We start from the raw sequence: 72,089 nt of genomic DNA, 5'->3' as shown, positions 1-72,089 counted from the left end.
AAGATGCAGTTTTCAAAAAAGAAAAGAAATGATTGGCTGTTTGACAACATTCTAGACTGAAAAGTAGGCTGCATGTTTCTGCTTTTTAAAAGCATGTTTTTTATTGGTTAACAAAAAGTGTTTGAAAGGAACATTAGATAGGATAAGGTGATATTTTGAAAAGTCAAGCACACTTAGCAACATTGTGTGCTCAATTTGTGACCTGTGTGCTCAGTTGAGTGTTCCATGAACTGTTACTATGGTAACATGCCGTAAGCAGATTGGGGGTGGGGTTCAAACTTATGTCAATTGAAAAGGGTTGAAATGTGTAACTAATAGAAATGTGTGTTAGCTTTTGAATTAATGTGGGAAGCAATGTGATTTGATATTTGCATGTATATGTGTGCAGAATGAGAGGGAAACTTTGCCATTTTTTAGTTTTGATAAGAGCAGTGCAGTAGAGAGATTCTGAATAAGAAAATCTGGTGTGTGACTGACATACTTCTTAATCTACAAATCAATTTGAAAGGTGAGTTATTAATTTGTGAGGGGTTTTATGTGGTGTGTTTGTTTTTAATAAGATTAATGTGTTTCTCCTGGTAAAGTCCAGTGAGTAGTCTTGCTTGTCTAGAATCACACTGTGAGAGTGTGTTAATTTCGGAACCACTGTGAAAGAAGCTTTTTGTAACTTCGTGTGTTTGTTGACAGTTAACTGTTTTAAAACTTGTAATGATGTAAAGTTTTAGTAGCATTAGAAGCCAGTCATTGTTTATGTATTCGCAAAATGAGTAAGGCTTCCACACTAAACTGTAGTTCTAAAATAAGTGGAATGTGTGCAGAAACTTTACCGCTTCCCAACTAGTAAATGTGCTTTGATAAATTCCAAGGGATAGTTTTGCTTGACTGGAATCACACAGTGAGTCTGTGTGCATTTGGGAACCATTGTGAGATAAGCATTTGCGTAGTTCATGTGTTTGCAGACACATAACTACTTAAAATCCTATCCTGTTGACAAGTTTTGGTAGAATTAGAAACCAGTCACTGCTTTTGTATTTGCAAAATGAGTCAGGTTTCCGCAGTAAAGTGCAGTTATAAAATATATGGAATGTGTGCAGTTATCTTACCTCTTCCAAACTAGCAAATGTTTTTGGTAAAGTCCCAGGGATACTGTTGCTTGTCTAGAATCGCACTGTGAGTCTGTGTGCATTTGGAAATCATTGTGACAGAAGCATTTGGGTACTACATGATTTTGAAGACATATAACTGCTTAAAAAGCTATCCTGTTTTCAAGTTTTGGTAGAATTAGAAACCAGTCATTGGTTATGTATTTGCAAAATAGAGACAAGGTTGCAGAAGACAAGAGAGGCTCTAGCGTGGTAATCTCGATCTTACTGAGAAGATAAAACATAAACTTCTCTTAAAAGAATATAAATTAGTGGTCATAGAGGGAAAAAAGCATTCTATATTAATCTTACCACCTCTCTGAAGTCTTCTAAAGATCTTTTTAAAATCATTGACTCCCTCTCTGCTCCCAAGACCATCGCTCCTATCGTTGAAACACAGGATTTCTGTGACAAAATGTTTCACACTAAAATTGCTGACATTTATAATGCACTGGATTGCCTCAATCATCAGTTGGATTCCTCTCCCCTTTCCCCTTTCGTAGCAGTGCCTTTGGCTCCTGTACCTGAACCTGGCCTGCTCCCTCTCCATTCTCCTGCTTCTGTAGCAGGGATCCAGGCCTCGGAACCTGGGCCGAGTCTATCCGCCTTTCCGTTTCTCACCCTCAATGAGACTAACCGCCTCCTTGATAACATCAAATCAGGCTCCCCCTTGCACCCCTGTTCGCTTAAAATTTTGAAAGCCTGCAGGGAGGTGGTTATTCCCCCTCTTCTTGAGGTGATGAACCTGGCAATCACTGAGGGAACCTTTCCCCTCTCCTGGAAAAAGGCGGTTGTCAAGCCTCTCTTGAAGAAGGCCTCTCTTGATCCTGCTGTACTGAAAAACTTTCGACCAATTTCTTTGCTTCCAGCCCCCGCCAAGATTCTCGAGGCCCATCTTAATCACCACCTTACAACCTTTTTGGATGAATCAGGCCTGCTGGACATTTTGCAGCATGGCTTTCAAAAGTCCATAGTACTGAGTCTGCCCTTATGGTGGTCATTCACAACATTCACTCGAGGGTCAACAGGGGCCAGACTACTCTTCTGGTCCTACTCGACCTCACGGCAGCTTTCGACACCCTGTCTCCCCTAGTCCTGGTTGCCAGGCTCAGGGAGATAGGAGTTGGAGGCTCGGCACTTAGTCTTCTTACTTCCTTCCTACATCAGAGGGAACAAAGTGTGAAGCTGGGTGACTTCTTGTCCTCCCCCAAACCAGTGCAGTGTGGGGTGCCCCAGGGATCTTCCCTAAGTCCTACCCTTTTTAATATATACGTTGCCCCTCTTGCCAAGGTAGTGAGGTCGTATGGTTTTGAGGTGTTGTCGTATGCCGACGACACCCAAATCATGGTATCCCTCATACAGTCTGTGAGTGAATCTGCCCTCAACTTTAGAACTTGTATGGAGGCAGTTTCCCAGTGGATGATACAAAATTTTCTAAAACTCAATGGGGAGAAGACAGGGGTCTTGATTTTTGGGGGCCGACAAGACATCTGGTCTAATGACTGGTGGCCGGACTCCTTGGGTGTTTGTCGTACTCCATCACATTTCGCCAGGAATCTGGGGGTCCTGATCGACACCTCGCTCTCTTTTGACTGTCAGGTCAGCAGGACGGTCTCCACCTGCTGTGGGATCATCAGGATCCTCAGAAAGATCGCAGCTTACCTCTCCCCGGATGCCCGAAAACAGGCTGCAGTAGCTCTGGTCTCTTCGAAGACTGGACTACTTTAATGCTCTGTATGTGGGCTTGAATAAGAGCTCTATCCATCGCTTACAGATGGTGCAGAATGCTGCAGCCAGAATGGTGCTCAATCTTCCTAGGCTCTCTTCTGCAATCCTGCCCAGGGAATCTCTCCATTGGCTCCCTGTTGAGTCCAGGATCACATTTAAGCTTCTTTGCCTTGCTCATGGGGCTGTTTATGGCTTTGGTTCAGAGAGTATTAGGTCTCTCCTTCATCCCTATTCTCCTTGTAGGACCCTTTGGTCATCTTCAAAAAATCTCCTATTAGTCCCTAGATTTGCCAAAGCAAGATGGGGAGGGAAAGCCTTTGTCACCGTAGTCCCTAAGCTTTGGAACTCCCTTCCTCCGAAACTGGTGGGATTATCCACTCTGGCGCGCTTTCGCAAAGAATTGAAAACTTGGCTCTTCTGTCAGGCGTACTCGGTGAATTTGAGACGGTCTCTTTAGTTTGGGTGCCTTGATGCCCTTGGGCTAAGTTGCACGGTACAAATTCTCAATCATCATCATCATCAAAATCAGTCAGGCTTCAACAGTAAAGTGCAGTTCTAAAATATGTGGAATGTGTGCAGTCATCTTATCTGTTCCAGACTAGTAAATGTTTTTTGGTAAAGTCCAAGGAATACTGTTGCTTGTCTAGAATCACACTGTGAGTCTGTGTGCATTTGGGAACCATTGTGAGAGAAGCATTTGGGTACTTCATGTGTTTGCAGACACATAACTGTTTAAAAACATATCCTGTTTTCAAGTTTTGGTAGAATTTGAAAGTAATCATTGCTTATGTATTTGCAAAATAAGTCAGGCTTTCACATTAAAATGCAGTACTGTAATATGTGAAATGTGTGCAGTCACCATACTTCTTCTAGACTAGTAAATGTGTTCTCATAAAGTCCGAGAGATAGTCTTGTTTGTCTAGAATCACACTGTGAGTCTGTGTGCATTTGGGAACCGTTATGAGAGAGGCATTTGGGTACTTCGTGTGTTTGCAGACAAATAACTCCTTAAAAACCTTTCCTGTTGACAGGTTTTGGTAGAATTTGAAACTAGTCATTGCTTATGTATTTGCAAAATGAGTCAGTCTTCCACACTAAAGTGCAGTTTTAAAATATGTGGAATGTGTGCAGTCACCATACTTCTTCTAGACTAGTAAATGTGTTCTCATTAAATCCAAGAGATAGTCTTGTTTGTCTAGAATCACACTGTGAGTCTGTGTGCATTTGGGAACCGTTGTGAGAGAAGCACTTGGGTACCTCATGTGCTTCCAGATACTTAACTGCTTAAAAACCTATTCTGTTCCCAAGTTTTGCTAGAAGTAGGAACCAGTCATTGCTTTTGTATTTGAAAATGTGTCAGGCTTCTACTCTAAAGTGTAGTAATTAAATATGTGGAATGTGTGCAGTTAACTTACCTCTTCTAGACTAGTGATTAGTGTAGCTTGTCTAGAATCACACTGTGAATCTGTGTGTATTTGGGAACCATTGTGAGAGACGTTTTTGGTAACTTCATGTGTCTTTGTACTACTCTAATCATTTAGTCAGTATCCAAGCACTCATGCAGTAATTCAGGGCCTTAGAACATGGACTGCTTCGAACTCTTATGCACTCTGCATGTAGTCTTTTAACCACCTACACACTTGTGTTTCAGACCTGCAATTCCCCAGTCATTATCCATACACTCCTGCTAACACAGTGTTTCAGCTATTGCACTGCTTTACTGATTCTTTCAGCACCATGTAGTAATCCATTTACTGAAGTAAAACTCAACCAATTATAAATACGCCCAGTGTCTCTCCTTATACTAATGTAATCATTCAGTCAGTATCCATGTACTCATCCAGTGAGGCAGGCTTTAGGACATGGACTGCTTCAAACTCCTTTGCACTATGCATGTAGTGCTCTAACCATCTTTACACTTGTGTTTCAGGCCTAGAATTCCCCAGTCAGTATCCCTACAGTCCAGCAAACACCCTGTCACTGCTCCTGCAATCCTATAGTGACCCTTTCAGCACCATGTACTAATCCATTCACTGAAGTAAAACTCAACCAATTATATATTCACTCAGTGTCTCTCTTTCTACCACTGTAACCATTCAGTCAGTATCCATGTACTCATGCAGTAAGCCAGGCTTTGGGATATGGACTGCTTCAAACTCCTATGCACTATGCATGTAGTGCTCTAACCACTTTGAGGCTTGTGTTTCAGCCCTACAATGCCCCAGTCAGTTCCCATACACTTCAGCAAACACCCTCTCACTGCTGTTGCAATCCTACAGTGATCCTTTCAGCACCATGTACTAATCCATTCACTGAAGTAAAACTCTACCAATAACAAATTCACCCAGTGTCTCTTCTTATACTACTCTAATCATTCAGTCAGTATCCATGTACTCATGCAGTGAGCCAGGCTTTAGGACATGTACCGCTCAAAACTCCTATGCACTGTGCATGTAGTGCTCTAACCACCTTTACACTTGTGTTTCAGTCCTACAATTCCCCAGTCAGTATCCATACAGTCCAGCAAATGGATCTCTGACAGAATATCGAGGCTGAAAATATCGACAGACAAAATATTGACGCTGGAATATCGAAGGCAAGTATATCGACACCCTATCTACAGCATGGTAAGTACAAAAATATCGAAACAAAAATATCGATGTTAAAAATATCGTAATTAGAAATATCGTTTTTTTAAAAATAGGTACAATTAAGTAAATAGTACTTATATATATTTTATACTTATGTTAAAATGTGTTATACTGTTTAAAATGAATAAATAATACATATTTACTATTAAACATTTAATTAAAATTAATAATTAAATATATAATATATACTTAATTAATTATGATATAGACATTATTTTTTTTTAAATTATAAAATATTAACAAATACTACAATTTAAAAATACATCAACACTCATAAAATAATAACATAAATAATAATAAATAATTATATTTAATAAATAACAACAAATAAATATACTTTCAATATTTTTAAAATTAATTAAATACAACTTTATGTAACATCTTAAATTCATAAATAAATAAAAATAATATTGAATAGCATAAGGGTAAAAATCACTATTCAAACTCCAGAGGGTGCAACAGTAGATAAAGCGTTGGATAGCGTAAGGGTAAAAATCACTATTCCAACTCCAGTGAGTGCAACAGTAGGGAAAGCGTTGGATCGCGGGTATGTAAAAATGAGTATTCCCACTCCAATGAGTACAACATTAGTGAAAGCGTTGGATAGCGTAAGAGTAAAAATTACTATTCCCACTCCAGAGAGTGCATCAGTAGGGAAAGCATTGGATAGCGGTGGGTAAAAATTACTATTCCAACTCCAGTGAGTGGAACAGTAGGGAAAGCATTGGATAGCGGGTATGTAAAAATGACTAATCCCACTTCAATGAGTGCAACATTAGGGAAAGCGTTGGATAGCGTAAGAGTAAAAATTATTATTCCCACTCCAGAGAGTGCAACAGTAGGGAAAACGTTGGATAGCGGGTGGGTAAAAATTACTATTCCAACTCCAGTGAGTGGAACAGTAGGGAAAGCGTTGGATAGCGGGTATGTACAAATAACTATTCCCACTCCAATGAGTGCAACATTAGGGAAAACGTTGGATAGCGTAAGAGTAAGAATTACTATTCCCACTCCAGAGAGTGCAACAGTAGGGAAAACGTTGGATAATGGGTGGGTAAAAATTACTATTCCCACTCCAGTGAGTGGAACAGTAAGGAAAGCGTTCGATAGCGTATGGGTAAAATTTACTATGCCAACTCCAAAGGGTGCAACAGTAACAAAAGCGTTGGATAGCGTAAAAATATTATTTAATATTCCAACTCCAAAGGGTGCAACAGTATGGAAAGTGTTGGATAGCGTAGATTGGCTAATTACTATTCCAACTCCAGAGGGTGCAACAGTAGGGAAAACGTTGGATAGCGTAGGGGGAAAAATTCCTATTCCCACTCCAGAGAGTGCAACAGTAGGGAAAGTGTTGGATAGCGTAGGGAGAAAAATTACTATCCCCACTCCAATGAGTTCAACATTAGGGAAAGTGTTGGATGGCGTAAGTGTAAAAATTACTATTCCAACTCCAGTGAGTGGAACAGTAGGGAAAGCGTTGGATAGCGTATGGGTAAAAAATAATATTCCAACTCCAAAGGGTGGAACAGTATTGAAAGCGTTGGATAGCATTGGTGGGAAAATTACTATTCCAACTCCAGAGGCTGCAACAGTAGGGAAAGCGTTGGATAGTGTAGGGAGAAAAATTACTATTCCAACTCCAAAGGGTTCAACAGTAGGGAATGCCAATTAATAAATATTTACAAAATATATTACACATAAAAAAATGTAAATATTTACAATTAAATTACTTCCCACCCTATTCCCCTATAAACCCACAACCCACTCTGGTACTAAAACATAACATTTAATAATAATTAACATTAATTACCAATTAAATAAATAATTTATCAATTAAAATAATTATTTGCCAATTAATAATTAAATATGAAATTAATTATTGACAATTAAATTACTACCCACACTATTACCCTATAAACCCACAACCCGCTCTGGTACTAAAACATAACTTTAAATAAAAATTAACATTAATTGCCAATTAAATAATTAATTTATCAAATAAAATAATTAATTGCCAATTAATAATTACTATTAAATTACTTCCCACCCTATTCCCCTATAAACCCACAACCCACTCTTGTACTAAAACATAACATTTAATAATATTTAACATTAATTACCAATTAAGTAATTAATTTATCAATTAAAATAATTAATTGCCAATTAATAATTAAATAAACAATTAATTAATTACAATTAAATTACTTCCCACCCTATTCCCCTATAAACCCACAACCCGCTCTGGTACTAAAATATAACATTTAATAAAAATTAACATTAATTACCAATTAAATAATTAATTTATCAATTCAAATAATTAATTGCCAATTAATTATTACAATTAAATTACTTCCCACCCTATTCCCCTATTAACCCACAACCCGCTCCGGTACTAAAACATATAATTTACTTAAAAATAAATTTATTAATATATAAAAATAATACACATATAATATAAATTAATTTAAATACTTAACAAAAACATATAACACATACATAATAAAAATCAAAAAAATAATACAAATATCGATATTAATAACATCGAAATTAGTTACATCGATATATATGCTATCGATATTACTAACTTCGATATTACTTACAACGATATAAATGATTTCGATATTACTTACCTCAGGGTCGATATTCTGTCCTACGATATTCTTGACATCGATATTCTGTACCTTTGAAATTTTAAACACGATATTTTGGTAGGTCGAAATTTTCAACTCGATATTTTGACTGTGTACCCCAGCAAACACCATGTCACTGCTCTTGCAGTTCTATAGTGACCCTTTCAGCCCCATGTACCAATCCATTCACTGAAGTAAAACTCAACCCATTATGAATTCACCCAGTGTCTCTTCTTATACTACTATAATCATTCAGTCAGTATCCCTGTACTCATGCAGCGTGTCAGACTTTAGGACATGGACTGCTTCATACTCCTATACACTATGGCCCAGATGTAGGTAATAGCAATTTACCGAATGGTAAATACCGAATTTTACCGATTCGGTATTCACTATTCGGTAATTGCTATGTAGATAAAAAATTCGGTAAAAATACCAAATTGGTATGATTCGATATTTACCGATTCTGTAATTACAGAATTGGTATTTGTCATTGATTCCAATGGGCCTTGAAGCAGATACTTACCGAATCAGTAAAAATATCGATTTTACAAGGGGGACAGGGTGTCACTGTGCCACATGGCACAGGTGTACATGCACAGATGTGCATGTACACAGGAATTCGTTATTTACCATGGAATAGTATTCCATGGTAAATAACGATTTGGTAAGGGCCTGTGGCACTGAATACAGTGCCACCTACATATTGATTTACAGAATCGGTAATTTTACCGATTCGGTATTTTACCGACTCTGTATATTTACTGAATCGGTAAAATTACTGATTCTGTAAAACAATGGCCCCCTACATGGCAATTCCCAATTACCGGTCGGTAACGGACGAAATCGGCCGTTACCGACTGGTAGTTGGCGAGCTACATCTGGCCCTATGCATGTAGTCCTCAAAGCACCTACACACTTGTGTTTCAGGCCTACAATTCCTCTGTCAGTATCCATACACTCCAGCATTCCTATATAGTTATGTATACACCTTGAATTACAATTTCAATTAGTGATTAGAAAAGAAAGTGGTTAAATGATTTTTATATAGAATGTGTTTGAATAGTGATAAAAAAGAATAATTTATTTATTTAATAAAATATATTTATTTCTGTTTATTTTATACAGATATTGTTTATCATCATTAAAATAAAGTTGTCATGCCTGAAAAATCATGAAAGAGAAAAGGACAGCTAAAGGACAATTATTTGAGGAAAATTCAACAACAAGTATTTGATGACCAACATCATGTGGGTAAACAGAAAAAATCTACAGGTAAGACAACTAAGGAATTAATTAAAAAACTTTCTATGCCCAGAAACAGTGTGCAGAATGTAGAAACTACTGAGAATTATTCAGCCAGAAAAAATAATAAAAATAACAGGAAAGGAAAAAAACTAAATTTACAGTCAAAAGATACCACGTATGGTAAAAGAAGGCAAAATCAGTATAAAGAAATACGTAAAAAAATAAATTATACTAGAGTGGTACATAACTTGCTCAAAGAGGTGAAAAAATATAGACAAAGAGCACTATTTTATAAAAAGAAGAAGCGTATTGAATACATTGTTCAAAAGGCTTTTGAAGTAAAAAGAAAACTATTCATTTTAGTTTTAAACAGAATTCGATCACTAGATAAACCAATCCATTTAATGTAGGCCAAAAGTAAGAGGAAAAAAGTAAATAACAGAACTAATTTTTGCGTTTTTTTTGGGGTGAATGGAAACACAGTTCAAGTTCAGAGCCTTTCTTTTATGAAGAGAGTTATTTTCAGACAAATGATTTATTGCATGCAGTTGATACCAGTGGTCGAGCTTATGAGGTTAGAAATGGTTGTCCAATTGAGAAAGAGAAAATGGTTTCCAGAAATGCAGAAGAAGTGTTAGCTGATGAAGTTCTAGGCAGACGTCCTAAAGTACCAGTGTACACTTTTGATTGTAGTAGTATTTGTAGTGTTCGACAATAATCTATTGATATTTCACGCAATTTCTTATGAGAATACAGTAAAAAAAAGTGTGAAACAAAAGATTAGGATGTTGCAAAGACTAGACCCTTGCAGAGTGAGAAAAAATACTGGTTTACAAGGTCATTCTCTGGCTTGTTTTTCTAGAAAAGTATGTCAAAGTGTTTTTCATCAATTCAGGATGTTAGCAGTACATCATTCTAAAATGCGGAAGTTAGTCAGAAGATTGTATTATGCAAAAAGTCCAGCACTAAAATTAAATTTTGCCCGCTAGAGCTGTCCATAATAATCTAGAGTTGGTAACTGTTCCTCCAGAACTGATAGATTTAAATACCTATGAGTCTATTCTCGTTCAATGTATGCACCCATTTCAGGCTATTGTTCGTATGGAGCCTAAAACAGGTAAATTGCCTCCTTCAGATTTACTGAAAGGATTTAAAGAAAAATGTTAAAACTATTGGTGTAGACTCTGTAGAAAATGAACCACTAGTCATTCTAGTTAATGGCGTGCCTACTAAGAGTAAGAAAATCTGGCAGGAATTGGTGGATGTTAGGAAAGTGCAAAAGGCAACTTTGTATCTGATAAAAAACAATGAGTACTACAAAAACTTGTATATTGGAGAAGAAGAAATACTTTTAGCAGAAGATACTGAAACGTCAAGTGGACATATCTGGAAGTGAAGAAATCTATGAACATTACAGTGTACATCCACTTCATTCAAACAATGTGATAGGGAATACTATTGAGTTATTCAAAATGAAAAAAGCGAAGGGAAGTCTCATGAGCGTATGGGAAGAAAGCTTGGAAGCCCGTTGTTTTTTTGCAGTTTTCCCAACAGGAAAAGGAGGAAGATATGATGAACGACCTGTGCAGATTCCTGCATCTGAATATCGCACAACAAGATTGTCTTGCAGAAGATCCTAGATTTCGACAATGTATCCCACATTTATTTCATCTTTTGTTTGAGAATGACTTGTTGGGACTTTCATATGCAGTCAATCACATATTGAAAACAGGAGTACATCTACAAAATGTTTCTGCAAAGGAATTTATGGATAAAGTGCACCAGAGAGATGATCATTTAGAATCTCAGCTGAGTAATCTAATGGCATGTCAGCGTGGCACTAATGAATATTGGTACCGTCATCATGGAGAACTTAAATGCATGCTAAGGAACTTAGGAACTCCTGCTGAATATGCTTGGGATGATTTACTTCAATTTCTTCGAAAGGCAAATCCAAATATAGTAAATATTGAATACAAGACACCTGGAGAATTGTGCTCTTTGGATCCTGTTAATGTATGCACGTATTTCAATCATAGATTTGAAGCTATGATGTCTTTTATCTGCAATAAAAAATCCTCCTCTTGGAGAAATTGTGGATTTCTTTTGAAGAAAGGAGTATCAAGCAAGAGGTGCTCATATACATATGCTGTTATGGATCAAGGATGCCCCCAAATTTGGAACAGAATCGGATGATACTGTTTTGTCTTTTATTGAAGAATATGCCACATGTGCTATACCCAAAAGCACAGAAGAAAAAAGCTTAAGACAACAAGTCTTACGATTCCAAAGCCATCGATGTGGAAAAAAACTGTCGGTGAAAGTACAAGTCTAAGGATAAGTTCTATACCAAATGTCGTTTTGCATTTCTTCGTCCTGTAATATCCAAAGGAAGAGTGGACAGTTTTATGTCTGCTATGCGACATACCATCACAAGAAAGTCTCCAAAAAATACGTACAATTTAAGAAGAAGCGAAGAGTCAAAATACATAAAAGATTACAATCTGGTTATTCTGTCCATGTGGAACGCTAACATGGATATTCAGTACGTTGCAGACAATTCCACTGCTGTTGCTCGATATGTAATGTCCTACATTACAAAATCAGAAAAGACGGAATTAAAAGAAATGTAGGAATATATTTCTCACAAGAAGAGTCTAAGTAAGAAATTATACAGTTTCAGTTTGTTTGAAGATGTTATCTCATCGAGAAATCAGAGAGTATGAATACTCAGATTGATTATCATCGTCAAGTCTATACTCCAAATCTAGAAGAATTATTTGGGTGAGTCCAGGTCTTGCTGCAATGCGAAATCGGTTATTGAAATCTGTTCAAGAAATCGAATATTTAGCAGAAAAAGATCCGGAAAGTACAGATATTGTAAAAACAAATACGTTGGCCACATATTATCCAAATAGAAGTCATCATCTTGAGAACATATGTCTCTATGAAGTGCTGCAAAACTACACTTTTAAACGGAATGCTGCAGAAAAAATCAATGATGGAAAATATGCAGCGATTGGTTCAGAAGGATGGTTGGTGAAACAAACGAAAGGAAATTTGATTAATCACAGGAAACTGACTTGCGACACTCCTGATAAAAGGGAATTTATCTATTTAGCCCTTTTGCAACTGTTCAAACCGTGCCGTTCAGAATTGGAATTACTTGGAGATTTTCAGAGTTATGAAGATTCGTTCGAAGCTTGTAAAGATACCATTGAATTAACTGTTTTTGCAAATTATGTGAAAATGTTGAACGATGAAATTGATCAAGAAGCTACTATTGCAGCTGAAAATGCTAGAGGTAGTTCTCAAGACAGTCAAAGTTCTGCTCCACTGACTCAAGATCCACTAGGACAACCAATTGTTGAAAATGAAGCAGCAATCGCCATGAATGAGGTGGAAACAGCAATGCATCAAGCTCAAGAAGATATAATAGACTTATCAAACTTGAAAAAACATCTAAATGTTGAACAGAAAGAAATATATCAGCAAGTGAGACAACAGATTGACCATGGATTTCTTCATGAAAAGAAAGAATGCCTTTGCACATAATTTCAACCTATCCATATGTATGTGAGTGGACAAGCTGGAACAGGAAAAAGTTTCTTAATTAAAGTAATCACCAGTTATCTACAGAAAACCACTGAGTCACATTTGTCCTGTGTTGTAACTGCTCCAACTGGGTTGGCAGCACACAACATTAAAGGAATTACATTGCATTGTTTACTTATGCTACCTTTGGAGCATGAAAACAAATTGCAATATCACAAGCTATCTGGAGAAGCTTGTTGGGAAGTTTCAAGAGTGCTAAAGAAAATGAAACTTCTGAAAATTGATGAGGTAAGCATGGTCTCAAACGTAATGCTTGCTTTTGTGCATTTAAGAATGCAGCAAATTCTTAAAACAGACTACGATGTCTTATTTGGAGGAAATCATGTCATAGTATTTGGAGATCTACTGCAACTTACTCCCATAAAAGGACAACCAGTATTTAAAACACTTGCTCATGGAGACACCAGAAAGTCTTTGGGTAGCGTTGGAAATGTTAACATTTGGTCATATTTTGAATACAAATAACTCATTCAAATATGCAACTGGCAAATGATGTTGATTATGGAACTATTCTTCAAGATATAACAATTAGAGTACTGACAGAACATGGCAAACAAGCTTTGCAGAGTTGATTACTCTCCAATTTGTTTCCAAATGAAAATATAGTTCCTGAGAAAATATATATGAAAATTGCAGAAAACAAATCTATATTCAGCTTAATGCCAACACTGTGCGAGTGTTCTATATTCAATGAAAAACTTTGAAGCTGGAAAATGAAGAAATAATAAAAATGGAAGCCACTGATAAAATAGAGCATGAAGGAATCACTATTATTTTGACAGAAAAATTGAAAACAAAATTGGATTCTTTAGTAAAATCGATATCTAAAACTGCTGGTTTAGAAAAGAATCTATATGCATGCATAAACTGTCTGGTAATTTTAAGGCATGATTTGGATGTAGAAAAAGGTTTAGTTAATGGAGCAATGGGCAAAGTTGTAGATTTTGTTAATTATCAGAATAAAGATGGAATTTAATTTTTAAAAATGAAATTTCATCAGATTGAAGAAGTAAAACAAATTGGTTGTTGTTCAGTTCGTTTTTTGTTTGGTAAAGATTTATATGTCCCTAGAAAACAGTTTCCAGTTTCTCTGGCATTTGCAGTGACTATTCTTAAATCTCAAGGTTTAAGTGTAGACAGTGCTTTGATGAGCATTAGAAGTACTGTGTTTAAAGAGGGTATGGCATATGTTGCTTTGTCCTGAGTCAGAACTTTATCTGGTTTGTTTTTGATTGATTTTGATGACACAAAGGTTACTGCAGATGTAAACTGTGTAAAAGTTTATAATAGGTTAAGAAGAGTGTATGCTCCCAATTCGGGTCAATATCCTGTATTTGAAAAGTGTGTGATAGGTCAAAAAAGAAGGTATGAGAATATCTGTAGTGGAATGTATGTCGTTAGCACGCATGCTTTTACAACGCATGCCTTTACCACGCAACTTTTACAACGCAAGTCGTTACAACGTCTTGCATTGGGGGCGCTGGATAGTGAATAGTTTAATTTACTATTCCAACTCTAGTCCCCGTGGATAGTAGGGAAGGTGTTCGATAGTAAATTAAACTATTCCCTATCCTAGAGCGCCCTCCAGCGCTAGTCGTTGTAACGACTTGCGTTGTAAAAGTTGCATTGTAAACGCTGTTCACCTCTGTAGTGAAGGTATAAAGAAGGGAAAAAAACAAGATAATGTTGTGATTGCAAGCAAAAAGAAAAGGGACACTGTTGAAGAGATAGTTGGTTATCAGATTAAAAATAGTTCCGGTGTCAACTGCTATGCTAATGTAATGGTCAATGAAATTTGTATGTTTACATGTATCACTAATATAGACACTGAAAGATTTATATATTTGACATTACCAGACTGTAAATCAGTGTCTTTCAACAAACTAGTTAAAGCAGCAAATCAAAAATGTGGAGTGTAGCCAATCCAAATCACAAATGTTATCAACATTATTTATACAAAGATATGGACAATATATAATTTTAATGATGCAATGTTGTACAGCTGTGGAAGAAAATTGGACACTTTAATAAAACATTTTGTAGCAAGTCAACTATCAATATCAGAAAGGACTTTTGTAGCAGTAGCAATCACTTTCCATGATGGTCCTTCCGCAAGGATAAATAAAGGTTGGACATATTCTAATGATGCTCAGTTGTTTTTTAAACGGCTTTAGCCTAGCGAATTACCAAATTCCTACCTAATATTTATAAAGCCAAAGTTTGATGAACATAATTCGGCCTCTGAGGATTTTATTAATATTTAATAATACGATTACTATTGGACAGTTTCAATATAAAGGATTTTCAGTAATACCATTTGGCTCGAGGAAAGGTGTATCTTTCTCTCTTGCCATCTAGTATGTTTAGAATTCGTAATCAAAAAGAACTTGACATGCAATACTATGTATTGTATTTATGCATTGATTTGTCCCTGTCAAAAAATGTATATTGGGAGCACAATACACCGGGCAAAAAAACGTGTATTGGAGCATATCAGGGCTATTGGCCATCATAACAAACTTTACCCTGTAGCAAGACACTTTTTTGAGCATCATATGCAGAACGAACGATTTTTGAAAATGGTTGTAATTGATTCAGTTGCCGAAAATACACGTGGTGGAAACAGACTCTTGACATTACGTAAATTAGAGTCAAGGTACATAATTGACTTTGAAACTCCGGTCCCGCTAGGCATGAATTCTAATGAAGAGTTGTCTGTGCTTCTACATAACTGAAGATTTTGCTTAGAACTTTTTGCTGTTGTATAGAATCTATCATGAATTGTTTTTAACATGAATTTTGTTTTATTTTTTAGGGTGTCCTTCTTGCACTTTATTATCATTGGCCATCTTACAATTGCTTCTGGGGCTCAATTGGACTTAATTGGCGTTGTAGAGAGCCTAGACATGCCGATCTGTGTAATAGTTGCAGTATCATCTTTATGTCAGGCCCACTTGGGCGAAATGGACAATATGACTGTATTTTCTGATGAGAATGTGGTTAATCAAAACTGTAAACATCTAAGATTCGCTTATATTTATAATCTTAGTTTAGTCCTTGTGGGCAAGACTTATATGCATATTAACTTAGTGGCATTTTCAATTTTGTAAACGGGCATCTGGTGGGTCATTTACCACGCAAGTCCCACACTAGCCCACTTGGGCTTAATTTCTATGTGTTCGTTGAACGCGATGTGATATTGCACATCGATTAAAAAATCAACTTCAACACGCACTATGTGATGTTATTGACATCGGTGTGTTTGTCCTTTGTCAGCAGAAAGTACGCAAACTCAACATCAGTTATTTATTTTATTTTCGCTTTACAGACTCGCTCAATCACGTTTTTATAAACATGTATATAAAATAACATTTCGAAGTAGAACTAAAGGATGTTCTTAACCTGCTATGAAATGTAAAAACTGTAGCGAGTAGCATGTATTTAACTTGAGTATGAAATGACAAGGCCCACAGATATCACTTGTATATAATGATGTTAAGATGACCGCCAGACTACATTGTTTTTCACATAACCCCCTCGGTGTTATGGTCTGCTGTTTATTTTCACTATTCTGTGTTATTAAATGCGTGCAAATGTACGCCTATCACAAAGCGTGATCAAGGCGAAAGCTGAAACGCGTTGCTTCACTTTGCTGCATTAAAAATCGTTTTGCTGCATATCTACAGTGTCCGTGAAACTCTCTGGACGGGGAAGGTTTTGAAATTGGATGTTACAGGGTTCCGGTACCCTGCACGCAGACGGCCCTGCAGAAGGCCTCTACCTATAACCAGACTCAGTGGAATATATATATATATATATATATATATATTATATATATTATATATATATTTATATATTACCCACTGGCGGTCGCCAGTAGGTAGTTATAGTTAGAACCTAGTTTCCATTGGAAATCCGCAACATTCTATTAGGAATAACTTTGGCGCCGGTTGAGGAATTTGCGTGTAATTTTCTACAATTTAGGCCAGCTCTGCTCCGCTCCTTCCCTGGAAGTTTTGGGGGGATTCGTCATACGGGGGCCGAGAAAAAAGGGGGGTCACAAAATGTGTTTTCCCCATGTTAATTTCCATAGGACGTTCAGGCACGGCTACAGCCCGAACGGCTGAATGGAATTACACCAAACTTTGCAAAATTGTAGGGACTGGTACGCAGAAGTGCCTTTTCTATATTTGGTGAAAATTGCTCCAGTGGTTTTTACGAAAATTAACTTCAAAAACACATATATATCTATATGCGCGCTTGGAGCACTTACTGGTACGTGTACCGGTAAGCGCACCTGGTGCGCCACAGAAGTGCGTGAGCGGAAAGCTGATTGGCTCTCGGGTGTCTGTCAAAATTCCAAACAGTCCCGAGAGTCCGCCATCTTGTGTCTCGGTAGAATTGAGACACAAGTGGTGAAAAAAAAAGGTGGAAATGATTAAAAGGGTGCAGGGTAGACACCCACTGACCCCCTAGGTTTTCTGAGGGGGGCCTAGAAGGACTCTGAAGGGCAAAAAAACTATTTATTTTTTTTAATTTTCGTGGGGTAAGTGCTGGGTGCGTTTCCATGTACGCTTCCGGGTACGCGTACCCTGAGCGCACCATGGGGAAAAACACTGAAAAAAATGAGAGTAAAAAAATATTTTAGAGTGCTTAGAGGTAGGGTAGCTCTGAAAAGAGCTGTTGTGTTATGTGGGTGATTTAAGTACCTACAACAAGGTACCGATGCAGAGTCTAAAATTCAAGAGGAAGACTCTATTCCCCTCATCTGTAAAATGTTCACCATCTCTCCTATAGATGCCTTGCATGTTGTAACGCAAGTTGTTGTGGTATATAGCACCCATACCATAGTCTCTGAGGAAAGCAGAAACAGATTTATACACTGTTTCCTTGCTTTCTCAATCTGTGGACAAAATTGGTTGGACCAGTTCCATTTTTGCCTTTGGCATATATTTGAATATACAAAGGCAGTTTGTGGAAAAAGTGACATCAATTGCCCAAAGGTGTCCTTTAAAAGCATTTCAAGACCTACCCCAGTCAAAGTGCCCAGGTCATTGCCACCACAGTGCACAATTATGAGGTCAGGGTGTGGTAGATGCATAAAGGATTTTACCAATGGTATCAATTGGTGACACCTCAATCCTCTCTGGCCAATCCACATAATATGTGTGGCTGTGTTATCCCCGTGCACTCAACTTTCTCTGATATGATGTTCTACTGAGATAATCAATGTTCGGGTTGGCGCCACATCCGACGCACGTAGTCAAGCCGTGCCTTCTTAACTGTAAATGTAGAGTGGGAAGGGTCACCTCTCACAAGGATGTGCGCACAGATACAATAGAAACACAGGGTTTCTTAACAGTTCATCTTAATTTTCTTCCATTAATAACAAATCTTATTCCATCTCATTCGAATCTCATTCGAATTTTATTCCTACGATCAGAGTTTCATAATGATAAGCTTATGATGATTTAATCATTCATTCCAATCCTTCAAAATACCCAATGCATTTCGGGTCAATGATAGAGACCGTTCGTCAGGGGTCTGTAAAAGAGTGATACAGGACCAAATTAGATACTCACTTGACTGTATGGGCAAATAGTTCTAAACAGTCTACATGTGTATAAGCGAGGAACTTAAAACGATTGGCGCGGTCATGCACTTAAAGAGAAATTGATGTGGTCAAGCGTGTTAAAGAAACATACCCCGCCATGAATACACAGTGTCAACATTTAGTTCACCCAAAAGTGAAAACGAGAGAGAAACGAGTATTTTATGTGCCTACGAAACATGAGATACAAACAGTGAAAAGTATTGACGAAAAGTTAAAAGATGCCGAAATAACAGCAAAACGACTTACATCTGGACCGGACAACACTCTTCTCTGTGTGAGCGTACAAAATGTTTGGGAACCTTTGGTGCAAATGAACCAATCGGTGGCGTGGATTTCGCGCGTGTGAAATGTGTCTCATGATAAGGGTATAGCGGCATCATGGAAATGTGCGCGATAGAGTATGCGAAAGATCAAATAAAGTTGCACGGTGCATCAAGTGAAAAGAGCAAAAGTTCATACCGGGGTACCCCAAGCTGAAAAACAAACGTAAATGCAATAAAGTGCAGTGTCATGCATAGAGTGAGGGATGAATAAACGTGCCGAAAATGCGCCTATCGAAAAGAAGATGCGGGCCATAAACTACACGCGACTGTGGGCACAATAATAAAGTTCAAGAATATATGATATATTTCTGATAGCCCCTCAATATAGATATACAATAGCAAGCAAAATGAAACATCATAATAAACAAAAATCGATAACGTTCCAGGACTCAGGACAGTTCATCAGCCAATGCAATGCTTATTGTAAGGATAAATATTATAAAAAACAAGCGTATTCAATCCTGTCATTCATCCCTACTGGTTGAAGAGAATTAAGTTTTTTAATCCAAAAATACTCCGCTAGCAGTCTCTGTTTGACGGGATCCATGTCCCGGCGTTGTGGAATGACCTCCAAAATCATGCATCTTAGTTGAAAAATCGGATGGCGGGCTTCTTTCCAATGGTTAGCCACAGTAGATTTGATGTTAGATAATCTTATGTTGCTTTTGTGTTCGGTAATACGTACTTTCAATTTGCGCTCAGATTGGCCAACATATACTTTGCCACAAGGACATTTGATGACATAAATATTATTCTTTGTGTCACAAGTGCTAGAATGATGCAGTTCAATTTGATACCCCTTTGTGGGATGGGGAAAAATGTTCCCTACAATGACGTTACTACAATGAATGCAGTTTTGACATCTGGACATGCCTTTATATGTTGTTTTTTCTTTCTTTGGTGTGTTCAAAATTTCTTTCAGGTTCCTTGATCACTGAAATGCAAAAGTGATCCTTTCATTATATAAACCTTTCAAAGGTTCAGTTTGAAATAGTGACCAATGGTTATTGATGATACGTTTAATACGTGATGCTTCGGTGGAATATTTCAAGACACAAACTGTTTTGTTGACATTAATCGGACACTTTTCTTCCAATAGATCCTCCCTTCATTTTGCCCTAACTTTTTCACGGGCTTCATTGAGAATTTCCTCTGGATAACCTCTTGAGCGATATTTATTAGTTTGTGCTTCCCATACTTCTTGTAAATCCATATCGTGAATGGTAATCCTTTTCAATCTAGTGTATTGAGATGTGGGTAAATGTTTCTTTAATGACTCTGGATGAAAGCTTTGAAATAAGAGGCTCGAGTTCCTGTCCGTCTTTTTAATGTGTACTTTAGTGCTAAGTGCATTATTTTGAAACTAAACTTGAACATCCAAAAATGCTATCGTTGATTTGTCTATGGTGTGAGTAAATTTAATCCGCTCATTGTGTGTGTTCAACAAGGCGATGTTCTTTTCCAATGCATCTCTTTCACCTTTCCAGATAAGAAATATGTCATCAATGTAACGTCTCACCTTACTCTGTGCCTGTGTGTCATCTCACTCTGCGCCTGCCCCATCTCTCTCTCTTTGTGTGTGTCACTGGTCTGTTTACGTGTGTCTCATCTCACTCTGGTAAATGTTTTATGGTAAAAATTATGGTTTTAACATTTTTGACAAGGATCACACTGAGTGCCTGTGTGAAATAAGGAATTATATTTTCACATTTTTCAATAATGTCACCTGTGTCTGCTCACAGTTTGCATCTCTTAGCTTAAAGGGTACTCTGTGCCTGTATCTCATCTCACTCTGTGCCTGTGTCTCATCTCACTCTGTGCCTGTGTCTCATCTCACTCATTTTTGACAAGGATCACACTGAGTGTCTGTGTGAAATAAGGAATTATATTTTCACAGTTTTCAACAATGCCACCTGTGTCTGCTCACAGTTTGCTTCTCTTAGCTTAAAGGGTACTATGTACCTGTGTCTCATCTCACTCTGTGCCTGTGTCACATCTCACTCTGTGCCTGTGTCTCATCTCACTCTGTGCCTGTGTCTCATTTCACTCTGTGTCTGCGCCAGCTCTCTCTTTGTGTGTGTCATTTCTCTCTTTGCGTGTCTCATCTCACTCTGTGCCTGTGTCTCATCTCACTCTGTGCCTGTGTCTCATCTCACTCTGTGCCTGTGTCTCATCTCACTCTGTGCCTGTGTCTCATCTCACTCATTTTTGACAAGGATCACACTGAGTGTCTGTGTGAAATAAGGAATTATATTTTAAAAATTTTCAATAATGTCACCTGTGTCTGCTCACAGTTTAAATCTCTTAGCTTAAAGAGTACTCTGTGCCTGTGTCTCATCTCACTCTGTGCCTATGTCTCATCTCACTCTGTGCCTGTGTCTCATCTCACTCTGTGCCTGTGTCTCATCTCACTCATTTTTTACAAGGATCACACTGAGTGTCTGTGTGAAATAAGGAATTATATTTTTACATTTTTCAATAATGTCACCCGTGTCTGCTCATAGTTTGCATCTCTTAGCTTAAAGGGTACTCTGTGACTGTGTCTCATCTCACTCTGTACTTGTGTCTCATCTCACTCTGTGCCTGTGTCTCATCTCACTTTGTGCATGTGTCTCATCTCACTCTGTGCCTGTGTCTCATCTCACTCTGTGCCTGTGTCTCATCTCACTCATTTTTACAAGGATCACACTGAGTGTCTGTGTGAAATAAGGAGTTATATTTTCACATTTTTCAATAATGTCACCTGTGTCTGCTCACAGTTTGCATCTCTTAGCTTAAAGCGTACTCTGTGCCTGTGTCTCATCTCACTCTGTGCCTATGTGTCATCTCACTCTGTGCCTGTGTCTCATCTCACTCTGTGCCTGTGTCTCATCTCAGTCATTTTTGACAAGGATCACACTGAGTGTCTGTGTGAAATAAGGAATTATATTTTCACATTTTTCAATAATGTCTCCTGTGTCTGCTCACAGTTTGCATCTCTTAGCTTAAAGGGTACTCTGTGCCTGTGTCTCATCTCACTCTGTGCCTGTGTCTCATCTCACTCTGGGTCTGCCCCATCTCTCTCTTTGTGTGTGTCATTTCTCTCTTTGCGTGTCTCATCTCACTCTGTGCCTGTGTCTCATCTCACTCTGTGCCTGTATCTCATCTCACTCTGTGCCTGTGTCTCATCTCATTAATTTTTGACAAGGATCACACTGAGTGTCTGTGTGAAATAAGGAATTATATTTTCACATTTTTCAATATTGTCACCTGTGTCTGCTCACAGTTTGCATCTCTTAGCTTAAAGGGTACTCTGTGACTGTGTCTCATCTCACTCTGTGCCTGTGTCCCATCTCACTCTGTGCCTGTGTCACATCTCACTCTGTGCCTGTGTCTCATCTCACTCTGTGCCTGTGTCTCATCTCACTCAGTGTCCGCGCCATCTCTCTCTTTGTGTGTGTCATTTCTCTCTTTGCGTGTCTCATCTCACTCTGTGCCTGTGTCTCATCTCACTCTGTGCCTGTGTCTCATCTCACTCTGTGCCTGTTTCTCATCTCACTCTGTGCCTGTGTCTCATCTCACTCATTCTTGACAAGGATCACACTGAGTGTCTGTGTGAAATAAGGAATTATATTTTCACATTTTTCAATAATGTCACCTGTGTCTACTCACAATTTAAATCTCTTAGCTTAAAGAGTACTCTGTGCCTGTCTCATCTCACTCTGTGCCTATGTCTCATCTCACTCTGTGCCTGTGTCTCATCTCACTCTGTGCCTGTGTCTCATCTCACTCATTTTTACAAGGATCACACTGAGTGTCTGTGTGAAATAAGGAATTATATTTTTACATTTTTCAATAATGTCACCCGTGTCTGCTCACAGTTTGCATCTCTTAGCTTAAAGGGTACTCTGTGACTGTGTCTCATCTCACTCTGTGCCTGTGTCTCATCTCACTCTGTGCCTGTATCTCATCTCACTTTGTGTCTGCCCCATCTCTCTCTTTGTGTGTGTCATTTCTTTCCTTGCGTCTCTCGTCTCACTCTGTGCCTGTGTCTCATCTCACTTTGTGCCTGTGTCTCATCTCACTCTGTGCCTGTGTCTCATCTCACTCTGTGCCTGTGTCTCATCTCACTCATTTTTGACAAGGATCACACTGAGTGTCTGTGTGAAATAAGGAGTTAAATTTTCACATTTTTCAATGTCACCTGTGTCTGCTCACAGTTTGTATCTCTTAGCTTAAAGAGTACTCTGTGCCTGTGTCTCATCTCACTCTGTGCCTATGTGTCATCTAACTCTGTGCCTGTGTCTCATCTCACTCTGTGCCTGTGTCTCATCTCACTCTGTGCCTGTGTCTCATCTCACTCATTTTTTACAAGGATCACACTGAGTGTCTGTGTGAAATAAGGAATTATATTTTCACATTTTTCAATAATGTCTCCTGTGTCTGCTCACAGTTTGCATCTCTTAGCTTAAAGGGTACTCTGTGTCTGTGTCTCATCTCACTCTGTGCCTGTGTCTCATCTCACTCTGTGTCTGCCCCATCTCTCTCTTTGTGTGTGTCATTTCTCTCTTTGCGTGTCTCATCTCACTCTGTGCCTGTGTCTCATCTCACTCTGTGCCTGTCTCTCATCTCACTCTGTGTCTGTGTCTCATCTCACTCTGTGCCTGTGTCTCATCTCACTCATTTTTGACAAGGATCACACTGAGTGTCTGTGTGAAATAAGGAATTATATTTTCACATTTTTCAATAATGTCACCTGTGTCTGCTCACAGTTTGCATCTCTTAGCTTAAAGGGTACTCTGTGCCTGTGTCTCATCTCACTCTGCGTCTGTGTCTCACCTCACTCTGTGCCTGTGTCTCATCTCACTCTGTGCCTGTGTGTCATCTCACTCTGTGCCTGCCCCATCTCTCTCTTTGTGTGTGTCATTTCTCTCTTTGTGTGTCTCATCTAACTCTGTGCCTATGTCTCATCTCACTGTGTGCCTGTGTCTCATCCCACTCTGTGCCTGTGTCTCATCTCACTCATTTTTCACAAGGATCACACTGAGTGTCTGTGTGAAATAAGGAACTATATTTTTACATTTTTCAATAAAGTAACCTGTGTCTGCTCACAGTTTGCATCTCTTAGCTTAAAGGGTACTCTGTGCCTGTGTCTCATCTCACTCTGTGCCTGTGTCTCATCTCACTCTGTACCTGTGTCTCATCTCACTCATTTTTGACAAGGATCACATTGAGTGTCTGTGTGAAATAAGGAAATATATTTTCAAATTTTTCAATAATGTCACCTGTGTCTGCTCACAGTTTGCATCTCGTAGCTTAAAGGGTACTCTGTGCCTGTGTCTCATCTCACTCTGTGCCTGTGTCTCATCTCACTCTGTGCCTGTGTCTCATCTCACTCTGTGCCTGTGTGTCTTCTCACTCTGTGCCTGCCCCATCTCTCTCTTTGTGTGTGTCATTTCTCTCTTTGTGTGTCTCATCTCACTCTGTGCCTGTGTTTCATCTCACTCTGTGCCTGTGTCTCATCTCACAAAACAGAGTATGATGTGTTATTTGGAGGCAAACACATCATTGTTTTTGGAGATCAACTGCAGCTAACTCCAGTAAAAGGACAACCAGTGTTTAAAATGCTTACGCTTGAAGATACCAGGAAGTGCCTAGGAAGCATTGGAAATGTTAACATATGGTTAAATTTTAAATATGCAGAACTGTTTCAAAATATGCGACAGTCAAAAGATGAAGATTATAAAAATATTCAACAAGATGTAAGAATTGGAAAAGTAAGTGAGCATGGCAAACAAGCTTTACATGCACGATTAATTTCAAATTTGTTTCCAAACGAAAATATTCTCCCAGAGAATATTTTTAAGAAAACTGCTGAAAACAAATCTGTGATATCCTTGACAAGAATGTTCAATCTTCAACAACAAAATGTTAAAGTTAGAAAATCAAGAGATTGTGAAACTGGGAGCTATTGATAAAACAGAGCATGAAGGAGCAACTATTATTTTGTCAGAAAAATTGAAATCAAAATTGGATTCTTTAGAGAAGACAATATCTAAAACTGCTAGTTTGGAAAAGACTCTGTATGCATGTTTAAATTGTCGTATAATGTTACGACATAATTTACATGTGGAAAGAGGTTTAGTAAATGGAGCAATGGGTCATGTTGTTGATTTTGTGAATTACCGAAATAGAGATGGAATTGAATTTTTTAAAATAAAATTTGATGGAATTGAAGAAGTACAACAAATCAGTCGTTGTTCTGCTCAATTTTTGCTTGTGAAAGATTTATATGTCCGCCGAAAACAGTTTCCTGTTTCTTTGGCATATGCGGTGACTATTCATAAATCTCAAGGTTTAAGTGTAGATAGTGCTTTGGTGAATATTGGAACTTCTGTGTTCAAGGAGGGTATGGCATATGTTGCTTTATCTCGAGTCAGAACTTTATCTGGATTGTACTTGATTGATTTTGATGAGACAAAGATTAGTGCAGATCTAAATTGTGTAAAAGAATATAATAGGTTAAGAAGAGAGTATGCTCCAAATTTACCTCAATATACTCTATTTGAAAAGCGTGTGGTAGCCCGAAAAAGAAGAAATGAGAAAAATTGTAGTGAAGTTGTAGCAAAAAGAAAAAAAGTAGATGAATCAGTAATTGTAAGCAGAAAGGAAATGGATTCAGTTAAAGATGTTGTTGTATTTCAGTTTGAAAACAGTTCTGGTGTCAACTGCTATGCTAATGTAGTGGTTAATGTTGTTTTTTTCTCCAAAGTTTACAAGAACAGATTGTTGAAAATCGGGATCAAAGATTTTGTTGTTTGTTGAATTCTGTGTTTGAGAAATGTAGCATTGATAGTACAAAAATAGAAAGTGTTTATGAAATTCGAAATGTTTTAGACATTGGTTCTGGTCTAAATCAATTTTCACAGAATATTCAGAAAGATTGTCAGGAATTTCTAATGTATATGCTTGTTGTATTGCAAGCTGAAGGTATAGATGTAGAAAATCTTTTTGGCCTTTCTTATAAATGGCAGCATAACTGCGACAATTGTTCCTTTTCAAGTACTACTACAATAGACACTGAAAGATTTATATATTTGACTTTACCAGACTGTAAATCAGAGTTTTTTAATAATCTAGTTAGAGAAGCAAGTCAAAACATGGTCTGTACTCAATGTAAATCTGCAATGCTATCAACATTATTTATACAAAGATATGGGCAGTATGTAATATTAATGTTCGAACGATGTAGACCTGATTGAACTAAATTGACAACTTTAATTAAAAATTTTGTGGCTTCTCAATTATCAATTTCAGGAAGAACCTTTGCAACCGCAGCAATTATTTACCATGATGGTCCTTCGACAACATCAGGACATTACACAGCTTATTTAAAATGTCAAAAAGGCTGGACTAATTGTAATGATACTCAATTGACTTTCAAACAACGTTTGTCTTCTGACTTACAAAATTCTTACCTAGTGTTTTTACACCCGAAATTTTAGGAAACGTAATTGGCCTATGAAGATTGGAGCAGTTAATAAAACTTAGTCAGCTGTTCGAAATTATGTTGTGAGTGAAAGTGATCAAGATAATAAAAAACTTGTAGTTGTCATAGAGGTAGTGTAAGTGAAGTGTATCTCATAGTGAGTGATATCAGTATTATAGGAAATGTTGATCATGAGTGAGCCAGAGGTGGAAATATAAGTATTGTTACATGATGAAAAAGATGTTGGAGCTTTTCTTTCAGAAAGTCGGGTAAATGCAAGTTTACGAGTACTATTGAGTAATTTCCAAAGAAAAGGACTTTCCATCTACTATTTGGCCTCGTGGAAAAGTAAGTGAATCACAAATGAGTTAAGATATGTTTTTTCTAAGTTTTATATTATTTATTGAAACGTTGTATGGGTTTTTTAAACACCATCTTTTTGATTGTGTTTTTTTTTGCCCGCTGTCATATGATGAGTAGTATTGAACTCACTGTTTTAAGTGAAATTCAATATATTCTGAAAACAGCACAAATAAACCATATAACATGTTGTACAAGTTATTTTGTGTTTTGTAATGTGAAATATATATTATACTCCCCTTGTCTCACGCTCACTCACCTTTTTCCACCCTCTATCACCCCTCTTTACTCACCCTCACTGCCCTTCTCTCACTCTCCTTCACCCCCGTTCCCTTACTCCACTTCTCTCACTACCCCTCATTCCCCATTCCTTCACTCCCCTTTCCCTCTCTCCCCTCCACCACTTTCCAGCTCTCAGTCACTCTACTTCACTCCCCTTCTCCTTCTTTCCTTCCTTTGCTCCCTCAGTAATTCCCCTTCCCTCACTCACCTTACTCCACTTCACTCACTCCTTCTCTCACTCCCTCTGTCCTCTCACATCCTCACTCCCCTTCCCTCACTCTCTCACTCTTACCCTCACTCCCTCCATCCCCTCACTTTGTCACTTCCCCTTCCTTCACACTCACTCCCTTCAACTCACCAACACTCCCTCATTTACCTTTCTATGCTCCCTCACTTAGTCCCCTTCTCTCACTCCTTCCTTCACTACCTCTATGTCCTCACTCCCTCACTCCCCTTGTCTTACGCTCACTCGCCTGTATCTACCTTCTATCACTCCTCTTTCCTCAACCTCACTGCCCTTCTCTCACCCTCCCTCACCCCTGTTCCCTTACTCCACTTCCCTCACTTATCCTCATTCCCCATCCTTAACTGCCCTTCCCCTCACTCTCCTCCCGCAGTCACATTTTCACAGTTCTTCTGCTTCACTCCCCTTCCCCTTCTTTCCTTCCTCTGCTCCCTCAGTCATTCTCCTTCCCTCACTCACCTTACTCCACTTTACTCACTCCTTCTCTCACTCCCTCTGTCCTCTAACTTCCTAACTCCTCTTTCCTCACTCCCTCTCTGTTACCCTCACTCCCTCTGTCCCCTCACTCTCTCATGCCCCTTCACTCACCCTCACTCACCTTCCATCCCTATGAAGGCACCCTCACTCACTCCTCCTTCCCTGTCACTCACTTCCCTTTCCTTACTCCCCTTTCCTCCTTTTGTTTTGATAACTCACATTCCTTTAGTATCTTACTCACCTTCAGTTAATTTCTCTCTTCCTCTCTTCCTCTCTGTCACTGAATCTATCCGCCTCATTATCCTCTTAGTAATTTGCTCTCCCTCTACTTCTTTTTCCCTCTCTCTGTCCTTCACCATTCCTTTGTTTCCCTTTCTGTGTCTTTCACTCCTATTTTATCTCTTAGTACCATTTTATTACTTTTAATCTCCTGCCTTGTCTCTTGTATTTTGAAATATATATTATAAAAATTATAACTTGTTTTTTTTCCTCTTCCACAGATATTAAATTTAGTAAAAATATGTCATTAAGTTTACATTACTTATAAGGTAAGTTTGACAAACAAAATTTACTTTCTCATCACTCTTTTCCTTAACCTCACTACTCTTTTCTCACCCACCCTCACCCCCGTTCCCTTACTCCGCTTCCCTCACTTATTCTAATTTCCCATGTTTACTCCCCTTCCCCTCACTCGCCTCCCACACTCACCTTCTTTCAGACCCCCTGCTTTACTTCCCTTCCCCTCTCTTCCCTTCCTTCACTCCCTCACTCATTCCCCTTCCCTCACACACCTTATTCCACTTCACTCACTCCTTCTCTCACTCCCACTGTCCTCTCACATCCTCACACCCCCTTCCCTCATTCCCTCTCTCATAGCCTTACTCTCTCCATCCCTTCACTTTCTCACTCCTCTTCCGTCACCCTTACTCCCTATAACTCACCCACACTGCCTCACTTACCTTTCTTTGCTCCCTTAATCAGTCCTTTTCTCTCACTCTTCCCTTCACTACCTCTATGTCCTCACTCCCTCAGTCCCCTTGTCTTACACTCACTCGCCTTTATCCACCCTCTAGCACTCCTCTTTCCTCAACCTCACTGCCCTTCTCTTACCCTCCCTCACCCCCTTCCCTTACTCCAGTTCCCTCACTTATCCTCATTCCCCATCCTTAACTCCCCTTCCCCTCACTCTCCTCCTGCAGTCACCTTTTCACAGTCCCTCTGCTTCACTCCCCATCCCCTTCTTTCCTTCCTTTGCTCCCTCACTCATTCCCCTTCCCTCACTCACCTTACTCCACTTTACTCACTCCTTCTCTCACTCCCTCTGTTCTCTCACTTCCTCACTCCTCTTCCCTCACTCCCTCTCTGTTACCCTCACTCCCATTGTCCCCTCACTCGCTTACGCCCCTACACTCACCCTCACTCACCTTCCATCCCTCATTTTCGTGAATCCACCCTCACTCACTCCCCCTTCCCTGTCACTCACTCCCCTTTCATTACTCCCCTTTCCTCCTTTAGCTTTCCTAACTCACATTCCTTTAGTATCTTACTCACCTTCAGTTCATTACTCTCTCCCTCTCTGTCACTGAATCTATCCGCCTCATTATCCTCTTAGTAATTTGCTCTCCCTCTATTTATTTTTCCCTCTCTCTGTCCTTCACCATTCCTTTGTTTCCCTTTCTGTGTCCTTCACTCCTACTTTATCTCTTATTACCCTTTTATGACATTTAATCTCCTGCCTTGCCTCTTGTATTTTGAAATATATATTATAAAAATTATAACTTATTTTTTTTCCTCTTCCACAGATATTAAATTTAGTAAAAATATGTCATTAAGTTTACATTACTTATAAGGTAAGTTTGACAAACAAAATGTAGTTTCTCATCACTCTTTTCCTTAACCTCACTACTCTCTTCTCACCCTCCCTCACCCCGTTCCCTTACTCCGCTTCCCTCACTTATTCTCAATCCCCATGTTTACTCCCCTTTCCCTCACTCCCCTCCCACACTCAACTTCTTTCAGACCCCCTGCTTTTCTTACCTTCCCCTCTCTTCCCTTCCTTTGCTCCCTCACTCATTCCCCTTCCCTCACTCACCTTACTCCACTTCACTCACTCCTTCTCTCACTCCCACTGTCCTCTCACATCCTCACTCCCCTTCCCTCACTCTCTCTCTCTTATCCTCACTCTCTCACTCCTCTTCCGTCACGCTCAATCCCTATAACTCACCCACACTCCCTCACTTACCTTTCTTTGCTCCCTCACTCAGTCCCTTTCTGTCACTCCTTCCTTAACTCCCTCTATCCCCTCACTCCCTCACTACCCTTGTCTTACCCTCACTCACTTTTATCCACCCTCTTTTACCCCTCTTTACTCATGCTCTCTGCCCTTCTCTCACCCTCTCTCCCCCCTGTTCCCTTACTCCGGTTCCCTCACTACCCCTCATTCCCCATCCTTCTCTCCCCTTCCCTTTACTTTCATCCCCCACTCACCTTCTCTCAATACCTATGCTTCAGTCCTCTTCCCCTGTATTCCCTTCCTTTGCTCACTCACTCATTCCCCTTCCCTCACTCACTCAGTCCCTTTCTGTCACTCCTTCCTTAACTCCCTCTATCCCCTCACTCCCTCACTACCCTTGTCTTACCCTCACTCACTTTTATCCACCCTCTTTTACCCCTCTTTACTCATGCTCTCTGCCCTTCTCTCACCCTCTCTCCCCCCTGTTCCCTTACTCCGGTTCCCTCACTACCCCTCATTCCCCATCCTTCTCTCCCCTTCCCTTTACTTTCATCCCCCACTCACCTTCTCTCAATACCTATGCTTCAGTCCTCTTCCCCTGTATTCCCTTCCTTTGCTCACTCACTCATTCCCCTTCCCTCACTCACCTTACTCCACTTCACTCACTCCTTCCCTCACTCCCTCTGACCTCTCACATCCTCACTCTCCTTCCCTCACTCCCTCTCTCTTAGCCTCACTACCTCCGTCCCCTCACTCTCTCAGTCCCCTTCCCTCATGCTCACTTCCTTTAACTCACCTATACTCCCTCACTTACCTATCTATGCTCCCTCACTCAGTCCCCTTCTCTCACTCTTTCCTTCACTCCCTCTGTCTCCTCACTCCCTCACTCCCCTTGTCTCACGCTCACTTGCCTTTATCCACCCTCTATCACCACTCTTTCCTCAACCTCACTGCTCTTCTCTTACCCTCCCTCACCCTCGTTTCCTTACTCCACTTCTCACACTTATCCTCATTCCCCATGTTCACTCCCCTTCCCCTCACTCACCTCCCACACTCACCTTCTTTCAGTCCCCCTGCTTCACTTCCCTTCCCCTCTTTTCCTTTACTTCGCTCCCTCACTAATTTTCCTTTCCTCTATCACCGTACTCCACTTCACTCACTCCTTGAGAATATGTAAGGAATATAGCTCTTTTTGGAGAATTGGAGGTAGTTCTAAAAAGAACTTTTTTTTCTTCTTCTTTCGTTTTTATATTTTTTTTATACTTTTTCAGAACGATTTTATACTTTTTTGGGGGGGTCTTGGGGAGCAAAACAAAACCAGGGAATCCAAAACTGCTCAACAGGAGCAAAAAAAAGGGGGAAAATTAGTGGTGGGTGGAGCAGCGGTGTTCTTGTTTTCTGCGAACAATAAGTTCGACGCTCTGCTCCCCAAAACAAATCAATTCATCGCAGTCCTTGCACAGAAATTACAGACCTGCAAACACCGGCTGCACGCTGGGAATTAATCTTCCACCTTGTCTACCAGAAGGTGTTGCTCCACCAGTCGAGGTGCTGACGCCATCTGTTGGGGATTGCGTGCCAGGTCCCTGACACACTCCCTCGAATATTTGATAGGGTGTCTCCTCTCAACATGCCTGATTAAAGTGGCATTACCAAAGCTGTATTTTTTAGTTGGGTCACCACGTGACAAGGTGGTGCCACATATTTTTCAGCACACCTTCGCTGCATTCACCTTCTTTTCACCTTCGGGGAGGGTAAAAAAATTCCAAATGAAATGTTCTTTGACTTTGCGCCTAGGAGGGTCCTCTGGCACAAAGTCATCATCAGAGTCACTGGAGGTTGTCTGTCTTCCAGCCATTCTTTAGAAAAAGCAAGATACAGCAGAAGAACCAGGGAACAGCTCTTGCTCTCTCCAAGTTCAAAGTGGTAGTGAGGGAAATGGGTGGGGGCTTTCAATATTTAGGAAAAAAACTGTTATGAACCAATGAAAAGTGTTGTTTTAAGGTCACATGGCTTGACGCGCTTATGCTACGCTCTCCGGGGCGCTTCCGGGTGCGCTAACGCGGCACGTACGTAGGCGCTTACGGAGGCGCTTCTGGGGGTGCTTACGACGCGCGTGTGAATGACGTTTTACTTGATTTTCGGAAATGTGCTTAAAGTTAAAATACGGTTATTTAAAATCAAAAATACTACTTTTATGAGTATGCCACTGAATGTCTTGCATTATTATTTACTTTAAATACATAATTATATATTTTTTGCTCGCGGGATTAGTGCTTACGCTACGTGTACGGGTGCGTTTATGGGTACGCGCACCCTGAGCGCTCCGAAGTTAAAAAATAAAAAAAAATACATAGGAAAAACACATTGAAAAATTAATATTACAAAAATATAGAATATTTGAATAATTAAAAAAAGATATAATAATAATAGCTATAAAAAATAGCTATTAAAACAACTTAATAATTCACTTTAAAAACCATAGGTTTCAAACTTGTTATAGTTACGAATTAGCTTTTAAAAAACCTTTGAAATTCACTGAAAAAACCATAGGTTTAACACTCGTTATAGTTAGGAATTAGCATTTAAAAAACCTTTGAAATTCACTTAAAAAACCATAGGTTTCACACCAGTTATAGTTAGCTGAACATTTTACTCATACAAAACCATTGAAATTCCCACGTTATAGTTAGTTGGACTCACTATAACTCGCGCGCCCGCAATCCACTGCTGATGATGTCACATATTACATCATTCATGACATGGTCAGTGACATCACTGATGACATCACTGATGACATCTCAAATGACATCACTGATGACATCATTCATGTGATAATACGATGCACCTCCTCACACTCTAATCTAACCTTTGATACACCCAGTGTTAAATACAGACTAACATTCTTGAAACCATTGACACACCAATACCAGTTACTACATACGCACTCACTGATTCCTAAGTCTACACACACATCCACTCATTCACCCATACAATCAGTCATGCATACAGTCACGCATCAATACAACACTATCATATGCACTCATACACCTATATAGACACTCACACACTGCCACTCATCCATGGAGTTACTCACACACCTAGTCAGTCATGCAAGGAATCAATCACACTCCCATTTCCTCATCTATACAGTTATACACACAAAACCTTACTTATTCAAACATATACTAACACATACTTACTCTCTTTTACAATCACTGATACAAGTACACATTGATCTATACAGCCACTTACGCAATCACAGGCTCTCATGTATAGTCATTTATATATGCCAACTCTCACATGCACTGTGTTTTACATATGTACTTACTTGGACATGTAGCACTGACATATCCATTCACTCACCAACACACCCATGCACACAGTCAACCGCCCATACAGCTGTTTCCACATGCACTCTTGAACCCAACTCCCAGCTACTCACACACACACTCAGCCTCACATACAAATACTTGGGCAATCAATCAATAACCCATATAGCCACTCATATAGCTACTGATCAACACATGCAACAGCTTACACAACAACAGACATACTGATGCACACATTCAGACAGTTTAGTCACTTATCCATGCATTCAGTAAGACACATTTAATCACTCACTCATACAGTCAGTCACGCACCAACTAAATCCTTCATCCAGACACTTATACACCCACTCATTCTTGAATATGTAAAACATATTTAAACTTTACTGAAACACACAGACACTGGATGATGTCATCAGTGATGTCATTTGAGATGTCATCAGTGATGTCATCAGTGATGTCATTTGAGATGTCATCAGTGATGTCATCAGTGATGTCACTGACCATGTCATGAATGATGTAATATGTGACATCATCAGCAGTGGATTGCGGGCGCGCGAGTTATAGTGAGTCCAACTAACTATAACGTGGGAATTTCAATGGTTTTGTATGAGTAAAATGTTCAGCTAACTATAACTGGTGTGAAACCTATGGTTTTTGCAGTGAAAAGAAGGGGACCTAAAAAAGTCCCTCAAATAGCAAAAAGGGGTTCCCCAGAAGCCAGAGTAACTTTTGATGATGTGATAATTGCCAATACCTTTCGAACCCTAGCAGATTTGAGGGTTGTCGTCAGGACATCGAACTGTGGCACACTGTAAAGACATAATGAAGGGAACCAATTTAATCATCTTTTTAGAAAAATCATTTAATTCTTCTGAGATGGGCCTTGTAATTCTCAACGGCCTACTGACTCACTTCTTTTCTTTCATGTATTCCGTCATCTCTTTCTTGATTCTAAGTGAAGAATTAGGTTTACTTTGTCAGGTGTAAAACATCTAAAAAAAATCAGGAGAGCAATATAGATAGGGCTTATCCCAAGTGAACAAAATCTGAATTGCCATGCTATTTTATTATATTTGTCGTTTAACTTACTTGATATTTTATGATAAAGCAGCAGCAGCCTTTGCTATAACAATCCAAATTGCACATGAGCTGACTGAGGTTAGATTCCTTATTCCAAGATGGCAGCTTTTCCTAATGAAGAAATGTAAATGGTAATGGCGGACGAGCCTGATCTAATAGGCGACACGCTGCTGCAGGGGAAGGGCTCCTTACATTAATTTTTACTTAGAAAGCACCCTGGAACCGTGCCACGATAATTTTAAATAGAATTTGCGCGAAAGCACTTTTAAGCATTCTGAAAGCATTTTTTACTCTGTGTATTGATTATTATGTACTGACCTATGTGCTCCTTTCTGTTTCCCGGTCGTGGCCCCGGTCCACCGCGGCAAGTGCCGTTTGTGTGGAGGGCGTTTCTGACCGCGGGCCCGCCCCCTGAGGGTGTCACTCTGCACCAGAGGCGGGGACGGTGCCTACATAGACTCCTTCACTTTCTCCCGCGCAGCGGACAAGCCTGATCTAATAGGCGACACGCTGCTGCAGGGGAAGGGCTCCTTACATTAATTTTTACTTAGAAAGCACCCTGGAACCGTGCCACGATAATTTTAAATAGAATTTGCGCGAAAGCACTTTTAAGCATTCTGAAAGCATTTTTTACTCTGTGTATTGATTATTATGTACTGACCTATGTGCTCCTTTCTGTTTCCCGGTCGTGGCCCCGGTCCACCGCGGCAAGTGCCGTTTGTGTGGAGGGCGTTTCTGACCGCGGGCCCGCCCCCTGAGGGTGTCACTCTGCACCAGAGGCGGGGACGGTGCCTACATAGACTCCTTCACTTTCTCCCGCGCAGCGGACAAGCCTGATCTAATAGGCGACACGCTGCTGCAGGGGAAGGGCTCCTTACATTAATTTTTACTTAGAAAGCACCCTGGAACCGTGCCACGATAATTTTAAATAGAATTTGCGCGAAAGCACTTTTAAGCATTCTGAAAGCATTTTTTACTCTGTGTATTGATTATTATGTACTGACCTCTGTGCTCCTTTCTGTTTTCCGGTCGTGGCCCCGGTCCACCGCGGCAAGTGCCGTTTGTGTGGAGGGCGTTTCTGACCGCAGGCCCGCCCCCTGAGGGTGTCACTCTGCACCAGAGGCGGGGACGGTGCCTACATAGACTCCTTCACTTTCTCCCGCGCGGCGGGTAGCCGGCGGGTCGCCGAAGGCTCGCCCTAAAACTCTGGTTGGTCTACAAGCGATGGCGCCCTATGCCCGGGAAGAGCTTCTCGCTCTTAGATATCGGTCCGATTGTCCGGCTCGCACATGGTATCCTAACTCCCCCATTATTCAATGTAATCAGTGTGGCTTCAATATCTCTACGACCTGCTTATCGCTACCTTCTGCTTCCTCAGTGACCACTGACCCTTCTAAACTACATATATTGAGCCTGAATTGCAGGTCCCTTGTGAAACATCATGAGGACATCCACGAGCTCCTCTCTGATAATTCACCTGACGTTCTGTTTCTAACAGAAACCTGGCTAACCGAAGATTCCTCGGCCATTTTAGCCCTGGCCCTCCCCCCAGGTTATTGCATCTGTGTTCAGAACAGACCTATAGGCAGAGGAGGTGGAATAGCGGCGATTTATAAGTCCAAATTCATTTGCACTCTTGAACCCACTAATATAGCATATAGTGAATGTGCATTATTCAAGATAAAGGTCTCTGATACTTACACCTTCTCAGGGCTTCTGGTCTACCGTCCCCCAGGACCAGCGAGTGCATTCCAAGAGTCGTTGGTATCAACGATTTTATTATTAGCGCTCCAATCAGCCAATTTTAGCGTATTCGGAGACTTCAATCTCCATCTTGAACGCCAAGACTCTCCTGCTATATCAAAGTTTCTGGGTGACTTGGAGGCATGTCAGCTCCATCAGCTGATTGTGGGTCCCTCTCATCAGGCAGGCCACCTTCTGGACCCTGTCTTTACCAACATAGAGAAAGCCACGGCTGAACCCCCTAGTCCTCTCAGCTGGACCGATCACTTCTTGGTCTCTGTTTCAGTTGAGACCCGAGTAAGCGGTAAGGAGAATCCTCCCCCTCTCATATGGAGGCGCCCCTGGAATAGCGTAGATAATGCTGTATTAGAAGTCAAATTGATCCAATCACGCCCTGTTTGGTCGAACAATATGGAGGAAGCAGACTCTGCATACAGAGAGTGGATAAACACCTCTCTGGATCATCTCATTCCCATAAAATGCTCAAGGCCTAAACGAGACTATTCTCACCCTTGGTACTCGGAAATGCTTGCTGATACCAAAAAACAATGTAAACGGCTAGAACGTATTTGGAGACGTTCGTATGACCCGCTGGCTAAAAGCGAGTTTAGGCTGGCCACTGAAGCATACCACAAACTTATAAGAAAAAACAAAGCCACATACTACACTGACCTGATTACGTCTAGCACCAACCGTTCCAAAACTATCTTCTCCCTGGTAAAACGAATGACCAAGGCCCCGGACGGTATGGGTAACCCGATAGTGTCAGATACACAGTGAGAGGAACTATCCTGCTTCTTCATTAATAATGTCAAAGGGATATACGATTCACTACAATTAGATGGCCCCCTGTGGTTCCCCAATCCCACTAGTGATCAAGCTATTCTCTCTCACTCCCTCTCTATTATACCATCTCTAGAGTGGACAGAGATGGAACACCTTACACTTAGAGTAAAATTAGGATCCCCAGATGACCCTATTAAACCCGAATTGTTTAGATCTCTACGTGATTCCGCCCTGCAGGCTGGACGAGAGCTGATCAATAAGTCCTTTCAGCTAGCCTCGATCCCTAAATCATGGAAGCATGCCAAAGTAGTGCCGGTCTTGAAGAAACCATCTCTAGACATCTCCCGGCCTGACAGCTACCGCCCCATCTCACTGCTTCCCTACCTTGCAAAAGTGGCAGAAGCACATGTCAACCACACTCTGACTACCTACCTGGAGTCCAATGGGATCTTGGATGAGTCCCAAAATGGGTTCCGTGCGAACCATAGCACGGAATCGGCCTTGCTAACAGCTACGGAACATCTAAAAGCTTCATTGGATATGGGCGCAACCTCCATTTTGATTCTGCTGGATTTGAGTGCGGCTTTCGACACGGTCTCCCACAAGATACTGCTCGAGAGACTGTGGGAGATCGGAGTCAGGGAAACGGCCCTGGATTGGTTCGTGTCGTTTCTATCTGACCGTTCCTTCCAGGTGCACGCCCCCCCCGTACTCATCCAGCAGGCTCCCCCTTGAATGTGGGGTGCCTCAGGGGTCTGCGCTCAGTCCCACATTGTTTAAGGTGTACGTCCGCCCCATGGCCGTGATGGCCCGGGAACGCAAGATACAATTAATATCATATGCGGACGATACACAACTTATCTTTAACTTCTCTAATAACAATGTGACAGACCAAATGAAGTTTCAAGAAGACATCTTGGCCATTTCTAAATGGCTATCTAACAACTGTCTTCAATTAAACTCCTCCAAAACAGAGGAACTTCTGATTGGCAATGGCACACAGACATGGGATGAGCATTGGTGGCCTCCTGCGCTGGGACCTGCTCCTATACCCAAGGAGCTGGTAAAAAATCTAGGAGTGATGCTCGACAACTCGCTCAATTTGGATTCCCATGCCAAAAAAGTGGCGGGCATCTGCTACGGGCGCCTGCGCTCTCTCAGACCCATCTTGGGGTTCTTCGAGCCCCCAACTCGTCAACTCATAGTCCAGGCGTCAGTTCTCTCTCACCTAGACTATTGCAATTCCCTCATGCTAGGCTCCAACACGACTACAATAAACAGGATGCAAAGAGCGCAAAATGCTGCTGCTCGTGTTTTGTTTGCTCTGCCCAAAACCTGTCACACTTCCCCCTTTCTTCGGCGATTACATTGGTTGCCTATAAAGCAACGCATTCAATTCAAAACCCTCTGTCTCACCCACAAAATCTTGTATAGCGCTGGCCCCCAAACTCTTCAAGGACTATGCTCCTTCTATACCCCTACGCGCGCACTTCGCTCAGCGGACCTTTTCCTAGCACGTACCATTAAGATACGGAGGAGCAGAGCTGGTGGCCGCTCCTTTAGATATCTGGCCCCTAAACTTTGGAATTCCATCCCCCTAAAGGCTCGAGCCACCTCAAACCATCTGTTATTTCGCAAACTTATAAAAACTTGGTTGTTTGCATCCATCTAATACATCCTCTGTCGCATTAGTGGTAGGCATGTCCGCAAGCGCTGGGACGCCCCGTTGCTGGGGTAGCCATGCGCTATACAAAATTCCATAACATAACATAACATAACGTATGTACCCATTCTTATTTATATATATATCCAAATTATGATAATTCAATCCAACAGGGGCTGCTGGAATTGGTGAAATTGAGCGTTGCTAGTAACATGCTCGCTGGTGGTGTCCTAATAGAATGTAGCAATGCTGATCAGAAGTAGCCAAGCCACGCGAAATTTCATTATGTATCGAAAATATGTGACTCAGTTGTTACACAGAATCAATGTAACTCTATGCATGCCACTTGATTTTAGCACTTAAGGACATTTTGCATTGTTCCAAGTCATTGCTCTTTAGTAATTTGAAAGCAAATGCTTGCTTTAATTCAATCATGTTACAAAGCTGTTAGTCCCTTAGCAGCATGATTCTCAAACGCTCACTTTATCGCAGTGACATTTAACAAAAGATTTATGAAACGTTGTAATTACAAGTTTTGCATGTAGACAAGCGGAGTTCACACTCCATCACAGAAGCCATTGTGGTTAAACTGAATCCCATTTGCTGTTGTTTAAAAAACATTACCTTAGATTGCGTCTACTGATACATGACTGTGCCCTGCCGATCCTAATCTTATTAGTTGCGATAGCTGATGACAGGAAAAATCACATTGATGCATTGTGGGAATGGTAGTTGTAGGAAAGTAGGATCTGCTTCTTATAGTTACCCCCACGTTTTGCTTGATGTTACACTGTTTTTACTAGTCTCATTGGGATCCTGCTAATCAGGACCCCAGTCTATCTGCTCTCTCCTTAAAATGTTATGCACATACTTATATACACTCCAAATTGGATACTGGGGTACCCTTGTCAGTCCCTAGTATATGATACACATGTACCCAGGACATAGGTACACCGGAGGCCTCCCATGAGCTGAAGCATGTAATATACCACTCATGAGAGGCCATGCAAAATGAAACTACAGGCCTGCCATTGCAGCCTGTATAAGCTAGTGCTTGCACCACTTACTTTAGATATAGGTTTACTATATCTATAGGTCACTACACTTAAAACATATCAGTCACCCCTCTAGCAGGCCTTCACAGTCCTGAAGGCAGTGTGCTGGGTTTTACGTTAGAGCATTCCCCTGCATAAGCAGAGTCATTCTGCAGCCTTCGTAGACCATTCTCCCGGGTTGTCAGTGACGCAGCCAGACATGTAGGTAGAGGTGCATTATATGCTTGCGTAAAATGCTATCTCAAAAATGGCTGCAACAAAACATGTCATGTTTGGTATTAAACAACTTGGAATCATACCTCCACACCGATCACCGGTGCGGGAGGTATGATTCACCCTTCTGAAGCATGCTTCATGGGGTCACTGGTCTTCCCGGTACCAGCCATCTTGCCCTAGGCAGCACAAAATGGTTGCTGCCGTCCAGAAACATATTTCTAACCTCCGGCTGCTGAGCCGAGCTCAAGCAGGCGACAATAGGCATTCTGCCACAGGGAAGGGTGACCACCTCCCGGCCAGGATGTAATATATTGGGGCTGGGTGGGTGCACTTTCAAAGTGCCTGAAAGTCTGCATCTGGGGCACACTTGGTGTCCCTGTGCATAGTCCAGTTCAAACCAGTCCTGGGAGCCGTTAGCTCCTGCTCGAGTGCGAAACTGGACAAAAGACAGGGGAGTATAATCCCCTCTGTCCTTACCCTCCCCTGAGAGGGTCCCCTGAATCTGTCTAACCCTCTCCCGTGTGTCCAAAAGGGCTTACCTGGCTGTAGGACCCTAGATTCGACGTGGACAAGATTCTGATCAAGAAACCACTGGCCTTTGACCGTCTGGACACTCTGGACTCCGCTGGACTTCGACTAGGCCCGACTTCGTCTCCCTCTCTGTCCAAGGCATCGTCTGTGCCCGGGCACCATACAGGCTCCGTGTAGGACTTGTGGAGAATCAAGGACAACAGAAGTAACTCTCTTGGGGTGAAGGAGTCACTCCCCTGCTTTCACAGGCACTGTAACGCAACTGACTGGTATGCTGATACTGATCTCCTGCGGACTCTAAAGGCTCCAATAACAGAGGAGGTGAGTGCCTATGTTCCTTGAGGTTGAGCCGCCCTCTCACAGAGTTTGAGGCCAGTATCTCTTGTGGGGATTGCAAAACCCGCACCCCTGTGTATGTGTACATTTGCAAGTGCATATGCTTGTTGGCCTTCCCCAATTAGTGCATTGAGCTATCGAAAGCCCCAACCTCTGCGCACATTTCATACAAAAGACAATGGCCTCCTCACACAGTGCCCTGCAAGCTGTTGTTTTGTGAAACTGCTGGATGTCCCCTCGCGACTCCTGTGCCTTCGGCCTGTTGGTCTATTTGAGGGAAAACACTGTTTGTCTTGGGCTCCCCTGGTTCCTCTAGGCCTGCCCTGACTACCCTTGCTGTGGTGAGTCTCCTGGTCCTTGCTGGGTCAGACCGTGAACTTCCTCGACCTTCCTCGTGGGTTGCCGTTGTCAAGGCTTGTTGGTGCTCCTGCCGGACACCAACCACTCAGCAATCGACATCCTTCGTGGGACAGCTTGTATCCGGCTCTTGGTCATCCTTGGCATCTCCAGGTCCCTGTGGCTGCAGAGTCAAGGTCTCCCTCTTCACACCTGAAGCACCCGACATCGGTGGGCATTCATCTACCGAGCCTCTGGTCACTCCTGACCCAGACTCTGTCCCCTCCCCTTCTACTTTCCAGCAGTGGCATTTCTTTGAAGACTCCCATTGAGAACGACGGCGGTTTTCGACACCACTTCGACTATCTGCACCCAGCTTCCCTGGGGTAAGTAACTCTGGTACTTCAGTTTCCATGAGTAGGGAGGCTCTCCAACCTTCTATGTTCTAAAGGTTTTTTTGTAATCCACAGGGAAGGGTCCTTAAAAACTAAAATTGCAACTGTGACTCTCCCATTGAATTATACGTAGCACGCGGTTGTGTTCTCACACTGAATCCTTCCTCCGTGAGGTCGCTCCTTACTCACATTGGATGGTTCCTTGGGGTCCCAGAGATTCCACAACCTCTAGATACTGTCTTTTTTTTATTTTTTATTTTTTATTTTTTTTAAAACCTTTATTCAGATAAGCAGAGCAATACAAGCGCAGGCCTACAACCACAGGGGCCGGCCGCAAAATCAGGAGATCAAAAACAGAGCAGTTTAGACGTGTACGATAAAAAGTAAGTACAGTATAGCCATAGGATGTGGTCGTAACACAGGAAGCGCAAGGATAAAAGAGGTTTCATTTTTATGATATTAAGAGGAGGCAGCGGCTATGTCAATCAAGGCGTCATGCAACACAATCAAAGAAAAGGAGACGGGAGGGATATATCCCCCCATGCAATCAGAAAGTAATAATAAGTAACGGGGCCAAATACACCCTACGCCCACCGAAGGTGGCCCAGAAGTAAAGGTCAAACCATAGCAAGCAATTTAGCAAGACATCGTGTAGAAAGCCCACCCGCACCAGACAGTAAGAAAAGCAAGTGCAGACACCGGAGAAATAAAGGAGAGAAAAAAGAGACATAGCCAACCCCCTTGAAAAGGGAGAGAAAGGGACCATAGAACAAAACAAATTAAAATAACAAAACCCCCCCATCACCCGCCACCCTACATCACCGTAATGGCTATGGCCTACCCCACTAACAGCGTGTCTGTCGCCCCAGAGTCACCCGAAAAAAAGGAAATAAAAGAGAAGAAGAGAAAAATAATGAAAGAGAGAAAAAGAAAGAATGAGGAGAGGAGCCGGCGATGGAAACACCCGGTCCCCCCCATCCCCGCAACAAAAAGCTTACAGATCGAGGCCAGAAAGAATACAGAGAAACGCCAACGCACAGGGTGCAATCAATAACAGTCCACAAGACGAGTCCCGGATACGCCAGTAACTAAGAGAAAGTCCCGCCAGGACCTAGGCAAGGTCACCCCTGGCCACTTCTGTGAATAGTAGAACTGCCAAACATCCGTGCAGCCAGGAGACAGTACGATACAAAAAGTCCATACCAGTCAGGTGAGGCCGGCGGCATCTTCGCACAACACTGTCCCAGCCACCAAGAAGTAGCCAACGATACATGGCGGCAGCCAGAATGAAACAGCACGCCATTCACCAACGCGGCCAAGTCCAAAATCAGGTCTGCCCAGCACGGATTGGAGAAAACAAGATGTGGGAAATATTGCAGCACCGGCGCCAGGTCCATTTGTTCCCTCAAAATCGTAGATTCATCCGGGGATCCCGGCTCAGCAACCGGAGGAGAATCAACGGGACCAACTCGGGGAGAAGGCACTACGCCACAAAATGGCGGATCAACAATGGCAGCGATCCGTAACTCCAAGTCCCGGGACTTCCAGAGCAGATCGGTCCGCAGAGTAACCAGCGCAAGCAGCACATGACTTCGTGTAAGCGCCGCCCCAAGTAACCGAGGTCTGGGGGTCTCAAATGCAACAGTGTCACCGTCTCCGGGAGGGATACACTCCAAGGGGTCATCCGCCATCTTGAGCACATCGTTCGCCGCCATTATCCCCTCCACCTCCAAGTCCATCATGACCGCCAGAGGCAACAGGACCCACAGCCGATCAGCGGCGGTCGGCGCCCGGCGAAGAAAGGAGAGTCACCAGAAGGCCGAGTGTGCTCCCAGCAGCTCTCCGGGAGCCAGGCACCGGTTCCGGACGGGACTATTAACAGGAGTGGGCGTCCCACCCAAGGGGAACCGGACAACACGGCCTCTCTCCGGTTCACCCACTGCTCGGGCATACGGGGTGACCCACTATTGGGAGTGGGTCCGCTCCATCTCTCCCGGCTCGCGGCTCTCAAGCTCCCACCAACAGGCTTCTCATCCGGACCAGGACCACCAACACTCCAAACACCGCCGGGCAGGCGCTGCACTCGAGGCCCCGGCGTCAGGGCCGGGAAGGCCAGCAGGCAGACGAGGGCAGATCGCAGGAACCACTGCACATTGGAGCCCCAAAATCAGACGGTAAGTGAGCGATTTTCTCTAGCAGTAGAAATCAGAAAGCCTCGAACAGATTTATCGACAGGATAGGTAAGCGGGGAGGAAGGGACCTCAGAGCGAAGCGTTCATGCGACTGTTCCGATCGCCATCTTGGCTCCTCCCCTCTAGATACTGTCTTGACTCAAGTAGTGGTTGATCTTATACCACTATTTTAGTATATGGTTTAGTCTCCCCCTGGAGCCCACTGTGTATTAGTGCTACTTACATATGTTTCTGTGCTACAGTATTGTGTGGCTTATGTTTATCTACATGTAGCAGATACTGTGAGTTATTTAAGGTGAATTGTAATAATAAATATATATTTTTATAACTACTGTGTGGTTCTCCTTTCATTTCACCAATACTATAGGGTTGCATTCTGGTAAAACAAGCTGCTTAACATTCCTTCAAGACTAAGCCTGAAGGCTGCTCTCCACAGCTACCACTTGCATAGTTTCTACAGTTATCTTTGACCTCTTAAATCATCATAAGGGTTGTTTGGACTGGTGCAAGGTGACCACTTAATTAGTGGACATCACATACCAGGCCAACTTCTCACAGTAGTCATGTAAGACCTCCACATTTTTCAAATAAATCGTTTTGTGATTGCTTGATAGCCGAGATGGTATTCAAATTTCGACTGAAGGATTTTTGTCATTAGTGCTGGTAACACAGCATTGTTTGACTTTCAGGAATTACTTGCAAACCATTATGAACAATTACGGAGAGGGGTCATTTGTATTGTGCCCATTCTTTGATGCCTGCTAGACATCCAGCACTGGGATGGTAAACAGCAATGGTAAAATTAGGTGAGCATTCAATGGGTGATTTTACTGATTCTACAGTTCTGTGACTTTGTTTAATCCATTCCTGACTGTATGTAAACAGAGAATTAAGTTGGCTTCTTTTTGTACAAGTTTTCGTTCGACATCCCCTCCCTTGGGTCAGGTTGTATAGATGCCAGTACTGTCCAATTGATACGGTCCTCTGTGTGCTGTCAACTTTTTCCGTATTCTTGAATTGTGCTGGATGATCCTCTGCCTGATTTCTTCACTTTCCTTTTCTATATAAAGCTTTTCACATGGGCAAAATAGTCCATAAATCACATTTTTTGTTTTACAATTCGAAAAAGAAACTGTTTCTACTTAATGCTGTTCTACTGAAACAAAGTGTCTTCAATGGTCTTGTGGCATGCAATACAAGTACTGCCTTAAACTTTTGCAACAAATAAGGTTTGGATGGGCGGGACACAGTCATCTATCAGTAGAGACCCTCCAGGGATGGAAGATTCCACAGTTGTCTGAGATTGCTTCTTGAAGCTGGTGGGGGTTATAGGCACGTACTATCTGCCTGCCAAAGCTCTAGATTTTTTTTTTTTTTTTAGCACATAAAGGGCGTTTAAAAGAGTGTTCCAAATTCAATAATAGATGCCAATTTTTTGAAGTTATTCTCTCAAAGTTGTTTGTTTGTGAACAAAACATTGAAATACATACAAGACGTCCTGATGATATATTTTCTTGTTTCTCCAAGAGAGTCTCCCGAGGGGTGAACCTGGCTTGCTTCGTTCAATTGTTTAACAACTTCTACGGGTAGACTCCTTCTTTCAGCTTGGTAATCAAGTTATTAATATGAGCTAAGTAATCATCTTTACATGAACAGTTCCGTTTGATCGTTAGAAATTGCCCATAGTACAAGTTATATCTTAGGCTTCGAGGGTGGAAGCTTGAATAGTGAAGAGCTCTGTTGCGATCAGTTGGTTTTCGATGTAGCGTTGTCAGTAGTTTGTCTCATTCAGCAAATACTTCAATATCCAAAAAAGTGATGCTTTTTCTGCTTTTGTTTAAGCAGAACTTTGTCCGTAGATCTGGTGTTAAGCCAAGATAGAAATTTCTCCAAGGCATCATCTTCTCCGGACCAGACACAGAAGATGTCATCTAAGTATTCTAGCCATCTTAATATTGAATGTATTAAAGCGGTTGTTCTGGATCTTTCTTCATATTTTGCATGAAAAGCAGTGCTAGCACTGGAGCAAAGGGACAGCCCATCACAGTCCCCTTGATTTGATAAACAAATTCTTCACCAAAATTGAAATAATTCTTCTTTAGTGCAAATTCCCCCAACTTGAGTATAAATTCTGTTGGGACTCGATGTGTCCTTTGTCTTAATTCCAGATATGCGTCAATTGCTTGAAGGCCATCTTCTAGGGGAATCTCAGTGTATAACAACACTACGTCAAGTGTCACCAGCCATTAGTTTCAGCATGCTTTTATTAATGAAATCCTTGGTGTCTTTTAGGTAAGATGGAACTTGCTGGATTAAAGGATTTAGTAAAACATCAATATACTTTGAGATTGGCTTGAGTATTGAGTCACAGCCGGAAACAATCTAGGCCTCCTGAAGGGGAATGTTCAGACTTATGTGTTTTTTGGAAAAAAAGACATCACAGGTGTTCGAGGGTTGAGTTTATTAAGGAAATTGCACACTTTTGGACAAATGTGTCCTTCATCAAATGCCTCTTTAAAATAACTGAGATTTCTCCTTGGATGTACTTTGTTGGATCTATAGGAACCTTCTGATAGAATTCAGGGTTGAGGACGTTTCTTTGACCATCCTTCTGCTGCCCAGATTACAACTGCTCCAGCCTAGTCAGCCTGTTTAAATACTATTGTGTCATCCATTTTGAAATTTGTGCTGGTTAACCATTGATCTTTAGTTAAGTTGTATTCAGTGAACTTTATTTTGCCTTCCAAAATGTTAATTGCTGAACAATTAGGACCTGTAAGACACACCAGTACATGCCCTACTTTTTAAATACAGTGCATCCTGCCTATGAGGATGTAATGGCCTACCTTAGGGGTGACTTACACGTAGTAAAAGGTACGTTTGGGGCCTGGCTGGTGTGTGCAATTACCAGGTCAACATCGCAGTTTAGAACTGCAATCACAGACACTGCAGTTGCAAGCCTTAGACATGTTTGCAGGCATTCTCATGTGTGTGGCACAATCAGTGCTGCAGGCCCACTAGTAGTATTTGATTTACAGGCCCTGGGCACACCTTGTGCACTTTACTAGTGACTTACTAGTATATCAGATATACCAATCATGGATAAACCTATCACCAATAAAACTTAGATAGGGAGCACTTGCACTTTCGCACTGGCCAGCAGTGGTAAAGTGCCCAGAGTCCCAAAACCAGCAAAAGCTAAATGCAGCACACAGTAAAAAACAGGAGGTCAGAAGCAAAAAGACTGGGGAAATCACACCCAAAGATGCCAATTCAAACAGTTTTGATTCCTTGTTTTGTTCTAATAATTAATCTAAGAAAGGAGGCAGAAAATCCACCTTCAAGATCTCCGGTATTAGCACTGCATCTATAAACCAGAAGTTTCCAATTACTGCATAATTCATCAGGACATCACTAATTAAACCAATGATGGTACATAAGACAGCACGTGGCCAATTTCATCATACCTTAAGCCTCTGAATAAGAATTTTACATGAGATGACATGAAGAAACAAGTCTGCTCTACCATTATCATTACAAGTGATTGCAACTGCAATTGTATATATACAAGAAAGAACTTTGGTTATTACTAGGGGCCACAAGTATGAAACCGATTTGCATTCCAAATGGTGCAAATCGCAAAATTTACCCATTTGCAAATGCAATATAGCCTTTCATGATGTATAAAAGGCTTTGTAGTCGCAATTTTAGGTGGTCGTAAAATTTTGATTACCTAAAATTGCAACCACAAATAGGAAATAGGAAATTGCGATTACCTTAGCACATGTACCAAGCATTTTCTAAATGAAAACTGCACATTCAGGAAAATGCAATTACTATTGACTTCAAGTCAATGGTAACCTTGTGTAAATTTTGAAAATGTACAAGAATGCATTTTTCAAAGTGGCATGTAACACACACATGCCCCTAGGGCTAGTGTGCGCTTTACATCTGAACATTATTTTTTGTCAGGGTTTCAGAGGGCACCTAGGCCCTCGGGCACCCTTGGCTTTGCATTACCAAATTTGCGATTATCAGTTAGTTAATTCCAAATTAGCTTGTGCATAATCATTCGCACCTATGAGCCTTTAGGCCCATAGGAACAAATGGAGAAGTAGTGATATTAAGGAATTGTGAAATATTGGTGATTCCTTACATACATAGCATTGGGTGATTACCAAATAGTGATTCGGTCAAAATTGCTACTTGGAAATTGCAAAATGCTATTTTGATACATGTGGCCCTAGATGTTTTCTTTCTTCTATTATATAGATCACAATCGTGACAAATACCACAAATGCTACCATTCCAATGATATGTCAGATAATAAATCTTACCTTAATTCTTATATATAAGAAAAACTTTGCATCATATATCAATATAATTATTATCATCATTCCCAATAAGAGGACTGTGTAGTTATTAAATTATAACAGACAAATAGGCACAAACCAAGTACAAAATAGAATTTCGAGGATATACGTTTGCAGTATTAGAATATACTTTCCAACTTTAAAGACTATGATACCTCATCATGGACACATGGCAAAAATATTAGGAAACATTTGGAGAATAAGAAATAATGTGTGACACATGTGACGTGACTTAGCTCACCTAATTGACTTTTGATTTTCAATCAAAGTATACAGGAGAATCTAGTAATAAGTGGTTCTGTATCGATGCTTCTGTATCGAACGCAAATGCATTGGCATATACTAATTGGCAGTGGTACTGAAGCATTCCCTCTAGATACTAAGCAACAGCATGAGACTACATCATTGCATCTCGTTGAGTGGGGAAGCCTACCAATGGTCATTGTTACTGTTGCTTTTATCTACATAATCTTCATAAAAGCCTCTGACTTGGACTTAAAACTCAAGTTATAATTATGTTATTTGCCACATCATATGTGATGTCACCAGTGGAAACGCTGCTGAAGGAATTGTCAGGCCAAGAGCAGGTTTTGAGATGGGAGTGTTGTTGCAAAGTTCACAATATCTGGTGAACTCCAGTGCCCTTTACATTTTGATTAAATTCTATCACTTTGTCAACCTTTTCTTGGATTTCTTAACAATAATAAGACATTAGTGAACTTAGAATTTACCACCCTTTAACATAGGGATTTCAGTGATTTTCTTGTTTTTGTAATATTACCTTTTATAAATCCGGGACAATCATCTCAGTACATGCTAGGCAAAGCATTTGACAATCCCTAATTAGCATACATCACAGACTGCTGCCTTTGCTAATACCATCCTTACTATCTTCCTAGACTCAGTACCTTCTGGGAATGGCATTAAGCCATATCCAGCATATACTTGGCATAGGTAGTGAACTTTGCCATGCTCCCCAACCTTTACCGCACCCCAAATGGCATAGCAGGCATTCCAAATTGAGCACTTGGTAAAGAACATGGATTTAGCCAAGCCCTGCACCCAGTCTCCCCCTTCAGTTGCTGCTATGTTCAGCTACTATTCTTCAAACTCAGTTTCAACTTAGCTTGGTCCCAGGCAATAGTTTTACATTCCTGTTTTCAAATAATTACCTATAACAATTTCCCTTGAAATGCAATATTTGGGAGTTTGGTTAGTGTTAGCATTATAGTTAGGGATATATAAGAGAGCCATATTACCATATGTTTGGCATTCATAGAGTTGTGATGCCTGTGGATGACAGCCGAAGTCATGATCCTTCCCTCCCAACGACACAAAATATTTATTTTTAAGATTATAGAGATACTACGCAATAGATTCATATCAAATTGGGAAAAGGATGCATGATAAAGTGAGTTTGTGCCAAACATGATGTCATTGCATACCCCAAAAAATTCTGTAGCTCACTCCTAATTTTCACATGGTGTTTTGTGTATCAGGATATTTACACATTTCAAGTAATGCATACATTACATGCCTGGTTGCATGCATTGTGCGTTCTGACTTAACATTCCCTTTTAAGGTCTCAACTAGACAGCGCTTGTGCTGTATCTTCGAGACAGGTGTATATACTTTGTGTGCTTACAGCCTGCCCATTGCCTTCTTATTCGTTCCTTCCATTGTCCTTTAAAAAGGCTTACTTACTAGTGGTGAATCCTTCTTCTTTGTACCTCCTTTGTGTGTTTTGTTTCCTGCCATGGAGCAGGCCCAAGTACTGTATCTTTACACTTTGGTTGTTTATGTATTGGTTTTGTGGGACTATTGTTTTCTTCGTTTCCAGCCAGTGTTTGCTGTTGCCTGTTTTTTTTTGTTCCCCAGCCTATTCCTCTGAATCATCGGTGCCTGCCCCTTTAGCAGTGGTTGTGCCCCATGTTCCGCTTCACCTTTAACTGTGCCTCCTTTAATTTCCTTGTTGGATGTAGCTGGAAAAGATAAACTATTGTGCTCTGATGGGAGCTGCTGTGACGGGGGTGCTTCTCAGTGAGTGTAGGCAAGCACTCCAGTCGAACTTAAAGTTGTTTGGTTAGAAAATTTCCATAGCTCTCGGATGAAAAGACCTGCAGTGCCTCCCTAAAGGATACATGAACTTCCTAAGCCCCACGGCAATCTGTTAGTGGCTGAGAAAGGGGCGCAGAGGGTGCAGCAGCTCGGCCAGCCCATTGTCATGGCAGCTTTGTGTGTGGGGAGCAGGGGCTTTCAGGTTTTTGTTCTCCCTGTGGCCCGGGAGTATTTGTAATCCTGTGCAACACACTGTTGTGTGTGCCCTCAGGGGCCAGCAGATGTTCCCTGGAAGACATCGGCACACGATTGACCTCCACCCTAGCAGGAATAATCATTTGACACTCATCCAGACATAGACAATGTATATGCATGTATATACACACATATAAGTCACACAATCATTCATACACTCATGCATACATACACTCAAACACACAGAAACACATACTCACAAAAGCAAAAAAACTGAAATAGACACACATTTATAATGGGTGTTTATACATAACCGTTCATGCACATACTGTTGAATGTATAACTGTCACAGAGAAATAGTCCTAGAGACAGAAACTCACGGGCAGAAACAAATCATACCCGATACACTGCCTAACTCAGGTATGCACCAACAGATATAAATGAGTACAGTCTCAACTATAAAACAAACACACTCTTACTCTAGCACGAATACTCATAAACAAAACTGTAAACAGAAATACACACAATCCACAAAATCACTGCCACATACAAGCAAATATGCATGCACCCACACTGATACACAAACTCAATTCTTACTCTCTCATAATCACACTATTCTTTCACACGCTCACTACACACACACGTGTTTACATGCTAGACCACATACATTTGCCTATACTTACGCAGACTTACACGAACCAACATGTATACAAGTGCACATCTTCCACCTGAACACACGTTTTCGCAACTGCTGCTCATTTTATAACAAGGAAGATAGTGAGATGTGTAGCTTGTATATTATTGCATTCTACAGTCAAAAATCTATTTACATTCTTTCCAGCTAGTGACTTTGCCATGGTATCTTTAAAATACCCTAGAAGGACACATGAACATGAGTGTGTTTCTTGTGCGGTGTACCAGTGGGCTGCTGGCTGGTCTGGTTGGGAGAAGCTAGATGCAGTAATCGGATCCAAGATGTAATGTCCTGCAGGACACGTTCTAGTGTTCCACAGGAAGTTGGACTTCCAGCCACACCCTTGAGGGCTGGACACACTACACACACACCCATCCATCATGGGTGTCACGAGTGACGTGACCCGGGTGAATAAAAGGGCCCAGGTGCACGTGCTCGAGGCCAGTTCCAGTCCATTACTACCTGGTGTCTGCGTCAGTCATTTGCCACCATGTGGGCCTGAGGCCCAACACTACACTAGCTACGAGGCGGGTTCGACCTCGTGTGCCCGCTGCCAGGCTCTTCGCTGTTCCTCATGGGGAGGAGATACATCCAGAATGTCATGTCCCCCCTGCCCTGAGGCCCGGGCTCAGCACCGTCTTGGAGCGACCGACTGGCTGTCCTCCACCGCCTCTCTGATTCTGACAGGAAAAGGAAGGAAGCGTGACCTCCCAGCACCAGGATTAGCGACAGGCGGAGTGTAAGCCTTTGTGACACCCACCACTGGAGAATGTCTGAGGACACCAACGCATGACAGCAGCCACAGTGCCAAAGGTACGGCAGAAATTGCCCAGCAAGAGAACGGTGCAGCGCTGCACAGAAGGGCCACAGGAGTGAGTGAGGGGGCAAGAGGGAAAAGAATGGAGCTGAAGACATTTTCATGCCCCCTCACCTGCTAGGCCATCTCATCCAGTACTTGCTGCTTCACAGACAGAAGCAGTAGCGAAAGCGCTGTCTTCCGAGTCCTCGCCCCAAGCAGCGATAGGACTGCCAGAAATGGTCTAGAGAGTGCTCCTGGCGTGACTTTAGAAGCCCGCATGTCTTCAGCAACACGCCCGCAATACCATAGGCTAGTACTGCGGCGGAGAAGCCTGCACAGCGCCACCTGCTGGTCCCGCACCGCATCAGGAAACCGGCCAATCGAGAGAGCTGCATAAAAAGGGACTTTGCCCAGAATCAAGCAGTTTCACTGCATCAGCTCTCCAGCAGTCGCCCAGCACCACGGCGCGGCGCGCAGTGAGCAACGCCCCTGCAGGCCACCCGAAGCCAAACACATAATAAAGGCATGGAGGGACCATGAAGCAAGTTGTGCCCCGAGCAGCCACATACCTGCCACAAAAAACACGCACAGCCGATAGCTGCTCATATGCAAAGCTCATGAGCCTCCGCCTCACCGCTCAACCCCCTTGCCCATGCGTGTCCGGACTTCAGCACGAGGCCGGCAGCATCGCCAGGACACTGCACCACCTAGTGCCTGCATCTTTGTTGACAGAGGCCCGCACTTCCAGGATAGACTGCTGGATCCTGCGAGGTTGAAGCACGACACTGCCACCTGGTGGCCACTGCGCACATTGCACCCAAATCAAAGGAACACACCACAAGGAAATGCACGCAATGGTGCACAGTCTGCAGTGGTTCTTCAGCCTACAGCACTACGCCACCTACTAGAGTGACAGGGGGTAGGACACAGAACTCAAGAGAACAGCAAGAAAAGACTGGGGATGTGCCAGCACCACTAACCCACCTGGCGGTTGCATCTCCACTCAAGTGTGGCGTCCACTTCCGACACCACTGCCACACTCCAGCGAGCATCCTCATCTTGCCCACAGCCTGCAGTAAAGAAGCTGAGAGTCACCCACACCCAGCTGTACAGGCCCCTACTCTGGCAGACAGTCACTGAAAAATGGGGAACTCTAGAGAGACACTGTCCAGTCAGGCTGCAACCAAGTACTTCCAGCAATCTTCCTAGAAACTACTGCGTGCACCACATGCCTCGACAGGCTGCCTCTCCAGGATGCCCCAAGTCGCTCCAGGCACAGCAAGTCAGACCCCCAGATGGCAACGTGGAAAAGAGTGGCCCTCTGCACCCCACAAGTGAGAGCAGCACACACCCAGTTACAGGCAAGCCATGCTGAAGAGCCGGAGCACTGCTCCCTGGGCCACTGCGGAAATCAGCAGAAGGATGGCCCCAACAGGTCAAGAAAGAAGAGTACCAAACCCACACCCAGCAAAGAGAAACCAGGAGGCCAAGACCACCTCAGCACAGGAACGCGCCAAGAAGCAAAGGACAGCAAAGCCAAATAAGACGGCAAGCCCCAAGAGAAACACAGAAAGGCGGGGTGAGTTGCACGCCACCCCAATAAGTCACTTTGACTTTTTTAAGGGAAAAGATTGTTGCATAGCACTGAACGCTCACAGAAAAGTCTGACAATTCTCCAGCCCAAGCAACACCGACCAAGCTCAAGCACCAACACCAAGGGGGGTGCAACACAAGCCCCATCATCACAAGTAGAAGGCCAGCAATAAACAACATCCCCTCAAGGCAACTGTCCCCGTCAACAGTGCAGGAAAGACTGGTGCAGAGCACGCACCACACACATGGCTGCCCAAAGCCACCGCCAGTGAGGAGGTCGCATCACCCGCCCCTACTGGTGAACAGGTACAACCACCAACCACACCACAGGCCCCCCAAGTGCCAGAAGGAAGTGTCCAAGAACGAGACAGAGCACGCAAAGCCAGAAGCACGCAGAAGGCCGCGCCAGAGAACCTGACTGCACAGACAGCACCCAGGAGACATCTCCACAAAGAAGCACTGCTGAACCCACGTCTCTACCGCCACAGCAAAGCCCCACAGTGGGCCGAAGACCACGCACAGTGTCCTCCCTCACACCGCCTCAAGACAGAGTCAGCCGTGACCCAAGACAGGCAAGAGAGGAGTCTCACACTCCACGTGGCAGGCCACCACAGCTAAATGCGCTCCAACAACCGGCGACACGCTACCGGACGTCACGTCACCCAGCAAGCAAGGAGCACACCGGAGCGAAGGCAGAAGCAGACGTCATGACAGCGCTACCTCGAGGTCCAAGCGCAAGGCCCTTGTAGAAAAAAGAGAGTGACAGCCCTGTCACTCTGAAAATTGGTGCAACAGAGGTGGGCTGAGTAGACCAACAAGGGGAAAAGACCGAGGACTCACAGCAAGCCAAGATCACACCCTGACACATCAGACAGCCACCAAGGCGGACCGACGTCCCTGGATACAGCCTCATGGGTGAACCGAACGTAAGCCGGAGCCAGCGCCAACCGCGTCTCATTCTAACGCTTTCCCAGGTGAGCGTCCGTCTAAGTCAAGCGGCATCCCTGCTCCTGTCCGCAGATGGTACGGGTGAAGATCAGCACAGAGTGTCCGCCCATACCCCACCTCAAGATGGAGTCGGCAGTGGCCCCATGGCAGCCAAGAGAGGATCCCCACACTCTACATATCAAGCCGCCACAGACACTGCACCTCCGCAAGGCGGAGGCACATGACTGCCAAGTCCCTCCTGACATCCAACACTCCCAGCAAGTCACCACCACCTGTCATACTGAGTCACCACATGGCTGGCAACCGCAATCACACCAGCCATCAGCACCTTCGTCAAACAACAACACTCCCAGCATATCGGTGGACTGGAGTCCTGCACCATTGCCACACCAGCCGTCAAAAAGAAACCAGAGGCCACCTGTGAACCTGGCCTACACCGGAGCCGTGGCAGCGAGCGCAAGTTTTGGTCAAGACTCATCCACCCGGGAGGGTTATGCATGCGACTAAGTAACAGCTCTTCAGCGGTTCTGCAGCTGCCCCCAGATGGCACAGAAGCGGCCCCCAGTGCAGCCCTCGTACAGTCCCGCAGCAACCCCGACAACGGGCCTCCCCAGGCGGGAGAGCGAGAAGAGACTTTGCCCCACCAGCAGGTTTCTGTCACAGCCAAGCAGTTCAACATGGACAGTCGGTCCAGCAACACCTCTGTGGATTCTCACTTGGGACTCCATCCATGTTCACGACGCAACCCACTACAAGGAACTGTTAGAACCCACCACAGACCATCAGCGACATCAGCAAAGTGAAAGCCAGGCAAAACAGCACAACATGTCATCGTCAGTGAACTGACTGTATGCAGCGGATGTCTCCAAGCCAGCAGTCATGTCCTGAGCCCCTCAGGTTAAACTACGGATGCCCATCGAGAAGGTTCTTCTGCAAGCAAAGTCACCAGCCCAGGTCTGCTGTCGTCCTGCCACCTGACTCTAGAGACTGATGGACCCTGTGTAATTTAGTTAACTGTTTGTTTTGTCCCCACAGGTTGGACTAACACTTTGTTTATTCCTCAATAAAGTTGTGGAGGAATGTAATGTCCTGCGGGACACGTTTTAGTGTTCCGTATGGAAGTTGAACTTCTAGCCACTCCCTTGAGGGCTGGACACACTACACCCACACACCCATCCATCACAGGTGTCACGAGTGACGTGATCCTGGTGAATAAAAGGGCCTGGGTGCACGTGCTCGAGGCCAGTTACAGTCCATTACTACCCTGTGCCTGCGTCAGTCATTTGACACCATGTGGGCCTGAGGCCCAACGCTACACAAGACAAAGGCATGCCCGGACAGTGCTGGCCAAGTTAACAGCTTCCTTTATAGTGGAGATCAGGGTTGAGCAGATAATCTGTGATTCTTTTTCTTCCTACTCTTTATCTCTGTGTATTTTTAAAGGCAGGTTGGGAGCTGCATCTCCATCATCTGCCCCATTGCACCAGCTGAGCCACGTTACCGGTCCTTTCTGATTTCATCCCGCACATGCCTTCGCAAACTCACCAAATGCTGTGCTCAGCTCCCCATACCAGGTGAACAGTGGTGGTTTTTATGTGAGGGCGTTGGGGCTCCGCCCCCGTTAATTTCACCCCTGGTACAGACATTTGACGAGTGTAAACAATAATTGTATTTATCTGCTTTTCAATTGTTTTAAATATACACGCATGAGACACACCTCTTGCCTTTGTTGCTGTGGGTCGTCATTTCTGATGAGTCTCCTTTCACTGCAAGCCACGCTGATTATTTTACTTCACTAAAGCTGCATGTGGGCGGGCCCTGCTGAGTTTTTTGCCATGTTGTGTAATATGTGGTATCCCCTCGGGATCATGTATCCCCTTCTCTTCGGCAGTCTCCGGAGGTGCTGCCTATTGGACAGCTCAGACGAGCCCTCAGTCGCCCCGCCCACTCCAGGAGAGGAGAACCTCGGCTCCAGCAGGCAGAAGGAGCAGCGCGTTGAGCAGAGCTGCTGATAGAAATGCACGCATTGCAGATGGGTGATTCTTAATCAGCCATTGAGTCCCTTACGTCTTGCAGACAGGAGAGGAAATAATTCATGGTGCTGAAATTAGTTCATATTACAATTCTTTTCTTTTTCCAACTGCTGGCTAAACGTATTCTTATTACATTCCCGGATGCAGAGTTCTTTTATGAAGCACGATTAAAACGTGATTTACAGTAAAATCTTTATTGTAATGTTTTACAAGTTTATGTGTGCTAATATGTCTGTGGTATGTGAGCATATATTTGTGTGTCTGAGAAAAATCATGTATGCCTTTGTGCCACTTTCCTGAGCTGTGGAACGCAAACATATTTGTATATCTACTTACTTTAGTTCAAGCACATAGCTAGTTATCTATTTCATTATTTTTATATGACATACCTACTTATATAATTCATATTTATTCATCTGTAGTTACCATAAATGATATGTATTCATTTTTACTTTTTATTATTATATTTCTCAAGTATATATTAACAATGTATTGCTCTTACCTATTTTGTTTTAACATGTACTTTATTGTAAAACTTAATAAAAAATGTCAAAACAGAGCGCTATGTGTGACATTTTCATACTTTTAGTGTAATTATGTGTGACACTTCTATGACAATGAGGGACACTTTCTCGCGCCAAAATTAAGCAATGAAGACATGAAAAGCATGTAAATATCAGAAATTACTCCCATTTGTGTAGCGAGAACCTCTACGGACCCCTGACAGACATTAAATTATGACGCCCAGTGACAATACCCGACTATCAAAATTTCAGTGATAGTAGCATAGTGATGCAAGCAAAAATGCACAGGTTAAGGAACAGTCACAAAGAAGAACTTACATAAACGAAGACAGCGGCGGCTCCTCCATAGGAGCATTTGGGCATTGCCCCACTACTTTCGCGCAGTGCGAGAAGCAGAAACATAAAATGATAAACACTACCACTTTATGTTTCTGCTTCTCAACCTGCGAGAAAGCAGAAGTGCCTGTTTGGGGGCAAGATCGTGGGTGTTCGTGCTAGAGAACTGGGGGGGAGTGGCTTACCCACTGTTGTGGGTACTGACTGTTTGGTCGGCTCCAGGGGCCGACCAAACAGTCAGTACCCACAACAGTTGGTAAGCCACTCCCCCTACCCTCGAGCACGACCGCCCACTCTTACTTTCTCTCTATGCAGGAGAAAACGGCGCGGCTGGGGTGCTGTCCCCTGCGCCTCACAGCATTTGATTGGCGGAGGGAGGGGAGGAAGGGAGGGAGTGTAGTAGCGTTCTAGTTGTTCCAGGCAGGAACAGGAAGGGGCAGGACAGGAAGCGGAAGGCGGCCATGTTGTTTGCTGGCGCCGACCGCTAGTAGAAGCACAGCCCCGGCGCTCCGGAATAAATGCACATATAGTTAACCTAAACGCGAGTACTTTGCATTATTATAATGGCGACGAGGAACGGGATATCATGCCCGATTACACACGCGACCCTCGCGATCACACGCATCTAGCGTGAGATAGTGAAAATAAGCACCGGAGCGCGGCAGAGGAGCTGAGGCAGCAGGAAATTGGCGCGAAGGGGCGCCTGCACTACATCAAGCCTATTAAGAGCCCAAATCAACTTCCAGGGCTCTGAGGACCATACTGACCAGTGGGGTCACGCTCACAGTGGACAAATACACGAAGGGGCACTTGAGAACACCATTGGGAGTCATAAAGGTACCAGGGAATACCACATTAGAATACAGATAGTGTCCAGGCACCCAGGCAAAGCAGGAACACGCTGGCGGAGACAGCGAGCTCATCCCGCCCAGGGACAAGAGGCGAACTGCAGGCTACAGCCACCCCCTCTAGGAGTAGACAAGAGGAGGACAGCGAAGGAGAGATCAAGGAGGAAGACGAAGGGGAACAGGACGCCCCAGGTAGTCCGGCCAGACGGGCGGTCGTTGTAGCAAAGACCAGGAGAAACACACCGACCATGGCAAATCAGGGCACGTCTCTCACCCAGTTAGTGCCATTCCTAACCAAAAGTGGAGAACCGGAAAGGAAGTGGAAAGACTGGAAGAGGTACTTCCTTAATTATCTAGAAGTGCTGGAGGAGGAGGGTGACACCCCATTTACGAGCAAAAGGAAAAAGAAGATTTTGCTTCACAACTTAGGTCCAGAAGGGCTCAGGATATACGACACCATCGTGAAAGGTGAGAGAGCAGCGGCGGACCCTGAGGTGTTTGATCATGCTATTGAGGACTTGGACGCACATTACAGACCTGTGGTGTGTGTCGCCATTGACAGATTCAACTTCTTCCAGAGGATGCAAAGGAGCGGCGAATCTGTAGATGAGTACGTTGTGGCATTGCGGAAGTTAGCCCTCACGTGCAAATTTGGGGGCTTGCATGATGAACTCATCAGGGACCACATAATCATGCATACTTCCAGCTCTCACATACAGGAGAAGCTGTGGGTAAATGGCGACGCTCCTCTCAAGGAAATCTGGGCGATGGTCAAGAAGGCTGAGCTATCGAGAAGGTGTGCTCAGGCAGCGAAGAGAGACGCCCAGGATTCACAAACGGTATGCAAAATACTGGCGCCAAATAGAAGTGACCGTTGGAAGCAGAACGAAACGCGGAAGAACTATGGAGGAGGTAGAGCTGACGTTGCCGCCAGACCACAGGCGGACAGCAAGTCGCACAAAGCAGGAAAAAGCCAGTGTTACAGGTGCGGTAGCAATGCCCACCTGGGAAACGACAAGGCGTGCCCCGCACTCAGGGCCAAATGCTCCTACTGCAACATCTTTGGACACTACGAGAAGGTGTGTCGCAGGAAACCCAAAAACGCCATGGTGCGTTTAGTGGACCAAGAGCGGCGAGATGACTCCAGCGATCAAGACGACACAGTGGAAGAGGAGGAAATTCTGTACATTGATGTCCAGATACTAGAAATGGATAGCTCCAACGCTGATAGACCTCGGCTCGACATGCACATAGGGGGGATACCCTTGGAGATGATCGCTGACAGTGGAGCGCCCATATCCATCGTTCAGAGACAGGTCTGGGAATACAACCTCGCGCCAAGAATTAAAGAAACCCTTCTACCCATGGATGTGAGGCCAGTTACGTACACCGGGCAAAAGATCCCCATGTTGGGATACTGTCCACTCACATTTGAGTTCAGAGGCCGCCAAGCGCAGTGCAAGCTGTATGTCGCGGAAAGAGGCCCGTCCGTGTTGAGTTGGAAGGACCAAGGAGCATTAGGGATTCAGCTCAACCCGGGAGGCATTGAGAAGATCCTACTCATGGATATGGAGGTCAAAGAAAATGTGCAGCTGTGGCAGACGACGTATCCCAAAGTCTTCAACGGACAGATCGGTGAACTGGGAAAATACACGCACCTCATCAAGCTGAAAGAAGGAGCAGTGCCAGTGGTGCACAAAGTGAGGAACATCCCGTTCCGCAGCAGAGAGGCCGTGCAGATAGAACTGGACAGGCTGGAAAGGGAAGGCGTCATCAGGGCGATTGAGAGCGCAGAATGGCTCTCTCCCCTGGTTGTGGCACAGAAACCTAACGGCAAGGTACGTCTCTGTGTAGACTTAAGGGAGTTAAACAAGAACATTGTCATAGACAAATTCCCCTTACCGCGCATCAGTGAAATGTTGGCGAAAACAAAAGATGTCACATGGTTCTCCACGGTGGACTTGTCGTCGGCCTACCATCAAGTGAAGCTTCATCCGTCGTGCACCCACCTCACTTCATTTATCAAACCGTTCGGGTGCTATGAGTTCGTGAGGATGCCTTTCGGCCTAGCTTCAGCCGCGGCGGTCTTCCAGAAGATCATGCACAAACTCTTGAAGGACCTGAAAGATGTCCTTTTCTTCCAGGATGACATTCTGGTAATGGGGAAGTCGAAGCAAGAACACAATGTAAAGCTACACAAGGTGTTACAAAGACTGCAAGACAACGGGTTGACTGCTGAATGGTCAAAATGCAATTTGGGAGTCCAATCTGTCACGTACCTTGGCCATGAAGTGAGCGGACAAGGAATAACCCCTAAGAAGACTAACATGAGAGCCATAATGGAGGCGCCCAATCCGGTAAGGAAGGAAGATGTTTGGTCATTCCTGGGAATGGCCGAGTATTACAGCAAGTTCATTCCTCATTTTGCAACGAAGACACACTATATACGACAACTGCTCAAGGAAAGGAACAGATTCCAGTGGGGAAAGGAAGAGCAAAGGGAGTTCGATGAGCTCAAGCAAGAAATGGGCACAGCCATTCCCCTCAAGGGATTCGACCAAAAGGCAGAATCCATTCTCACCACGGATGCCAGCGACCGCGGCCTTGGAGCGGTACTGATGCAGAGAGCGGAGTCAGGAGAGATGTCAACGGTCAGCTTCGCCTCACGCTCGTTGGCGCCCAATGAAGAGAAGTTCAGCGTGGTGGAGAAAGAAATGCTAGCGGTGGTCTGGGCGGTAGAGAAATTCCGGCAGTACTTGTGGGGAGCCAAGTTCCTGGTGAGAACCGATCACAAGCCCCTAGTTCGTGTCCTGACGTCAAGCGGACATGATCATGCTACACCGAGAATCGCCAAGATGACCCTTCGGCTATTGGACTTTGTCTATGAGGTTGAGCACATTCCGGGGCCACAGAACAAAGTGGCCGACTTTCTGAGTAGGGCGGCAGCCATGGATGAGGCAAGGAGTGAAGAAAGGCAAGAGTGGGAAGGTTACGTGGTAGCCACCATCCAAGACACTGAGGAAGTGATAAGCGCCAAAGACTGGGAAGAGGCCTACAAGGAAGACACCGACCTAGAGGCCGTGAAAGGATACGTTGTCCATGGATGGCCAGAAAAGAGACACTTGAAGGAGGAACTGAAGAGATACTGGGAGGTCAGAGAGGAACTGTCGTTGGCAGAGAACCCGGTGTTTCTACTCCGGGGTGACAAGGTAGTACCGCCCCGGAACATCTTGGAGCGTCTGATATCCTTGCTGCATGAAGGTCACCAAGGTATCACGAAGAGGAAAGCTTTGGCCAGACAAGCATACTGGTGGCCTGCCATCGACGTACAAGTAGAACGGCACGTGCGCACATGCGAGTCTTGTGCAAGGTCAGACAAGTCCCAGAGCATGATGAGACCGCCTTTGGGAAGATTTCCGATCCCGGATGGCCCATGGGAGATGTTGTCAGTGGACATAATGGGGCCAGTCCTAGACAAGGAGGGTACTCAGAAGTACGTGGTGGTTGCAATTGATAAGTATTCCAAGTGGCCCGAACTACAAGTCTTGGAAAGAGTGGACACCGAGGCGGTAATACGTTTCTTGCGTGCCACATTTGTCAGCGAAGGCATCCCAAAGATCATCACCTGCGACAATGGTCCCCAATTCACTTCTGAAAAATGGATCGCTTTCACCAACAGAAACGCCATCGAAGTGAAGCACACCCCGATCTACCACCCGGCGGGAAACGGCCAAGTGGAGCGTTTCAATCGAGTGATAATGGGCACCATACAGGCAGCCATTGAAGATGGTTTGGACTGGGAGAAGGAGCTAGAGAAAATGATTTGGGCATACCGCATCACACCAGGGAGCACAGGATACAGCCCTTTTAAGATCTTAAGAGGTAGAGAAGCCTTCACCAAAGACAACACAGCATGGAGGAAATTGGTGATACAGAGCAAGTGGTCACCGGCGGTGGTCAGAAAAAATTTAGAGAGAGCGCAAGATGTCTACACTGCTCATTACAACAAAAGACGTAACACTCGAAGTACAGAACTGGACAAGGGGGATTGGGTGAGGGTGAAGCTAGCCATCATGAAGAGAAAGGGGGAAAGCAAGTTTTCACCTCCCCTCAAAGTAGTGGAACCCTATGCCCGGTCAGCCCTGCTGAGCGATGGAAAGATATGGTCTATGGACAGAATGGCAAGGTGCAGCAAGATACTGAAATGGGAAGATGAGATGGAAGAAGGAGCTGAGCAGGTCTTCGAAGAAGGAGTAAGTGAAGGTGGAGAAGGACGAGGAGAGAACGTCGGTGAAGAAGGTGAAAGACAAGGAGAGAACGTCGAGAGTGCAGAAGGACAAACAGAAGGTGAGGAAAGAGGAAGGAGAAGGTCGACAGGAGAAAGAAACAGAAACGAAGAAGGAAGTGAGAAGAGAGCAAAGGACAGAGAAGAAGAAGGTACGAGAGAGTGGATGGAACACAAGAAGGCAGGAGGAGAGAGAAAGGAAGAGAGAGTGGAAACCCGAGTAGGAAGAAGAGTTAAGGTACCGGAGAAATTCAAAGACTATGAAATGGACTGGAAGTAAGACTTTTGTAAATTTGTTGTTGTGCATAAAGGGGGGAGATATGTAGTAGCGTTCTAGTTGTTCCAGGCAGGAACAGGAAGGGGCAGGACAGGAAGCGGAAGGCGGCCATGTTGTTTGCTGGCGCCGACCGCTAGTGGAAGCACAGCCCCGGCGCTCCGGAATAAATGCACATATAGTTAACCTAAACGCGAGTACTTTGCATTATTATAGGGAGGCTGCCTGCTTTTCCTCATGACGAGGAGCTGCAGGAATTGGCGCAGGGCCGGACGGCGGGAGTCGGGAGTCGTTGGACCCATCCAGAAGCTCAGGTAAGTTTTATTTCATATTTTAGTGTTATTAAACCTCTCCTGCCTCCCCCTTATACACCCCTCGACGACCCTTTCCACCCCACCCGCCCGTAATGCCAGCCGAGACTGACTGGAACAAGAAAGACCGCGCCTGCATAGTCATGGTAAACAGGCTCAAAGCACAAGGTAATTTACGGAAACGCTGGCCTGGTAGAATAGAGAGAAACGTCTTGTTTTGGGGCAGTTACATTTTCATTTGGTGAGGGGCTGCTGACTGCAGTGCATCCCCTTTGTTCAGCTGTCTGGACTTGTGCGCGGCCGCGGGAGCTCAGCCCTGGAACAGGTATGGTGGATGCTTGGTTTATGGGGTCCTGGGGCATAACTAATCCCAGCTGCAGACCTTTGTGACTCACCAGTCTTTCAGACAGTCTGAAAGGCCTGCCGTGCCAGTGCCTTCCCAAGCAGGGGCATGGAGGCCCTCAGTGCTGCCAGGCTGCCCAGGTCTAGACCGAAGGTGGGGGTCCAAGACAAGGAGGAGAGTCTAAGATCTTACCTACACAGTGCACCATTTAAGCACTGGCAGCACATTTCAAAGACTTGTTTGAGTGAAGTTAATACCTGTTTTCCTATAGCGCTTCATATTGTACCCCTGTCGTTTCTAAGCACTGTATATAGCAAATATTGGTTTTCTTTAGCCCTGGCATCATGTTGCTATTTTTCATGGAGTCTGGGCCTATGTATTCATTTTAGTGAATTAAACGATTAAAATCACAATTTTTGAGATCCATGGTAAATCCGACATTTCCAGAGAGAAGGGGGGTGCTGTGAATCCTTATGAAATCATGACTTGATTTTTTATATAGGGGAAAGAGTGTTTGTTCTTGAGCACATATACGTAGAAATATATGCTCAACATTGCTGATGTTTTTTCACTCATTTAAATTGCGTTTATATAGCACTTACTACCCCTGACGAGGGCAGGTTTCCCAGGAGACGTGAGCTTGTAGAAACTCAGCAGCATTAAAGCACAAATCACTGCTGAGGATTCATATTTCTTGCACGCTTGGCTGCTTATTGTGAAGTTCATCCACCCTAAAAAAGACATTTTCCGGTTTCCACTTGAACATATAAAGTACATTATGTTTCTCATAGAGAAGTAGAGCGTTTGCTTATTTATTTGAAAAGAGAAAGTGCACTCAGAGTTTACGCCCCAACACTTTCGAATGTCACCAGCCACCACTGCAACAAGAAGAAAATATAAACTTGTATAGTATGAGAAACAGTACCGGAGTGATAAGCATAGTCGTACACAATATGCTCAATTGAATAAAAGGTCAATTTGTATGCCAGCTTGTGTTTGGAATGTTGAGTGGAAGCTATTAAGCAAAGGATCTACGGCCTGTCACCTTAAATGCATTGCAATTAAATACTTCTACTCTTACATTCTTACTCAAACTTGAAGGTTTTGTGCTCTTTAAATATTTTTTTATGAATTTATGAACATTTTTATTCCAACGTTAGTTCAAGAAGTCAACTTTCTGCTTGGATTGAGTTTCCATCGCTTTGTCAGCTATCAAACATAGTGCACTATAGTAGTGTCAACTCAATTATTACATTCAGCTCACTTAACAAAAGTAGTATTTTGCGCAACACAAGTGATATATGCGAAATACACAAGAACGAACACCCAGCTCATACAGCTTAGCAGCTGGTAGGAGGCTGCTCTATTATAGGGAGAAGGTGATTGGAGGAGGAAATGCTGCCTGCATGACCAAAGCTGGGGCAAGTGGCTCTGATTTACATGCACTCACACGAAGCAGAATTTTTTTGCTGCAACAGGCAGGCGCGTTTGCAAACGGAGCTTGTAACATATTAAAGATAGTGGTCCCATCGAATAATACTTTGCTTTTCTCTTGGGTGCCAGGGTCAGACAAACTTGAGGGGCAGTGGTGGAAATGGATGTGCCCTGTTGTTTTTGCACTGGTGTAAAGTTATCACAATAGAGCCCTCGATAACCTAAACAAGAACCCTCCCGTTGGTTAAATGCCAACCTTACGTGTAATAGTGACACAATTCATAGTTTCTTCAGTCATGTTTGTTGGGGTAAATAAAATAATAAACACTGTAGGAACTAAGGGTCACTAGCATCATTCCCATATTTACACTCTCGCGCCTCACTTCCCCTCGACTGATGCTTGCTTGAGTTTGTCATTACTTTTTTCTATAATTTAGTATCATTTATTAGATCTTTGGGAAAGGGCGAGAATAATCCTTTTGTGTAAGGTAATGTGGAATTAAGTGTTAGACTGGAGCCCAGGCCACGTGTGGAATGATGAAAGAGGCTGTCCGCATTCAAGGTAATACAATATTTAGTTAAAACGTGAAATGTAAACAGGACTGCCCCTGACATTGATTACCTCAGGAGCTACACTGAACCACAGTCCCTGCTGCACAGTATTTGTTGTGCGGGCTCGGCTGCCACTGCGTCACTGCTCTCAGTCAGAACAGTCATCTGACCTGAAGGAAAGAGGGCTGAGCATATAACAGTGAGCACCTCAAACTCCTCAGGTCAGTGCTGCCAGCTTGCCCCCCTGCAGCCTGCCATTACGTGTCCCCTGCGGCTGCACAGTCATTGGACAGATCCTTACAGTCACTCTCATGACGTTGGGTCACGTGAATCAGAATGTTGGGACCAGGTAAAATGCATCCAGAGCAGAGCGCAGCTGAATCTGCCCCAAGCAGTGAGCAGCGCGGACCAGCACTGACAGCTTTGCTCAGACAGACACTGCAAATTACTATATTGAAGTGATCCTGCTTGATACTGAGGAAGTGCTTAATGCATGATGATTATTTTTATTGCGGTTATGGGAGAACTTGCCTTCAAATGTGTTAAGATCATGCGTGATGCGTTATGTTATAGAAGATTTGTAGCGCGCACAAATACTCAGGAGTGTCCTGGCGCGTAGGCAGACTGTGGCCTAGAAAGTAATGATTAATTAGATGGGTTGGTTGAAAAAATGAGTTTTAAGTAATTTCTTGAAAATGTGTGTGCCGCAGCTTGTCAGGAAGATTGTTCCATAAGATGGATACTTTTACCGAAAGAGACTGCCCACCCATCCTAGTGCGACTTAACCGGGGAGTAGTCATCCGGCGAAGAGAAGCAGAGTACAGGTAGTGGCTGGGATTATAGAAAGCAAAACGCTCCTTGATATAAGACAGTCCCACATCGTGCAGGGCTCTATGGGCCAGAGTGAGAGCCTTAAACTGCACCCGCTTAGCCACAGGAAGCCAGTGTAGATCGTACAGGTGTAGCCTCACACTAGATCTCTTAGAGATATTAAATAAGAGTATGGCCACCGCATTCTGAATCATTTGTAGTTTATTCATCAGATAGCCGGGGATACCGATGAATAAAGCATTGGCATAATAGGGCCGGGAGAGGATAAGGGCCCGGGCAACCATTTCCTTAGCCGGCTGTGGAAGCATAGGGAAAAACCTTCTCAGAGTCTTAAGGGTGCCGAAGCAGACACCAGTAAGTTTTTTAATACGCTGTGAGAACCGGAGATCATCTCCGAACCATACCCCTAAGTTCCCGCTGGGGCACCCTCAGAGCGAGGGCATGGGAAATCCGGAGGCCACAAGGCTTCTCTGAAGAGTGGAGGAAACTGGCCATACAACGGTACCTCAGATTTCTCCTCGTTGCACTTGAGTTGGGCACGTGCCCGCCATGTAAACATGGCTGAAAGGCACCTCTGGGCAACACCAGTGCCCAGGTCGGAGCCTTTCCAAGTAAATAGTAGCTGGGTGTCATCGGTGTATGCCATGATTTCAGCGTCCAGCTCTTCTGCCAGGAAGATCAAGGGAGTCAGATAGATATTAAAAAGCAAAGGACTCAAAGTAGAGCCCTGAGGGACTCGAGTCGATCACTACCTAGCAGAGGATGAGAAGGGGGCATCCAGACCTGCTGTGTGCGATCATCCAGAAAAGATTTTAACCAAGCCCACACAGTACCAGCAATAACAATGGATGAGAGCCGGGCGAGGGGGAGCTGGTGAGGCACCGTATCGAAGGCGGCAGAGAGGTTCAACAAAATCAGGGCCGCTCTGCCGCCCCGTCCAAGCACTCTCTGATCACCTCTGCCATTTCCACCAGCGCGGTCTCTGTGCTGTAGGATGTTCTAAACCCAGATTGGGCTGGATGAAGGGCCCCAGAGGTTTCAACAAAGGTCTCAAGCTGGCGAAAGACCACCTTTTCACACACTTTAGCCAGTGTCGGCAGCAGAGAAATAGGGCGATAGTTGGTGGGAACAGAAGGGTCTGCAGTAGGTTTTTTAAGAAGAGGAAGAAGTTTGGACTCTTTCCATTGCGCCGGAACAATAGCAGACTGAAGAGATAGATAAATAATGGCAGCAACTTCCTAATACACAATCTACGCCACCCCTGCTAAGGCTCTAGCTGGGCATGGGTCCGAAGGGGAACCAGACTTAAGGGATTTAAGAATGGCTAGAATGTCAGAGCCCTCTGCCGGCGAAAACTGAGTAAACGAGGGACTAATGAGCTTGCAAGGCAGGAGAGCCGTGGATGAAGAGATCCTCTGCTCCTCCGAAAGCGTTCCTAAACTGTCCTGAATGGATTGTATTTTATTAATAAAGAAGGAGGATAGCTCCTCACACCATTGGGTGGAAACATGAGAAGTCTTTTGTTCCGCACAAGGGGACATAAAACTTCTAACAATAGAAAAGATCTCCTTACTATTGTTGTTGGCTTTCGCGATTCACTCGGCATAAAAATCACCCTTAGCTTTCCTGATCGCTGCACAGTAATCTCTCTGAGCCGAGCGAAGTGCAGATTTAGCAGCAGGACAATACGCCATATGCCAATGGCGTACCAATTTTTTGCAACGCAGTTTCACCTCCTTTAAAGTCATCGAAAACCAAGGTCTGGAAGGAGAGGATCGATAATGACTGTGAACAGGGGGTTTGGAAGAAAATTCAACTACCTGGCAAACCCAGGCATTAAAACAATCCACCGCCCCCGAGATCGTATGCGGGCGACAAATGTGTGTGTAAGCCCACTGAGTCAGCTGAGTCAGGTCAAATAAATCCAGCAAAACTGCAGTATCTGGAGCCTCTGGTGTATCTAGATGAATATTAAAGTCACCCAGAAGTAGGAATTTGGGGAAGAGAAGAACACGGGGGGCAATGGCATCACCCAGTGTCTTCAGGAATGCTCCAGGAGGGCGATACACCAACGTGCCCCCCAACGCAAAGTGGAGTGACAGGATGAAGGTGAAATCCAGGGCCTCCCCCTCTGCCAACTCCTTAGAGATTTCACACGTAAAAGCCCAAGCCTCCCTGATTACCACTGCAGTGCCTTCCCTGGTACCGTTTATGCGATCGGCACGAGCTATACTATATGTCGGAAGGACAGTAAGCTCGACCACCGGCGCACATGACTCACTTAGCCAGGTTTCAGTAATAAATAGACGGTCTAACTTGTTATCCTGCATTAGCTCATAGATGTTAAGAGCATGTTTGGCCATAGAACAAGCATTAATAAGAGCCGCAAAAATTCAAGTAAAAAATTCAATCTGCAATGTACCTTTCAAAGTTAAGATATAAGATACTAAATTACATCCTGAACTGCCAATTTCTGGTAAATAAGAGCAAATACAACAGTCTAAACAGTATGAGTCTTATTTAAAGTTTTAAAATGGATGGAGACATTCAGGTTCCTGCTGTCCTGAAAATGAGCTGTTCCGCACAAAACCAAATGAGATGCATATTAAATGTATCGTATGGAAATTATTTAGATGATTAGTATGAAAAGAGTTGAAAAAGAGAGCTTCCTGTTTTTATCAAATATGTTAGTGGCTCTAGGTGTTGTGCTCACGTGGTTTCTTGTAAAGTAATTGGCATTTAGCCATGAACTTGTTATGAGGGCCTTTCTAGTCTGTTGCAAAGATAAACTTGTTTGCCCGATTTTCACTCTCTGTCTTAAGTTTCTATGGGAAAATCCTGCTCCTGTCACACCTTAAGTGCCCCTTAGCAGGTGGGCCATAGAAGAGGTCCACAGGGCAGCAAAGCCCAGCTATTTACAAGATGCGGGAGGAATTAGTGAGAAAACTCCTTCATGCTGCACAAAGCTTTCTCATATTACAGAATGGTGGGAGCAGGTGTGAATCTGGACTTCCTTGGAAATGTGCAAGGAGTTGGGTGTTTTATGTGAAACTAGATGTTCAAAGGTAGTGCTACCTGTTGTAATCCAATATGGTGGGCTAATGCACCAGCAAAAGAAACCTGTGTATAATAAACAAATAATGAAATAGAATCAAGTTGGAACTACTAAACCTTGTATCGTGGTGTCTGCACTATGAGAATGCATTGCCCAAGTCAATTAGTTTGGTTTATAACTGAAAGTACCTCTATGCTTTCATCCATGCAGTCACTCATCGCACTCACATGAAAGTAGTCACTCTATCATATCGTCAAGCATCTAGCCTCACCTTACCAACCTATGAAAACCTCATGATCGGACAGTGTTCCACAGCTCATTCATCAAAAGCCCAGAACACTGACAATTGAGGAAGGTGCTTGATGTGTGTGAGGCCTCACTTTGGAAACAACCTGGACCCTTTTTATGAGAAACCTGGTAAAGTGCCTTCAATTCAGAAACCACCTGCCTTTTCAGAGATGCATTCAATGTTCACCCTTTAAAACTTAGTCAATATAAAAAACAGGCAAAAATGTCCTCCAAGACCTTTTTCTAGGATGACCATTTACCTGTCTCCTAATGTGTACCATACCCAGGTGGTCCAATTCCTTTTCATAACCATATAATTCTATTCCTTTCACCTTCTTTACTTCCAAACTATTCTAAAGAAGTCATAGGGCAACACCTAAGAGCTTTGTAAAACTGTTAAATGCATAAACACATCTGCACTTTAGCTGCGTTTCCATACCTAAATGAAATTATATATGTCCTATTTGTCTTGCTTGCAGTGGGGCTCAGACTCAGTAATTCAGTATTTTGCTTGATTGGCCAACAAGTGTGTAACCTACTTTGTCCATTCACAATTCCTTGCTGTCAGCCTGGTTGGATAGAGTTGGAACTGCGATACCTACAGTCATCCTTTCATGGTGGTCATGTAATGATTGCTGGTGTCGCTTACATAGGTGGGGCCAGTGCGGGAACAAGGAAAGTACAGGTGTTCCTGCTGCGCTTCTCAAGCACTATAACATGTGACACCAATGTGTGCTGCCTCAGCCTTCCGAGAAGGCACAAGTGACTTACCGTCATTGACACATGTCATCGTCCCTAACGAGTGCCACCATCCATCATAACATTCACTCAGCAAATCAAGGCTAAGCCTAAGTGCATGTCTGTGCAGCACCTGGCGAATGCGATGACCAGTCTGTTGGTGTTCAGTGGATAGGAAGCAAGCTGGCACACAGACACCTAATGATTGACAGCACAGTAGGGCAGTAAAAAACTAAAATCATCATTTTAAATAAGTGCTGATTTTACTACTGGGGCATGCGACCCTCAACCTGAGGGTCTCATACCCCATTTGCATTCAATTTGACCACAGGATATACAAACACTGGCGCAATCCTTATATACATATACAAATTCCTAACCGTCTTGCTATCCACACAATGTAACCTTTAAAGCTGGTTTAGCTATTTTAAAAAGACATAGAAAAGGCTATAGACTGACCTCCTGGGTCTCCCACTGCCATATAGTAAATACAAATCCCCCAAGAGCCCTTTACATATCTAGTTGTTTACCCAACTACTTAGGGGTGCCCAAATTTGACTTCCCCTTTTCTTTGCTTGCCTGTCTTTCCTATCATAAATAGCCTTCTCGAAATTGTGGCTCACCAATAGCTGGCTCAACCACTGTTCGAACAACGGGGATTCGGATCTAGCCAGGCCGATGCTATAGTTAGTCATAATAAAGCCAATGCCACTGCCAAAGAAGGTTTTGCCTTCAATAGTCGTCCCTCTTTTTGAACTCCCAATAAAATAAGACTTGGGGTCAGACTGACTTTTATCTTTTACAGGGCTCAGGGCACTACAAGTGGCAAACATATGCACTATATCAGCACAAAACGTGGAACCACGAGGACAGTTCACACCTCTGCCCTGCCCCATTTTTCTATCTTAGTGGGCTTGTGGTATAACATAAAACAGGTCCTAAAGAATTGAGCTTGCAAATTAGCTGATATAAAAACGGATTGCGAGAAATTAAGAGCTTTATAGAGATCCAAATCCGATATCAATACTTTCTCTTGCCATTTTGACGAGAACTTTGAGATCACATTTCATCTCTGAATTTAGAATATGATATAAATTCCCAATTCTGCTTTCGCCTCGTGCTGTTATTTTCTCGACCAGCTCAATTACACCAAAGCCTACTGAGCCACCCCCTTACGTTGCAGATAGTCCCTGACTTGCAGATATTCTATGGTTAATACCAAACTTATGTTTTACCTCCTCAAATGAGACAATACGAGTGGAGGAATAAAAAGCCTGTAGACTGTAGATACCTAATTGTGACCGTCTTTGTATACACTAAACTCCCAAAATTAAGAGCAGATATTCATTAATCAGCAACGGTTTGTAAAATGTCATTCTTCCAGACTTAATAGGCACCCAAAATGCACTTGAATCTAACTTTTTTTGTAATGGCTAAACTCTAGTTGTCTCCAGAAGCAATCCCAGCCTTCATTGACAATCAATAACTCATAAGTTGAAGCTATATCCTCTTGAGGCTTTTTAATGTGTGGTTGTCCAAGTAATGTAGAGCTATATTGCAACATAGTAGCCCAATAATACAATTTGAGGTTTGGTAATGCCACCCTCCTTTCTCTTTTGGAAGTAAAGGATATTTCAATGCCCTTCTAGGTTTGGAGTAGGCCCATAAAAACCTTGAAACACTGCCTCAAGAGTCTTCAACCAATGGTTTGAGAATTCTAAAGGGATTGACCTAAACAAATAAAGAATTTTAGGGGGAAAATCATTTTTATTAAATTGCACCTCCCCACAATTGTAAGATGTAAATTGTAAAATCTGCCTAGATCTTTTTTCATCTTTCCTATGAGAGGGTCCAGATTGTCTTTAACAATTTAGTCTACCTCCAAGTTGATGCT

The sequence above is a fragment of the Lissotriton helveticus genome, chromosome 1_1 (genome assembly GCF_964261635.1).
Source record: "Lissotriton helveticus chromosome 1_1, aLisHel1.1, whole genome shotgun sequence".
In the NCBI taxonomy this organism is placed as follows: Eukaryota; Metazoa; Chordata; class Amphibia; order Caudata; family Salamandridae; genus Lissotriton; species Lissotriton helveticus.
The sequence above is the reverse complement of the archived record's forward strand: the minus strand, read 5'-3'. Positions refer to the sequence as shown.